At 34.3% G+C, this 61,800-nt stretch overlaps 7 protein-coding genes and 1 pseudogene across 11 annotated transcripts; 3 read left to right on the forward strand and 5 right to left on the reverse strand.

The window, feature by feature from the left end:
• Positions 1-2,351: 2,351 nt before the first annotated feature.
• Positions 2,352-8,891, reverse strand: LOC128182570 (uncharacterized). 2 transcript variants are annotated; one of them, XM_052851286.1, is made up of 5 exons: positions 8,188-8,885; positions 7,873-8,045; positions 7,673-7,768; positions 3,918-4,488; positions 2,352-3,141 (listed from the first exon to the last, which is right to left on the reverse strand). In XM_052851286.1, the coding sequence occupies exons 1-5, from the start codon at positions 8,402-8,404 to the stop codon at positions 2,498-2,500; spliced, it is 1,701 nt and encodes a 566-aa protein (XP_052707246.1). In that variant the 5' UTR covers positions 8,405-8,885; the 3' UTR covers positions 2,352-2,497. The 2 variants fall into 2 exon arrangements, with proteins under 2 accessions (XP_052707246.1, XP_052707244.1); XM_052851284.1 differs by lacking the exons at positions 2,352-3,141; positions 3,918-4,488 and having other exon boundaries at positions 6,889-7,768; positions 8,188-8,404; positions 8,808-8,891.
• Positions 4,488-6,797, reverse strand: LOC128182569 (uncharacterized; annotated as a pseudogene).
• A 3,600-nt stretch (positions 8,892-12,491) lies between the features above and the next one.
• Positions 12,492-13,817, forward strand: LOC128181080 (uncharacterized). The gene is made up of 3 exons (XM_052849336.1): positions 12,492-12,820; positions 12,929-13,186; positions 13,392-13,817. The coding sequence occupies exons 1-3, from the start codon at positions 12,617-12,619 to the stop codon at positions 13,665-13,667; spliced, it is 738 nt and encodes a 245-aa protein (XP_052705296.1). The 5' UTR covers positions 12,492-12,616; the 3' UTR covers positions 13,668-13,817.
• On the reverse strand, positions 13,790-18,506 carry LOC128181079 (uncharacterized). The gene is made up of 14 exons (XM_052849335.1): positions 18,130-18,506; positions 17,778-17,975; positions 17,587-17,673; positions 16,963-17,022; positions 16,717-16,806; positions 16,199-16,502; positions 15,780-16,062; positions 15,453-15,689; positions 15,277-15,353; positions 15,078-15,185; positions 14,764-14,960; positions 14,589-14,657; positions 14,206-14,301; positions 13,790-14,060 (listed from the first exon to the last, which is right to left on the reverse strand). Exons 1-14 carry the CDS (start codon positions 18,297-18,299, stop codon positions 13,790-13,792), a joined length of 2,247 nt encoding a protein of 748 aa, XP_052705295.1. The 5' UTR covers positions 18,300-18,506.
• Positions 18,507-19,554: 1,048 nt separating this feature from the next.
• Positions 19,555-26,936, forward strand: LOC128181733 (ornithine aminotransferase, mitochondrial-like). Of its 2 annotated transcripts, none has more exons than XM_052850244.1 (9): positions 19,555-19,704; positions 21,479-21,654; positions 21,921-22,145; positions 22,643-22,866; positions 23,096-23,268; positions 23,583-23,661; positions 24,588-24,701; positions 25,673-25,811; positions 26,230-26,936. In XM_052850244.1, the coding sequence occupies exons 2-9, from the start codon at positions 21,486-21,488 to the stop codon at positions 26,388-26,390; spliced, it is 1,284 nt and encodes a 427-aa protein (XP_052706204.1). In that variant the 5' UTR covers positions 19,555-19,704; positions 21,479-21,485; the 3' UTR covers positions 26,391-26,936. The 2 variants fall into 2 exon arrangements, with proteins under 2 accessions (XP_052706204.1, XP_052706205.1); XM_052850245.1 differs by lacking the exon at positions 19,555-19,704 and adding an exon at positions 20,000-20,155.
• A 6,585-nt stretch (positions 26,937-33,521) lies between these two features.
• Positions 33,522-37,971, forward strand: LOC128180921 (protein glass-like). The gene is made up of 3 exons (XM_052849125.1): positions 33,522-33,542; positions 34,850-35,046; positions 36,774-37,971. The coding sequence occupies exons 2-3, from the start codon at positions 34,853-34,855 to the stop codon at positions 37,846-37,848; spliced, it is 1,269 nt and encodes a 422-aa protein (XP_052705085.1). The 5' UTR covers positions 33,522-33,542; positions 34,850-34,852; the 3' UTR covers positions 37,849-37,971.
• On the reverse strand, positions 37,951-51,747 carry LOC128180920 (monocarboxylate transporter 5-like). 3 transcript variants are annotated; one of them, XM_052849123.1, is made up of 5 exons: positions 51,380-51,747; positions 47,860-48,003; positions 47,403-47,549; positions 38,272-39,380; positions 37,951-38,134 (listed from the first exon to the last, which is right to left on the reverse strand). In XM_052849123.1, exons 1-5 carry the CDS (start codon positions 51,435-51,437, stop codon positions 38,126-38,128), a joined length of 1,467 nt encoding a protein of 488 aa, XP_052705083.1. In that variant the 5' UTR covers positions 51,438-51,747; the 3' UTR covers positions 37,951-38,125. The 3 variants fall into 3 exon arrangements, with proteins under 3 accessions (XP_052705083.1, XP_052705081.1, XP_052705084.1); XM_052849121.1 differs by having other exon boundaries at positions 38,268-39,380; positions 51,380-51,740; XM_052849124.1 differs by lacking the exon at positions 51,380-51,747 and having other exon boundaries at positions 38,268-39,380; positions 47,848-47,983.
• Positions 51,748-52,581: 834 nt separating this feature from the next.
• LOC128180922 (cyclin-C-like) lies at positions 52,582-59,565 on the reverse strand. The gene is made up of 11 exons (XM_052849126.1): positions 59,408-59,565; positions 59,076-59,185; positions 58,699-58,783; positions 58,397-58,466; positions 57,838-57,889; positions 57,543-57,634; positions 56,969-57,060; positions 56,337-56,404; positions 53,787-53,866; positions 53,186-53,295; positions 52,582-52,922 (listed from the first exon to the last, which is right to left on the reverse strand). The coding sequence occupies exons 1-11, from the start codon at positions 59,437-59,439 to the stop codon at positions 52,862-52,864; spliced, it is 852 nt and encodes a 283-aa protein (XP_052705086.1). The 5' UTR covers positions 59,440-59,565; the 3' UTR covers positions 52,582-52,861.
• Positions 59,566-61,800: the final 2,235 nt, after the last annotated feature.

Here is a 61,800-nt window from a genome sequence, read left to right on the forward strand (position 1 = left end):
GCTGTCTTTAAATCTCGACTACCGGGGGTTGAAATTTTTTATCTTTTCAATAAGAGTCTCTGATCATACTAAAATATAAAACAAAACATATATTTGTGCTATAAATAATGATTGGACTAGATTTTCCAAAGCCGGAAAATCACAACTGTCCGTAACCCTTGAGTGAAATATTTCCAAGTTATTATTAGTTTTTAAATTTCTACTTTTTGAACTCTGAACTCATATATGGATGGTTATTATTCTCAGACTCCAAGGTGATTAGTACTGATGGACATTTTAGTAGCATGCTACAATTAGAGCATTAGTAATGTAACCGAAAAAACCCTTATTTTGATGTTTTTAATAGACAAAGAGCGGGCAACCCCTCTGATAAATAAAAATGTTTTCGGAATCTTGTCCAAAAAAATGCTTTTTGCCATAGCATAGATATATGTAAGACATCGGGAAAAAAAATGGCTGTCTCACTAAAATTTAATAATATTTTTACAATGTAAGTATAGTGATCGAATAAATACCAAGAGAACAAACACGTCAAAGTTTAGGGTAAAGCATTTTATATTCATATTTTTTCTTAGATTTAAATGTTGCACAATTTTAGACAATTGTTTTAGAATATAAACACCTCACTACATCCAAAGTACCCTTAAGCAAAAGATAAAAAAATTCACAAATACAATTTAATTAACTTTATATTTAGTATGACAGTCACTTGATTGACACTTTTTCTCCCTCCGATGTCTTATTTATGTTACGATCAAAAGTATGTTTAACAAGTATCCGAGATTTGATAATGTTTAATCCTTGATCTGAGGGATTGCTTGCAGAAAGTGAATATCTCCATGGATATTGGACAAACAATATTCTACCCTTCAAAACAGATTTAGATGCTATGCCACGTCTTGTTTAAAGTAAACTTACTTTTTGTAAAATTCAGGAGAAAAGCAAAATACCATTAGACTGGAAGCATAACAAAATCCTAACACAACATGTACCACAAAGGGAAATCTATGTATTAGTGACGAGTATAGAAAAATAATTCTCCAAGAATATGTCTTCATTAAACCCAGTTGTACAATGTTCCTGTTATGCATGGACAAAAATCATTTTAGCAGCGAAAGATGTCAAACTGATTGACATCAAAAGATGGGTGAAGACAAATTAGATCATGCAACAACGACACTATTAAATTCATAATAAAATAATCCAAAGAGCTTATTAGTCAGAAATATTTGTACAATTTGTTGATTTTAAAATACCATATAAAAATCTGAGAGAAAAAAATGGCATTATGAAATTTATGTTGATTCATACTACAAAAATACTTTTTGCAGATGAAAGACATCTTTTATCGTGGCGAGATCTTTTATTATATATGTAAATATACATTCATAATGATCCAAGACACTACGTATACATAAAAGCGTGAAGAAATCCATTTAACATGCCAGGGTTTCGTCAGACATCAAATTACTATCGCACAACATTAAAAAAGGCATCCAAGATTAGAAAACAGACTGAGAAAAGCAATGGTGCTTGTAATTAAAAGAATGCCGAGTCCTAGCCTAAAAACATGAAAAACATGCATTAGGTTCCACATTGCTGATAAATAAACTCAGAATATGAATAAATCCCCATCGAATTGCATTTACATAAAGTGGAGAAGAGTCAGTAGGTTCATAAAATAAGTCCCAGACCAGATGGTCAAGGCAATTTTCAGATCATATAAATCGCCTTTAGAAAAAGTGCTTTGTATATATATATATAAATTTAAAACTAAAATAATAAGAAATTTTCTTTACTAACTGATAGATTATGGCTACACAAATCAAATATTTAAAAAATCTGATGGATAATTTGCTGACCAGCTTCCTTTATAAACGGGAAGGAAGGAACCAATCCTCGATAGAGGGGCAAATACAGGAAGAAATTGCAGTCTGGTTAAAACCCTATTTCTCCTTGTATGCGTCCTGGTGATTTTCCCATATCACATGTGGAATCGCATTTCAACCTCAGTTCCTTTATAAAGTATTGGGTGTAAAAGTCTCGTATCTAGGAACCAAAGTTGAGAATGTAACCCCAACGGTGGGTGGGTGGGAAATCTCACAACCCAACCCTGTCGCATTGTTCTTCCATCTCCTACTGTATACACATCCACCCATCAAACAGCGAAAAGGAATGACGTCACTTCGGTAGCACGTGATTTCACTTGTGATATTCCCATATCACATGTGGAATCACATTTCAACCTCAGTTCCTTTATAAAGTATTGGGTGTAAAAGTCTCTATCTAGGTATCCAAATCTGAATTCTTATCTCAATATCTAGTGCCTCTTCCCAACACTCACTATCAAATATATAAAGTTAACATTTTAAAACACATTAAATTATCATATAAAACACATCAGACCCTTATATGTTATCAAAACTTTAATCATGAAAATCATAAATCATATTCAGACATGTAAATGTACATAATGTACACTTAGCTCTCTATCTCATCACTCACTCTCTACAAAAGCCGAATCAAGACTATCATACTGCATGCACTCTCGATACTTCTCTTCCATCATTCCCGCATCTTTTACACTTGTTGCCAATCTTCCAGCTACAAAATCTGATTCTACCAAGGCTGGAAGTCTACTATAATACTCGGCACTCCCTTCCCCAAACCAACCAACATGTCTCATTATCTGACCCACCTCACTCACTGAGCCTGACATAGCCAACGCAACAGCACAACCTGCCCGGAAACTGTGTGGAGTCTCACCTTCATCAACACCAAGTTTCCGCAAATACACACGCAACCTATCATAAACAACTGAATAGGAAACAGGCTGATCTAAAACCCGTGCATCCTCTGTAACAACTCGAAAGAGATAGCCACAAGACAGATCAACTCCCAAGTCTTTACATCCTGAAACAAAATCTTGTATTCCTACTACAGGACAAATAACCTTATCATCACACCTCTTTACAACAAACATATTACTCCTCCTTTTACCTCCTCGAAGAGTCTTTCCAAAAGTGTGATTAAACACAAAACCTGAATAATCTCTAAGCCACTTAACTTCTTGAGCCACCAAATTTGCAAGATCTCCTGCCCTATCTCCAGCAAAAAACTGCAATTTGAACCAAGCCTGGTCTCTCAATAGTGTTGAATAATCGGAAAAATTTTAAAATCGATAATCGGTTAAAATCGGAGAAGCATAATCGATCAATGATCGAAATAATCAGTAAATAAATTATTTACAAAATTCAATTTCTGTTTAGCATTTTTTATGCATAGAACAAACTAAGGACAACACATATTAAGTAATTTGAGTTTAATCTCAACATTTCAAGACAACTGTCTGTTGCATTAATAACAAAAAATAACAATAAAGGACTTGGAAAAGAGAAACATTTTTTTCCATAAGAAATAAACTGTCTAAAATGTTTGACTAGATCTGATCTGTTCAAGAATTCATAATGGCATCACACATCTACCAGACTACCAGTACTTCATGTTTTTGTTTAAAAAAATGAATAAGTCCACATTGCTGTGGCTGTTTGCATACTTTTTCTTGCATACTCGGCAAATCACCGTAGTCATGTCCAAATTAGCTTTTATCGGTGGACTATCCGTCTTTTTGAGAAAGCCAAAGAACTTCCACACATCAGATTTTGCCTTCCCCGGGTAGGGAAATATTTCCATCTCGTTGTTATTTATCTCGTCGTCTACCTCGGACGCCATTTTCTCTTGTTTCGTTTTCAATTGTATCATGACTACCATCGTATTATTAATGCGTACGTGTTTGTTTCGTTTTACTCTTACACATGTTTATTGTAGCGACAATCGATCATAAAATTCGTAATCGATAATCGGAATCGGCAGCCCATAAACGATCGACAATCGATCGTCGGCGACAATCGTTTCACCATTATCTCTCAATAAGATATACCTCTCCCTAACTGACACAGAACTCATGCTTAATCGACCCCCTATATAGCCAACAATAGCCTTAACCTTGGTCAAAAAGATGGGTTTAGCCTGTTTTGGTACCAAATGGGCTCTAGCTTGCTCCTCTTGTATAATTTTCAAATAATCTTTCACTTGACTTGATGCAGCCGGATTCCCTAATCCAAGAGCCATGTTCCACGATCTTTCACATCCCATCTCATGAAAAATGTTCACTAATCTATTTATCATTAATGAGACAGTACCAGAAGCCAGACGTACTGGACAATTACAGTCAAATAATCCCTTGTTTCCTAAAAAACGACAGTCTATCTTATGAACTTGACTTTTACCGCACTGATCCTTCCATACCAAAAATCGCCTAATGTCATCAGGTGTACAACTTGTCAATTCTCGACCAGACATCCTCACAAGAAATTCGGTAATTTCCCTTTTTAAACAATCCTGCCTCTTTGAATCCAGTGAAGAAGACCTCCTTGCATCTAACTCCTTTAACCTCTCATCCAAGACTTGAACATCGACACTCTCTACCTGAAAAAGATTAATCAGGTTTATTCTCTGAAAATGTCAACCTGTAAGCAATCAATGCCCATTTCAGCCCCTTATTATCAAGAACATATCCTTTCTTTGTAGGGACCCGAATAACCCCCTTTTCCCCCTGCCAGCCTAACACCATACTAGATATCTTACACTCCTCAACGAGAGGCTGCCATACAGGCACTGGTTGTCTATATGGAAGAATGCATGTACATACTGGAATTTCTTGTTCCTTCAAAAATGATAAAACTGGAAAAACCATACCAAATGGAGGAAATACATAGGGGTTCAACTCCTTTCGAATATTTTGTGCGAACACATCAACCCCTGCAGTGAATGGCATTGGACATGGTGTAAAATGACGCAATACCCCACCCCCCTTGGCCTTCATTGAATTAGAATCACTTGCCATTAAATCAACAGTGTGGGGACCAAATACTTTTTCCACTATACCCCAAGTCTTCCCATCCAACATTGAGTCAGCATAACTAATCCGTCTCGAAGGGGCATCAGCCTCATTTAACTTCGAAGGAACAAACTGTAAATTTAACTCAAAATTCAACTTCAAAGTCAAAGAAAAAATACATTTTGTAATACAGTTCAACGCCCTGTCCTTTCCCCCCTGGTTCTGCCAGACACTAAGTACAGCCATGTTATCTGTGAGTACATGTACTCTAGAATTAGCTAAGTTCTCTCCAAGAGCCAATAACACCTTATAAACAGCATCTGCCTCCTTTAAATGAATAGGTCTTTGATCATTCTTTTCCCAAAAATCACTAATCTCATACCTATTCCTACCCTGCTCTACCACTGCCCCGTACTTATACAAGGATGCATCTGAAGACAACATAACCTGGTGATGACACTCACTTCTCCACTGACAACAACCTTCCCAAGAATCTAGAAAACGCCAATGTTCTAATTCCTCCCTCAGCTCATCAGTCAAACACACATGCTTACTACTTTTTACAGCTCTAGAAATTGCCAAGTTAACCTCCCTACAAAACAGCCTACAACCAGGAACTGCAAGGCCCATTGATATACATTTACCAGCAAATCGCTGAAGAGTTTTCACAGTAAGTTCGTTTGAACCAAGAATACTTTCTCTCAAATCAGCAAATTTCAACTTCTTGCACTCTGGCAAAATATAAGCTTGTTTTTTGGAATCAACCAAAAAACCCAGAAACTTGACACATGTCAATGGAACAAACGAGCATTTCCCCAAGGCCAAAGTGTAACCCAACCTTGTCAACACTTCTACTAATATGTATGCGACCTTACAACCTTCTACATATGGGTCCACAGCACCAGAGACATTCGCGATAGCCAACCTATCATCAATATATTGTACAGTACTTATAGACCGACTCCGAAGGTATGACGTAACAACCATCCCAATGGTCTGGTATATAAAAGGCGATGCCTTGAACCCAAAAGGAATTACCGTATACACCATAACATAACCACCAAAAATAAGCCCAAAGTATCCCTGAGAATCATTGGACAACCTAACATGATCATATCCAGATTTTTCATCTGTCTTTATCAGAAATGCATTACACCCTACAAGCCTATGAACATCTCTCAAAGTCTCCAGCTGAAAGGGAAGATCCTTCACCCAGAGGTTCAAAAATCTGTCATCATGACATAGTCTTGGTTTACTTGGTTCAATTGTCAACGGCATCACAATATGGGGCATCTCACACTCACCAACTTTACCGAGCACTCTTATAGCACCTGACCTTATCTTTTCATACAAAACATCACAAATAAAAGCATGATACTTTTTACATAAAGCAGAGTTAGGGAATACAGCACTTGGGGGCAACTCAGAATCTCAAGACTTTCCACGAAAATTCCCTTTAAAACGAGTAAAAAATTCTGTCACATCCACTCCCTCTGTAAGCCACTTTCTCACCCTCAATATCGTATCTTCATTCACTCCACTCCTCTCCAACACATATTCCCAGGCCGAAACATTTCTACCCAACTGTCCTGCAATAAATGAATCTGGACTATATACCAGCAATTGGTTCATATCAAAATCAGAACCTTCAATTACAGATTCTGCACTAACTCGGTGGGTTGCAAGTGAAGGAGTCCCACCACTGATTGTCACCAATTCTCCCTTCTGACGAGGAACTATTCTCATGGGATTAAATTCTACCATCTTGTCAAACTCAGCAGTAACCTGATTATCATTAATCAACACTGATGCTCCATTATCCTCCTACAAATTAAAATCATAATCCATTTAAAGGTCATATGGTGACAATCATAGTGGAACTCCTTCACTTAACAACCCACGTGGACTTGGTCCACTAAGGCATCAGGGTCCTCGGGTTGCAAGATCAGGAATTCTTATGCATGTATAATATATAACAAACAATCCAGTTCCATCAAAACATTTAATGTGTTACTATAACTCTATTAACCATCTTCATCAAAAATATGTGTATTTTTTACTACAGCCATTTACAATTCTACCAGCTGCATAAATCAATCAAAGCAAAATTAAGTTCATAAATGAACCTTGAATGAACAAAATCCTGTTACAAAATTGTATCCTTACAATTAAATGCACAAATTTCCATACATATGTATTCTCAATTCACTTTCTCCTAGCAGCCTTCATCAACTCACAATCTTTAACTAGATGTTGTGTCGAATCACAAAAATGACAAGCTAACCTACTAGCATTCCTTCTTCCCATACCTCCCATTGGTCTGTAACCCCGCGGCCTTGAATAATTACCAAAGTTTGAAAATGGATGAAATGGATAAGGCTGAAAACCAGGGGCACCAAGAAGAGGCGTTGAATACATAGGGTACAGTCCAGCTAATGGAGAGTTTGAACCTTTAGAACCTTGATCTTGTTCCATCTCACCCCTCATCTTCACACCCTCACATTTAGACCCCAAGTTTTGTCCTTCTTTAATACATTTATTAACTGCTTTTGACACCAGATCAGCTCCCTGCCCCCCTAGAACTGTAAGACATAAATTCGCGATATTCACTTTCCCCTGCAGACGACCACACTGCCTATACAATTCTTCATATACTTCCATATCTTTATCCCCCAACTTTCTACTTAAGCGAGCTAATTCATCAAGAGTTATTAATATCAGAGGTTCACTAGGGTCCTGCTGAGCAGCTAAAGCTTTAACCCTCTCCTTCACCTTCGAAACATCCTCCTTCTCCAACTTCTCAAGCATCAGCAGTCTCCTTTCCATGTCATCAATCGTCTTTCTCCTTTTCACTGGGGTGGCCTCATTCTAAAATAAACAGGATTTGCTCAATTATTATATTATTATTATTTTTTTTTTTTTTTTTTTTTTTTTTCCCCACACACACTCATACAATATATTAGACACAGTACCTCCACAGTATTGTCTTCAGTCTGATTCTGCCTCTCTGCAGGTGCACCAGACGTACTCGGACCCGCTTCATCATCTTGCAACACCTGCCCTTTGGGCTGTCCCCTTTCATTCGCTGCTAGTACACAATAGTGCAACAGTAACTTTGCTGCATCATAATCTCGAATATCTTTCCCTACAAGACAGACTTTGCACGTAACAATATCAACTAGACACATAATAGTGATAATACCACTATTACATCAATATAGCTAAACCAGATTAAGTGCTCAAGACTAAATATCGCCCATGCTAATCTATTCAAGTACACAGTTTACCTGCGAACTCCAACAACTCGTCCATGGGTTCCCCCGTCATCTCCATCACCGCTTTGGCGATATCCTTCAACTGCAGCGCCTCCGTGCGCTTCCCGACGCTTATCCGCGCCAGCTCCTTAACATTTTCTAACCGCCCATCCTTTACTTTCCTGATTACAGGTAACAGAGTCAGCCCCTTCAGACTATGTCTCTTCTTTAAAACTACCGGCTGAACCATCTAAAATATAAACAATCATGACGTAAGCATTCATGCTCGACCCGAACTTTTCCGTCCGGATAAATACGGATAAACGAAGTAGATAATATACAGGCATAAAATAAAATTTCACGCTTCCGACATTGTAGTCAATATCCACATTCTTCTCTAATCATATATAAAATGCATTTGAATGAAAACCCAGCTTAGATATTCCAATTTCACACAAAACACCGCTCCACGGCATGTCTCATATATCATTTAATGGCCCCTGGCCCTGCCATATTCCAAATACAATCCAGTTCAAATCTGCGACATCCAACAGTCACATTCACTCAAATATTCTCTAAAGATATCCAACAATCTTTAGACCATAAATTTCACTCAAGCCTCCAACGGCATATAATGTAAAATATAATATTACCTTCCTCTCGATCTGCTGTCTGCTATCACCATCAAACAGCGAAAAGGAATGACGTCACTTCGGTAGCACGTGATTTCACTTGTGATAGTAAAGAAACCTGGATTGTAACCTTACTGACTAAAGAATGCTAGTAGAAGAGATGGTTATGAAAAGGCAACACAAAAAGGTGTCAGTAAAGGATCCCCGTCCTCCCGTCCTCCCGTCCTCGTAAAGGACCTGAAATATTGAAGCAATCTTTAAAGTCCCTCTTCTTTCATTACTAAAAGGCATCTCACAGTCAAAAAATTCATGGTTATAATAAAGAATATCACCTCTGAATTTTGTTTACCCTTGTATGTGGGGGCTTTGATACCTGCCGTGTTGGGGGCTCTTAGTCATTTTAATAAATCATTTACATTTCTAAAATGTTTTCATTTATTGAGTTTTGATTTCAGTACGACGTTATACAAGAAGGGCTTGGCATAAACACTACTCAAATACCCCTAATGGCTTACTTACTATCTCCCTTCCACTTCCTTTTTTAAAAATTACATATCAAACATCTTAAACTATTCTTCCCACCTCCCACATTAACCAATATTGACCAGACTGCTGACAGTGCGACCGGAGAGGTAGGGGGCACTATTATATCACCCTTTTCCCAAAATTACCAAAATACAAAGTTTTCACATCTGCCAAATTAATCCAACTTATTCACTACTTTTTATCTATGCATCATATTAAATAATGCATAGGACAATGTTCTTATTATCAAATTCCATTCTTGTCAATCCTTAGTAAGACTTCATTATACTCGGATGACCTTTAAAGACTCATCACGTGCATGTGCCTCTTCCACATAGATTCAATTTTTACCAAAATAAAAATTATTTATTGACTTGCCTCTAAAATAGTTTCACAAATTATAGCTCAATTACAAGCTCTATTCTCAATTACAAGCAAATTGTTTCCCCCATCTTTTCATCAAGTCCGATTACGAGTCATCCTTCTATCATAAGAATTCCATACATTGGCTTGCTTCCATGAAATGTTCATTGGTACAAGAACAAATGTGATTTTAAAAGATGAATTGCTGCCAACTTTTTTCTATCAATGACTCTGGTAGTTCTATCCTTTTTACTGGTCAAGTCTTGATGCCTTGTTCATCTTGTTTGGTCTGAAGGTTCACACAGTTCATCTCTTCGTCTGTTCGTTCCTCCTGTTGTTTTCTTCGTGTGCTGGTTCGACTTGATTTTTTCCCCGTCTGTTTGTTCGCCGTTTTTTAATATCTAACTATTATGGTCAATATGGTTGTTTCTAGTCTGTTGATGGTTTTTTTTCTCTGGCTAAAGAGGCATCTATTTTTTTCTTTCCGTCATTTGGTTCATCCGATTGTTCTCGATGTCTACTAGTTGTTTTCTTGATCTAACAAGCAATCCGCGTGTTCTTTCAATATCTGCAGGCTATATGTTCTCATCATGTGCTGGGTCATTTTCTTTTTTTTTTTTCTTTGTCCATTGCTTTTATCTGTTGTTACCTCTATCGGCTGCGGTAACTGGTTCTTCTCTTCATTTGTTTCAGTGTTTGGTCTTGTTTGATTTTTCACTTCCTCTGTTTGCTCTCTCTGTATGTAGTGGCGTTACTTTGTTTTCATTTTCAAATACTTGGTTTTTGTTTGTTTGTTTCGTAAGCTAAATAGTCGATACAACGACTTTGTCAGCATATACAATATTCCACTGGGTCACATGCTGACCGACGTTTTTTATACTTATTGTGAGGTCATGATTAATCACATAATTGTCTACGGATTTTTCCGGTTTTCCCGATTACGACAAAGAGCACCTGCGGGTGTGACCAGTCACCAGAGAATGCCCACTTCTTCATGGTTCTAATCTATATTTGCTCTGCTCCTGTTTTGTATTTTTCCTTTGGATTTGATTTTGAACATTGTTTAATTTGTTATCACCATGTCATGTTTTCCTGTTTGTTGGTTGACTTGGTTGCTTGCTATTTCTGCTGCGTAACTTTGTTCTCCTCTTAATTTGCCTGGTCCTCTTGGTTGACATTCTCTCTGTCATTGAGGTCATCTGGTTGATTACAAAGTGTCCCCTGGTTGGCTTCTCAATTGATATGCAATCCACTATCGGCTGTGTTTTCTGATTTTCCTTTTCATACGCATTTTAATTTATTGATTTTTTTGTTAGGTAGTTTTCTTCTTCTTGTTCCCTCTGTATGCAGTGTTACCTTGTTTTTATTGTCATAATTATACTAGTACTTGGTTGTAATACTTTGATTGTTCCTTCTGTTGGTTCACCTGGCTGTTCTTTTTATCTGCTGCTGTATAGTTTTGTTCTTTACTTTATTTCTTCATTTGCTCCGTCTTTTTGGTTAACGTTCTTTTTGAATTTGAGGTCATCCGGTTCTTTCCAATGTCTGTTGGTTCCGTTTTCGATCTGGTATGCAATTTGTGTGTTCTCTCAATGTACGGAGGTTGTTCTCATCGTGTGCTCGACAACTTTCTTTTTCTCTTCGTTTACTAATTTATCTGCCTGTTGTTTCTGTTGACTGCGTTATTTTGTTCCTCAATTGCGTGGTTCTTATGGTTGACGATCTTTCTGTCTTGTGCATGGTTCATCTAGTTGTTCTCTATTCTGAGGCTGTCATCTGCTCTTGCAAGGTCGTCTTGTTCATTTGTTGGCCTTGATGATTTCATCTTTCTGGTCATATCGTCACTGTTTACTCCAACTAGAATACCTTGCTGCTCAATGTATAAACATTTTTACTCAGATGAGAATAGACTGATTTACGAATTGACGATTTTGATCTCTCAATACATATATGTGTATTTTGGCACAAAGCATCCTTCAGTGTAAGCTTTTTATTAAGTTTGCAGATTTGCAGAACTCGGTTTCCACGGTGATAATTGTTAAAGTTAAAGGGACTTGGACACTATTTTTGCAAATTTTGAAAAATAGAAATTACGCTCAAAATATATAGATTATATCGAATAATCAACATTGTGTTCTGTTTTTAAATCGATAATCCCCTCTAAATCAATAAAATCTTAGCTTTTATACGGCGATTGTAAACAAACTTTGTTTTCGTCGTGACGTCTCCGTATGCTGCGCGCGCATCCATTTTGGCGCTAAGTGTCAACATATGCAACATGTGGACGAGAAGGAAAGAGGTAAGATTCGATAAATGTTTAGTTTACGCGGTAGAAACATGTACACTTTCAGCTCTTATGTATTATTATCAGTTTTCAAATATTCAGCTTGGTACTTAACTCAAATTATACCAAATATATCGCCACAAACGACGTATTCAGTCAATGTTTACTTCTGTAAGGGGTCATATCAAAATTCAAAAAATATCGCATTTTCACAATTATGAAAGTAAGATAGGCTAAGTAATGAGTTTAACGTGTAAATTGAAAGAATTTTGACATTTTCATTTAATACAAATGTTCAGACGCAGCAGAAAAGACAAAGAACGCTAGTTGAGAAATCGAGCAGCTCGGAATCGGAGGACGAGAGCCATGCAGGAACAGGCAAGGTTTTTTTTTTTCATTACATTAAAACCAATGTGTTCTCTTTTTTGCCTTAAAAATAAAATTATATTCTAAAAATGGTTTATTTTTATTTCTCTCTAGTCTGTTAAACTAGAATGAAACATACATAAGTGCAGAAAAAGAATGCAATAGGCCTAATTTAGCACTTTGAGTCTCCATTGATCTGCCAATATTTTTATTTTTTTAACACCATAGGAGTTTATTGCCATTAAAATAGAGTATATGTAAGACTTATTTCCATGAATTAACCAAATTATACATGTTTATACTTCAGGTGACAACAGAATCAGATTCGCCCCCCTCAACATCAGTAGGAAGAGGAAGGGGAAGAGGAAGAGGTCGAGGTCAAGGAAGAGGTCGAGGCACCAGAAGAGGCAGGCGTGTGTTCCATGCAAGGCAACTGGAGGAAAGAGAAGAGGAAAATCTCCAACAGCTTCACTTGGAGTGTAGCCAAAAGGCCACTGTAAGTAAATTTACATGAAACAAAATATGTTTTTCTCTGTTGTCATTTTTAAACTCTTCTATATTTGTTCTAATTTTAAATTTATCTGTTATTATTTCTCTCTGGTAGGAACTTATTGATCAACTTTCTGCGGAGGAAGCAAAAGAACTGTTGAATGAAATGAGTTCCATCACCCCATCAGTTGTCCTTGAGGTCAGTGATATACTGACAAGGAGGAGAAATCAAGAAATGGGTCCACCACCACAACCTTCACCTGACAGAGAAGTCCCAGGCTGGTGTGTTTGCAACAACTGCATGCAGATGAATACAGCAATAGAAAGGGTGTGCTGCGAAATGAGACCAGAGCTGTGCATCAGCCTGAGGCCTGTAAGAACTATACATGATAAATTTTGATTTAGTATTTGGACAGGCTCAAGTGATTTGTTTAAGATGTTGGTGTAAACATTAGCCCTGAATATACAATTGAATGATACAATTAATTTTGATGCATAAAAACACCAACTCAAAAGAGAAAGTTAAGTATTACATTTATTTTTTGAGAATTTATATAAACATTTTTTTTCTCCTTCAGGAAATGAATCTGTTGATACTTGATCCGTTCACGCTTCATCTTCAACAAAGATTTAGAAATGACATTTTTGCTCGAGAGGCTCACACCCCCCAAGATATCAACAAATCATTGAGACACAGTGCATATAGGCAGTACATTCTGTGGGTTCATGGACGTCTCCATCGAGAGGACAGGAGAGTTGTACCTTCCTGTTGTGTGAAGGCCATACGAAGGCGGTTCCCTGATCCCAATGGCCAGTACAAGGGATTTGTGCCTGCTTTTGGTGTAGGATGGTGAACCATGTCCAAGTGGAAAAAACTACTGTTACATTTTTCTTTCACATGTACATTTTACGAAATGTTACTGTTCACTTCGTTGTTTATTTATGATGTATGTCTATGCATAAAAGGCCTCTCAACTTAATTTGTGTCTTTCTTCTTTATCCGATGTTTCAAACTTTGCACAAGCACTGAAGTTGGTGGTGGCTCTTTGGGAGCAATAGTTGACGCAATATTTCTAGGGTCTTTTTCTGACAATACTGTTGGTGCCCTTAGAGGGTTAAGTTGGTATCCACCACAATATTCATTCACTATGGCCATCATCAACTTTGGTATGTAAGAGTATGTCTTTGGTACCTTGACTTCAGCTGATGTCCAGTTGTTGGAACCTTTGGAAAATTTTCTCTTGTGTCTAAACATAAAACGGAAGTTTTAATCATCTTGGAACCTATCACTTTCATAGTTAAATTAGTAGATAACAAATGCATTGTGATGCGTATCCATGAATTAAAATAACTGTATAACCGTTTATCTATGATCTCATTTACATAACATACACTTTGTTTCCATTTTTGTCCCTGACAGGATCTCGTTCCAAATGCATGGTGTAGTCAATTGCTGCCAAATAGCATCTACATTTGTAAGATTCATAACTGAAACAAAAGTATCACATGTAAATGAATTTTGTTATACAGAGAAGATGTCTGTGAGCTGTGAGCTGTGAGCCAATGCTCGCTAGTGATACCCCGCTCTGCTGTGAATATTATATGGTGCAGACACACAAGGGTAAAACACCCCCCCCCCCCCCCTTTTTTTAGAGTGGGGGTTAAATTCCTTATTAACTTGATTCAATTCGTAAAATGTCTTCAATATACACCCCTTAAATTGTTTTAAAGGAAAACAGTACCTGTCTTTTGAGTAATACCGTACATGTACTTACCTAAATGCTGACCTCTTTGGCGCATACATCAGTATGTGATTATTGAAAGATTCAAGCTCTGAAGTTGTTCTGCAAAAGTGAAATGTCCTATTTTATCAAAATGTACAGTACAATTACTATGGGCATGTATAAATTTTGGTATTAGTCAGACATGGATTTGTTTTTAAATACATACTGGCAGGTAGTGTAGTAATGAAAGGATTTCAACAATCTTGGTTCCAATACTGATCTCTGAAGATCGTCATAGGTACGACTTTTTGGAGAAAGCCAGTCTTTGTCTCTCTCCTCCTCTTGGATCGGGTCATGGTCACATTGCCCCAAAGCCCAAGAATGTTTGTTGACAATGTGATTCAACACAGACACCCATTTAGCCTACAGAGATAAAACATAACTTTATCTTCTTCACATACCCAATTTCTTTTTACATATTACATGTCAGAAGATCATTCTTATAAGCTTCATTAAATATACATGTATAATAATGGTTACCTGCATAATTTCAACATTTCCATCACAAGTGTCTGCACAGTAGAAGAAGTGATTTGTTATATCACTCAACCATGGCTTCAGAATTTCATTTCCTTTACTGCAAGCTACCTATAAAAGAAATTCAAGATATGTCATCACTTATTCGACAATATATTATAAAAATTTCATGTAAATTACACAATTTTTAAGAATTACTTACAGCAGCCAGTTTCTTTCCAAGGTTTTTTGCACCATGCCACATATCATAACTATGCCGGATGTTAGGAAAATTCTTCTCTGAAACAGATAAATATTGATAAGCCTTTAAATACACTTTTGTCTTATATTATATTTTATTTATAAATATATGTATAGTAAAATCAAATTATGTCTTACTCATGATGGATGATATTTGTGGGTGTGCATCTGTAACAATTTCTTGTACATCAACACCATGAGCTTGAAGAGATGCAATTGATCTTTTGAATCCTTCGGCTTCCATGATACCCGACTTCAACTGGCACTCTCTTTTGTCAATTATCTCCATGGCAAGTATTTTCTTGTCTGCCTGGTTCATAACTGTGTATGTGCAGTATTTCGCTGAATGGCCTGGAGAGTCCATGCGACCATCTCCTGTGAAATTCACAAAGGATTTTAACAAATGTAAATTATGATCATTAAAATTATTTCATTAATTTATTTAATGACTAACATTTAACTCACCTGACACTACCACCTTTGCTGACCTGTGCTCCTCCACAACAGAAGATTTGAGATTATCCCAATACTTCTCAACAACAGGTGCCACATATTTGGTCTGTATTCGAGAGTGAGTTCTTGTTGTTGGGAAACCTAACGACAGGAACTTTGCAAATAGAGCAATCTTTGTGAAATTATTTCCTGACACTGTTACTGCTGACAATGCTTGGAAGTTTCCCAGGAATATTCCATTGGGTAGTTGGGGCTGAGAGGTCCAATAGTATACATTGTGACCTGCAGCACATCTCTGAAAAAAATAGGAGAGAATATAATTTATCAGGAATAGTCCTCTATAACAACAAAAAATTGCATGACATATTTACATTCATTTCATGATATAAAAAATCATTTGCAATACAGTATATCCTAGTTAACATATTTACCCAAGTAACAGCTACTGCAGAGCCATTTTCAGTCATACTGTAGGTGACATCTTCCTTGCAGCTCTTGACATGGCATTTGAAATGTAATTTTTGAAGGAGTAACGCCAAACAAGATTGAAATATCAGGTACTTTATCTCGTTAACATCTTCCAATGTGACCTCTTCTTTCTGGGGAATGGCTCTTCCTCCCTTTGAATCTGAGGGTAAACATTCCTCGAAGTCGTTCCCACTGTCCTCCAGGTCATGCACTTCCTCAGCCAAGTCTATAATCTCTTCTTCAGCGGCTATTGTTCCTTCATCGTCTCTGAATAGGGGTATATGTGAAAATATGATAATACATGTACTAAACTGGTGGGGGTCAATTTCATTTCATCACCAGTTTTATGCAGATGGATGCAAAATCAATTACTCTATTAATAATCTAAAAAATCAAGTTTCATTAAACTTTACAATAAAATGTTTTCTTTGGTCATCATGTAGAATAGGAAAGTAACAAAATTTGCAGAAAAAATACTTACACAAATGAAAACTCCAATTGGGATGGCTCAAAGGTGGGATCATCCTCATCTCGTACACCCAGCTCTGATAAATCATAGGCAATTTGTATGCTAAAAACGAATTATAACTGGTAATTAGAATCCATTGATAACACTCTATATTTAGTGTGTTTTACTGTTCAGTATTAGGAACACAGAAAGTAGAAACAAATGCATATTTAATTGATAGAACTACATTGAGCCATTATTTGCACTATTGAAACTCACAAGGGTAGACTGCGTCTTGGACGTTCATGTTTCTCTGACAAGCCCTCATTTAGGAGTTTTCTAAAAATAATAAATATACAAACAGTTCGTTATCATGAATCAATATTTACATGTTCCAGTGTCTTTGCCTGTGATAACACTACGTATCGATTTTGTACTATATAACCCATAACTTCAAATGACGCCAAAATGAGGCTTCAGCAGGGTTTGCACATTTATATCTAAAAATGTAATTGTACGATGGCTTAAAATTATATAATAAGGAATCATTCTTTGAATATTATGAAGTGATAATTTCAGTCGGGGGGTGATCAAATCTATCATAAAGCCCTTTGGGCTTTATTGGATTTGATCACGTCCCGATCAAAATTATCATCCCATAATACTCAAAGAATAATTCCTTATTCCTAAATATATATATATATATATATCGTGATACATACATGTATTATGTATCATATGAACTAAAATTTTTAAGAAAATATAATTATGAGAAATATTTATTAAGAAAATATAAGATTTGAAATATTATATTTATTATTAAAAACATGTCCATGCATGCATGGTTACCAAAAAAATGAAGGCTTTATCAAAGCCAGTAATTGGGATTTTTTGTAATCCTACCTTTTCTTTGGACTTGGGCTCTCTCTGTCAACCTCACTTGATGATACATGACTTGTTCCTCCCCTGAGCACGGAAACGCCCATCAGCCTACGTAATTAGATTTTTGTACATTATAAATTCTGAAAGTTTGAGATTATGTGCATTTATCTTGAACATTTGGAACATAACTGTAAGAAATATAATTAGCATACTCTTCTCTCTCTCCCTCCGTGGCAGTCTCCGTGCTTTCCTCTGTGGCCGTACTTGTTGTAACCGTGGAAAGAGAAATGTTCAAGGCTGATCGACCCTTTGAAGTAAGGCGTATGGGGGTCGATGTGCTTGGGCCAGTATGAGTAGGGGATGCAAACACAACTTCTCCAGAGGTTGTGGGTGGAATGGTTCGTTTGTATCTAATTAAACACATATGACATAATGAACATATCATATCTTTGCGTAAACCTGAATAAAAATAAGGCTGCATGGATTTATGACGGTACGACTAAAAACGTGTAACAATTAATAACGTTTTGAGACGATCCCTGATACAGCGCATGCGATACTTACGCTTGTATAAGGAAATCTGCAAAAGTCCTATCGCTGACGATCTTCAATTCCCTCTTAATATCATTCCACTGTTGAACTACATCTCCGATGTTAACATTTTGGCTATGATACCGTCGCATTCTTTCGAGTTTTCTTTTTTTCTTCGTCGAAGGTGTTAGCTTCGGCGCCATGATTGTTTAGTCACGTGATGTATTCGTCATCGAAATGTAAACAAGCTATAAGACTCGAGTCTTATTTACATTACGAACTTTTCAGGCACGGTGTACATCCTTACGGCATTGAATTTGACTTAAATTTTTTGTTTTACTATTTCATTTAGATTAGTTTAAACTATTTTAGGCATCAGAAAGAAAACTTGAAAATTTGCAAAAATCGTGTCCAAGTCCCTTTAAATGAGAGTGCAACTCTTTTATAGAAGATAATAGATAAATGAGGGAAAATAGATCGAGTCGGGAGTTGTCAGTTGTTTGTTTCTTTGTTTCATGGGTTTTTTCTTTAAAATTTACGAATCAAAGGACCGTCGGTCAAAAAGGGGGAGAGTGTGCTTTTTACAATTACAAACCGGGATGTTTCATATTCATATTTCCGAACTAATTTATATTCCAAGTGTGGCTCCTGGGAGGAGGAGATAAGAAAGCTAACAAATACTTGAAGGCACCACACACACAGAAAGAGAGAGAGAGAGAGAGAGAGAGAGAGAGAGAGAGAGAGAGAGAGAGATTACTTTATTTTAATGATTCGTGAGCGATTAAGTTTTTATGGTTTGTTAAGTACATGTATGTGTTGTAATAAAAGAATTACAGTAACTGCCATCTCTCATACAGTGTCTAACATTGTCTAAGGACACAACTCACAACATCTATTAACCACGTGGGGTTCGAACCAGCAACCTACAAGCTACATGTTTATATATATATATATATATATATATATATATATATATATATATATATATATATATATATATATATATATATATATATATATATATAGTTAAATCCAAAAAATATCGCAGTGTCCGGTTTTATATATAGAAAATTTGAAAAATGAAAGACAACACAGAGTAAAACGTTTTACTCTGTGTTGTCTTTCTTTTTTTAAATTTTCTATATATATATATATATATATATATATATATATATATATATATATATATATATATATATATATATACATGTATATATATATATATATATATATATATATATATATATATATATATATATATATATATATATATATATATATATATATATATATATATATACACACACACTAGCTGGCCTAACACCTACGGAATGAGCTCTACCCATATGTGTGATGATTTAATTATAATATATAAGCTACCCTCGATATTAGTTTAATGATAAATAATTCCTTTTTAACGCAGAGGCATATTCTACAATTGCAGCGCAATTTCTGCTCGGCAATGTGCCATACAACCGTAAATGCGACGGCGCACTCTTTAATCGTGTAACGTGTTCTGCTGTCACACCAGGTTTCGGCGATTGATCTGTTCGGTTGTTGACCCCACGTTGTTTATTTTATTCTTTGTTACAGTGCTGCAAAAACGAGGTAAGAGGACTTTATTTATTAAATCTGAGATTTAAATTTTTTCTGCTAAATTGTAGCATTAGGCCTAGAGGTTTCTCATGATTTTCTTTTCGTGTCATTGTCCAGAATCTGTGTTGATGTTGATCTACTTGGTCGGCTATATTATTTTCTAAATTAAACGAAAGACTGGTGCAGTTAACCAAATATACATGTTATAGAACATTTTCTCTTCTTTTTCTTGTTTGTTTGTGTATGCTTAAGCCTTTGTTTATAATGTTCAGTGTTTTCGATCGGTTCTGCACGGCTTCGATCCAGCCAGATCGAGTTTAGTGTGGATGATTTCCCCTCGCCGGTATAAATTATAAAAGTGCCTTGTAGTGCAACATAGATTCACTCGGCGTGTAACTTTTAAAACGGATAGAAATTTAACCTTAATTCTTTTCGTCAACAGCGAGAGAAAAACTTGAGCGAGGTAAGAACCAAGATCTGGAATACAACCGGGATGACAAAGTACTGTTATTTAGGGTCAAGGCGAAATCGTGGAAATTTTTTGATGTTGGAATTTTTTCATGTTAATTTTACTACAGGTCTTTGTATGATTTTGCATTAGTACAGTAGACATGTGACTCAAAAATGAATTTGAGTGTTGTGATGCATTAACTCCTTGTAATGTCATAAGTTTTAAAGGAACAAATATAAGAATTTAAATGTCTTAAGATCTTATCACACCTCCATGTGCCCTTCTTACAACAGCTTTATGGTTCTATTGATCTTTTTTTGAACCACCTTACTGAAGTAATGTTTAGCATCTATATTCTACTTTGATAAGTGAGAATGCTCTTTCAGGTATTACATATTCCTTTGTGTCTCAGATCAATTTACATTTGTACAGTAATGATGAATGTACATGTACAAATCTTCAGGGATTCGAACCTAGGCCCCCGGTCACTAGTGGGGGGGGGGGGGCTCTGCCTGAGTCTGCTGAATGAGCAGTAACTTGGCGTCTGTGATTGAACCAGTCTAATCATCACATTCTCCCCCATTAAAGATCTTCTCAGGTTCTTTCCCTTTGCTGGACGGGAGTTAACCGTTAGTTCCAGGAGTTGGTCATAGCACTAAATGTACAGTTGTTGGAAAAAAGGAATGAGGAAATATTCTCTCTGGATTTCTAGTTATAATTAGGAGCTCCATCACTGATTTGAGTAATGAAAAAACCTGCTATTATTCTGGCATGGAACCTACAAGTATAATTCCAACTGTACAAAACTTTTTCTGAGACAGTACTGAAATGAACTATTAAGTTACTTGTACACTATATTTGAGATTTTGCCCATAGCCAGTTTGTAGTTACATGTATTTGTATTTGGTATTTGATAAGAAAACATCCAAGCATAGGAATGTTAAATAACACATGCATGGGTAGATTCATTTACCTTATATATTCTGTTGTTGGAAACAGTTTTTCTTGCTCAGATTTATGTGCAAAATATGAACTGGTAATCAAAAGAAAAATATAGATGCTAGGGGATGATCTTTATAGACTAAAGTCATAGATTTAGATGATTATCATTTTTATCAAGGTAAATCACAATGGAGTCTTCACAAAATTGTATAATGTACTGAAATGTCTGGCCAGTCTGGTAGTGTTAATAGACAAGTTAACTACAGGATGATGGAACATCTACTGAAGGATCATGGAGCTTCACTTTTTAAAGAGAGGACATCTTTCCATCAAGGTTCTTGAACTGATTACTTGAACATTTTAATACTGATACGTATATTTTGCACATTTCAGATCCAAGATGTTCAGTAAAGTCCAGAGACAGGTGTGTCAGAAGCTGACCGGTCTACAGCAGCATGCCAGGAGTGTGGCCAACATCACCGCCAAGTCCCAGGCCGTGTTTGATAGGGAGTCCAAGTACGGCGCCCACAACTACCACCCTCTACCTGTGGCTATCTGCAAGGGAGAAGGTAGCATATTCCCCCCTTGAGTCCCCCCTCCCAACACACACATATTGACAAATCTATGCCATATTTAAAACACTTAAAAAAAGTGTTAAAGCTGCTCACGCAGATCATCACAATCTGTTTGTTGAAGTGAAGTCTTCTGCAGTATTTTGCATTATTGATATGATTACTTTAGTTAAAGTGTTACATTTTGATGTATCAGCAATTTTCTCTTTTTAAACTTTCCAACAGCCTTCAGTTTTCAATGAAATTTTTCTGTGACATTGCAGGCGTGTTTATGTGGGATGTGGATGGCAACCGCTACTACGATTTCCTCAGTGCTTACAGTGCAGTGAACCAGGGTCATTCCCACCCCAAGATCATCAAAGCCCTGACTGATCAGGCCTCTACGCTGGCCTTGACCTCCAGAGCCTTCTACAACAATGTTCTGGGAGAGTACGAGGAATATGTCACTAAACTTTTTGGATTTGATAAGGTCCTCCCCATGAACACAGGTAAACTTCCAGCATGTAATGATTGAGGGTCACATTTCAAAGATAAAGAGATTCACTTCAAAAATATTTCCCAGTTCAGTGGGGTAGTAGCTCAATAGGTTATAAAAATGAAAAATAAAAATTTGAAGACAAAATTGCAAAAAGTGAGACATGTACATATACCTGGTACCTGTAAAATATGTAGAACTTTACCTCTTTATACATTTACAGTTCTGTGTGCCAAATATTTGATAAGCACAAATGTGTGTTCTTTGTACCACAATAAATACTGCTGAAGTCAGCAGAAAATGACTTACAACCTAAGATCTATATTCATGTTAATTATATGATTTGATTAACTAATATATTACAGTCTTTATTTGTCCCTCTGTAAACATGCATGCACCAGGTATTTAAGGTGGGCTTGTTTTGAGTTTGATGATGTTTGTTGTCAAACATATATAATATCATTATACATGTAATAAGAGCTCAATAATCACAGTGTATTTGGTTTTCAGGTGTGGAGGGTGGAGAAACTGCCAACAAACTTGCCAGAAAATGGGCTTACAATGTCAAAAAAATCCCAAAGAACAAAGCTAAGATTGTGTTCGCAGAGGGAAACTTCTGGGGTAGAACCCTAGCTGCAATCTCTAGCTCCACCGATCCTTCCAGCTACGAAGGCTTTGGCCCTTACATGCCTGGCTACTCTCTTGTTCCATACAATGATCTAGCAGCTTTGGAGGTGAGTGATTTTGAGGTCAATTATACTAAGAAGAAAACTGTGTCAGAAAAAATCTGATTGTGAAAAAAGGAAGTACTCAAAAACTATTATTGACAAGAAAAATCAGGTATTAACATAAACAACTGTATATGGAAAAAAATTGTTATGGTGCAGGACTAAAATAAACAGTAATTCAGCAGTGATCATTTTACTATGTATTAACTGGAGTTCTCTTTCTTTGTGCCTGTAGAAAGAGTTGCAGGACCCTAACTGCGCCGCATTCATGGTTGAGCCTATTCAGGGAGAGGCAGGTGTTGTGGTCCCCCAGGACGGTTACCTACGCAAAGTACGGGAACTGTGTACCAAGTACAATGTACTGTGGATAGCTGATGAGGTCCAGACTGGACTGTGTAGAACTGGAAGGCAAGTCCTAGCCTTGTTTTGAGGACAAATGCAGAATTTGTTCATGCAAACTAAAATATTTTACCAGTAAAAAATCAAGAGGGCTAGTAATTTTTTTTTTCTGATAATGAATCATAATCTCTCTCAATTATTATAGTCCAACATCATTTAAGATACAGAAAAAGACAGTTTTATTGTTTTTAACATTGTCTGACTTGAAAACCTCAAAGAAATGCCATTGTCCAATAACTAACAAACCAACTGGTACTGAGTAAAGATTTATTCATGCCTACTAGTTGTTATCAATAATTCATGTATTAATCTTTCTTTGGTAGAATGTTGGCTGTAGACCACGAGGATGTGAAACCAGACATCCTTATTCTGGGGAAAGCCCTGTCAGGAGGTATCTACCCTGTGAGTATTTAAAAAAAACTTTGTTATAATTATAAATACTGTAAATTCCTAATTAAACGCAAAGAATTAATATCCGCGTAAAATCTCACTGATTTTAAAATCTCGCTTTGGTTTTTCGGACAGATGTAAACTGTTAGGAAACACAATGAGAAATAGGTGTTTGAGATTTTATATTCTCACGAATTGATGCAAAACAATAGACTAGCGAAATTAAGTACTCGTAAAATAAGGAATTTACAGTAACTATAATTGTTGATTAACCATTTTAGTTTGACGCAAAGCAATGACTGATTGGCAGACAATAGAATTGACATATTTATAACTACACATCAAATTCTTTTGTGACATCAACTACTCAAAGACCATTGTTTTGTTCAAATAGAACATTTTAACAAGACCTTAGACTTTCGAAAGGATGTAACTATCTTTTTCTTGTGTCAAAACAAGTAAAAAATGACGCTGGTTTCAAGTGAAATATACACAGATTGTGTGGTCTTAGCTCTAAAGCCAGCCAAATCTTGTTGATTTCGAAGATCCATGGCCGAGTGGCCAGCAATGAAATAGACAGGCCTACATTTCATTGCTGTTGGACATGACTACTGTAGATTCCTAATTAAACATGAGGAATTAATTTCCACGTAAAATCGCAATAACCAACACTTGCTGATTTTAAAGTCTCGCTGTTATTTTTCAGACAGCTTTGATCTATAGGAAATTATTACAAAAAATTGTTGATTGCGATATTATATTCTCATGATTTGATACAAAACAGCAGAATCGCAGAATTAAGTACATGCGTAAATTAAGGAATTTACTATACCAAAAGTCCAAGCTCCTGTTAAAATGGTTCTAATCCTATGATGCACATATATGTACTTCAAACATATATAAGGCATTGTTTTGATAAATTTAAAACTTGTGTTCAGGTGTCTGCAATCCTGGCCAATGACGAGGTAATGCTGACCATTAAACCAGGTGAGCACGGATCTACTTATGGAGGTAACCCCTTGGGATGCAAGGTGGCCATTGCAGCACTGGAGGTATTCACTTCAAACACTTCTAGATTTTCATTTTTAGTCCTCTTCTGATAAAACCTGAGAGTGCTACAGGGTTGTCTCCTGCTGATTCTATCAGTCTGTCTTATTTGTATACCATACTTGTTCCCATGCTTTTTAGTCGGGCTCTGCTGAAAGCAGAGTCCTGGCTGTAGGTAGGCAAATCGCTTATGTTATTATAAATAGCACAACTTCAAAAGTAAACAAAAAACCAAACAGCGTCAAATTAAAAGCTTCCGCTATACTAAATAGTTACACAAAGAGCCACGTTTTGTAAAAAGTTTTGGCATTTTGTTTCTTTTTTTTTTATTTCGAGAGAATTGTCTATCTTTTTTAGTTTTCTTATCAAAAATGTGTTTTAAAAACAAGACTGCATTTTGGACACATACAATGCGCATGAATTTACATGAACTACTTTGCTGCGCGTTGAAGAAATGGGGGTTGAATATATAACACTTGTTGTTAAATTCAAGGCAGTAACTGTTGAATTTTTTTCTACTAGACAGACATATTTTTGTTTGTAGCTGCTTACAAAATTTGGTCGCTCTCTGACATTTTGCCGACATTTAAAGCATGAGAGAAAGAGAGAGAGAGATTTTCAGTCTTTACTACACAATATGCATAAAGACACACCAAAAAAGCCCGGCTTTTAGTACTTCAGTACTTCGATTATTCTTAGTAATTGATTGAAAATTTGTTAGGTATTTTATTGTAACTATGCAGCTGTAGACATTTGTCGAGTTTTACCAAGATATTAAAATAGATAATGTTAAATGTTATTACACGTGTGTCTTTTTTTCCTGTGCTCAAACTAAATCTACATGTATATGTATAAAAGAGTTCCATGCTGATATATTTACTGGACATCTCATAGAATATTTGTTGTTACAAATAGAAAAATGAATGTTAAAACCAAGCTTAATTACTGGTTTCTTTTTCTTCTGTGTAACCGGTAGGTGCTTTTGGAGGAGAAATTGGCAGACAATGCTGAAAGGTTAGGGCAGGTTCTGAGGAGCGAGTTATCAAAACTTCCAAAAGATAAAGTCAAACTTGTCAGAGGAAAAGGATTATTGAACGCCATCGTCATCAATGATAGTAAGTACTCCTATATATCTGTGGATTAATTTAAGATACAATGTAATGATTTTAAAGTGGAAATGCATACATGTATATATCATATTGATCAGCATACATCCATTAAATATAAGTGTATTAGAGCTATCGAGGTAATCAATATGTGAAAATCAAGAACATTTTTAATTGCAGAATGGATTTTGTAACAATTTGAGATTTTGATGACAGAATTTTGTTTTTCAATGATCCCTATCAAAAGATTGGAATTCTTGGAGTGTTTGCATAAAAGCAGTTCAAAATTGCTAAAGAATTAAAACTTCTTTTTCTTGATAAATGCTTCTTTGTATATGTGTTGCAGGATACATGTACAGTTGCTTGTATTGAAGTTGGATATCGGTACATGTATTTGTGAATTAAAGATGTCTGTCTTGATTTACAGAATATGATGCTTGGGAGGTGTGTCTGAAGCTGAGAGACAATGGGCTGCTGGCCAAGCCCACACATGGGGACATCATCAGATTTGCCCCGCCCCTCGTCATCTCAGAACCACAGTTAAATGAGTGCATCAGCATCATCAAGAACACAATAGAGAAGCTTTGAATAAAAAGACACTATAAGTGTGAATTTCATATTGTGCATAATTCAATTTATGTCAGTTAGAATAGGATGCATTGGATTATTGGTGCAACATAAGAGTAAAAAAAAATCCAATTTGCATTGGAAGCAATTTTTAATAATCCTTTCTAACTACGTATACATGCATCTTATTTTCAAAAAATTTTTGTTGTTGCACTTTCATTGCTTGATATTTTTTAAGAAATGTAACACGATTCTAATTGCTTTTGAATTCCATAATAGTATTTTTATTTTGATAAAATCTATTTGCTGTATTTTTTGTGATAGATTGTCTGCCTCTTTACATTGTTGTTACTTCTTTTTAGTGAAGTGACACTGTACATATTTGTACTTTAAAAAAAGAGGTATATAGCAGAAATCTCATTCTCTGAACTCAAGTTGTTTAATTATTTTAAGTGCTACACTGTTTTGATATAGATCTGAAGTTGTTGTCGGAGATTTATCAGCAAGATATACTTGCTTTTGATATTCATTGTGAAATCTCAAATAAATACCAATTTCACTTTTGAATTTTATCTTTTTTAATACAGAAGAATATATGTACCAGTGCATTTGAAAATTTATATTAGTCACAATGCTAATGAAGTTTTGATTTTCTTTATGTACTAAAATTGAAAATCATCCTACTCTGTTTTTTTGTTATGAACATGGGGAACCATCCACTTGACTGGCATTTGCTTTGAAGTGTAAACATGGGTTGTTTGCATTGATGTGTGATTTACACTCTGACAGTAGCTCAATGGTCAATTGTTGAGATGTGCTGTGACTAGTCACTACATGTATCAATTTTCTCCGCTGTAAACAATAATGTCCTGTGTTACCGTTTGCCTTGATGTACCAATACTTTAATATTTTTTTTAAACAGCCTTTTTCATTTGGTGTATGTAGTGTTACTTTAAAATGTAAAAACTGTTTTGCTCTACCCTACAATCAAAATTTACAAGCAAATGAATAGCAAGTTACAAAACAGTATATAGAAAAATTAGTTCAGGAGACTTGGTGGTAAACACATTGACCATAAGATCTTAAAATTTACATCTTTGATTTTTTTAGCTTCAAATGTATAAGCCATCAACTAAAATTATCAATAATTTTGAATAATCTGCTATATCGTTGTGCAGGGTTCCTCGTTAAAGAGATTATCAAAAGATTAAAAAATAATTTTGAAAAATGTCTCCGACCATCCAGCCTTAGTAAATATTTTCAAACTAATTGACGCAATGACGCAAAAACTTCCCACAAATGCGTCAATCTGAAGAGAAGGGAGTGGTATGTGGCAACGGCGACGCGTACACGTACGTGTAATGATGAAACGGTTAACGTGTAACAGTTTGTTACATGAAAACTCCGAGCACTTTGCACGATTAAAGATATCGAGAAAATCTTTGAACCCATCACAAGGTTCATCATCCACTTGTACCACATAGGCTATACTAGTACGTGTCGGGCGGGGCGGAGAGAGAGGGGCAGACAGTCTATAACTTGGATAAACACATTTCTCAAAAAGTCCTGGGAGCTGCAATTTGCATGTGGAACTGGACTATCCTCATGTTTGAGTAAAAAGTATTCCTTGTAGAGGCTTCCTATTGATAAGACATGCATTAATAATAGTTTAATATTAGTAAAGAAAACAATGTTCAATCCAGGATGTCTTCCTTAACTTTCAGTAAGCACTTTTCATCGGGATATCTCGAACCTAATACAATCACCATCTGGGGAAAACAAGCGTGACTCGTCTTAAAAGAGATTTAAAGGCCTCGGACCACCCTGGCAAACACAATCATCCCTTGCCCCCCCCCCCCCCCCCCTCGAAACAATTTCTAAATCCGCGCATGTACATTTACTGTGCATCCCATTTATATAAGCATTGATTCATTATATTTTGAAAGATATAGTCTCATAACTGCAGCGGTGTGTGCATACAAATTGCGCGTAAGAGAACCCTGTTTTTGTACTGTAGCTTTCCACACACTTCACATGCAAAAAATATTTGGAATGTAAATTTTAAGAATTTAAAAAAGTTTTGTCCTTTCCCATGTTTCAGCCTTTTATTTACTTTTTTTCATCAACCGCTTTTTTTTTTTTAACTACTGATATAATATAATTTAGTGTTCATTAAAAATGTCTTTGCTTCCTATTTTAATTCATAGAAATCAAAGGAATAATTTTTAACTGACAGCTTCCAGAGATAAACAATATTTATCACCTAAACTACTGGTCATTATAAAATATCAATGTTGATACAAAAAGATTTGAGTTTTAAAGAAAAGGGATGAAAAATAAAAATAAGATTTTCAGCCCAATAATCATTATCAAGGTTGTAATATTAACGAATCTTTCGATCACCACTCTTTACATGCTTCTTGCACTGCGCTCGACTTGTGTTTGGTTCCACTTCACCTTATAAGGACGCTACAGGAGGACGAGTATCAGAGAATGAAGTGTTTGATGGTGAAGCTGATGACGACATCAAAGGCCTGTCAGTACGGGAAAGTGGAGAGTACGCTCACGTCGATTTTGAATTGAGTAATCATAAATGGTATAATAGCCTACCTGCCCATACCCCGCTCCTCCGAAACTATTTCTTTTCTTTTTTTTTGGGGGGGGGGATTAAGATCGCACGTTAACGACGATTTTGAATGAAACAGTTCCCTCACCCAAGCATTTTTTTTTCAGAAATAAACAGATAAGACGTTATGCCACGTTGGTTCAATCTCCCACTCCAATTTTAACAGATTTATGTCCTTTATAAATTACATGGAAAGAATAAATAGGTACACTCCTTTCTAATAACCTATAGTATATTAAATAAAAGTTACAAAGTACTACAACAATACTGCACAGTCATGTACTGTGAAGTCTGGCGTGCACTCCGTGTTTTCATGTTCACGCATCATAGAGTTTTGATCACATTCACTGAAAATCTTTTACATCCAATCGAGGTGCAAAAGTAAACGCTGTCTCTAAATGTACTAAATATTTAGGTATTTAAGAAATGCGCACAAATTGTTGACGGATCTAGAGTAGGAAAAATATTAAAAAAATGAAATTAATTAATGAAAATATTAATAAAAATCTTTCAAAATCTGCGCACATAAATATACATATTTTAATCATTTCTTTTTTTTATTGGATCTAACATTGTCCATCATCCTTTAAAACAAAGTGAGACAAAACCATACAATAGACAAACAAATACATATAAAACCGATTGCTATCTGATGGCAGTGATGAAATCTTGCAACATCCCATTGAATCACGTGATCCGATGCTCGACATGTCACGAGAAGCCCGTGCAAGAAACTTTTGCTGTGATCCATTTGTAATTGGTCACAGACATGAAGTCTTAGAGTGCCATCTCATCATCTGAAACCCCTGAAAGTCTGCGAAAATCTCCGTGCCGCGACATCTAGGGAAGCCCTGTTAACCAAGAAATCTCCTCGTCCTCCAGATTTCCAAGGAGATATCAGTAAAATTGTTTGTAAGAAACGAGCTATATAGAAAAGTACAGCATTTTGTATCGTTACCGGTATATCATTCAATGGCAAGCGACTTTCGGTATTGTTTTGTCTGTCGTGAAGGCAATCTTCGAAGACGATTTTGTACGAAGTTCGACTAAAGGTGGGTCACGGGTTTACCACTTAAAAATCTCACGGAAAAACATACCCTGAAAAATTGTCAAATCGTTCTTTTGGATTTACAGTCTATTATATAAAACATTTTATCAAATTTGCCCTCGTTATTTTTATGGAATACCGCCTTGAATTTGGTACTGTTGACAGTGGTGTTTTGAGTGACAACTTTATAGAATTTTATTACAGCGAACTACAGATATCCGGTAGAGTTTTCGATAGCTCAATAGGGTATACAATTTTGATCAGCAAACGTCCTATTTCGTCTTATATTAAGATAAACTACAGTTTACAATCATGAATTCAGTGCAATATGCGTATTAAATATAGGCAACATTATATAAATAGTGCCTGTTTGGGAGGGTAACAGTTGAAATTGACACCCCTCGAAAACCATTGTCAACCGACGCGAAGCGGAGGTTGACAATGGTTTTCGAGGGGTGTCAATTTCAACTGTTATCCTCCCAAACAGGCACTATTTATTTTGTTATACTGAATGTCTTTTTTAAAATTTTTAAGAAAATTTTACTGCTTTTATATAGGAATAACGTGAATTCTACAGCGAACCGTACGCGCATAATTTTCGCGCATGTAACATTTTTTAATGTTACCCGTTGCCAAGTGCGTTGCTAACGCTGAGGGTAATAGTAAATATTATTAACTGCGTCTTAACCAATCAGATTTCGGTATTTAGCATGAAAGTATAACAATATATCCGATTTCCCACCATATTTCACCGACTTAACACTAATCAAGAAAAACAATTCGGGTTTTTTTTGACCGGATAATTGTATTTTTATAATTTTCTCTTTTTTTATATTGTTTCACTTAAATATTAAGGTAAAGTAAGTTTTAATTTATATAGAAATTCAATTTAATGATTTCTATTTTCTTACATACTATGAATAATTGTGTTGTAATTGTTTAGTTATATCACTGAGTGATTTACTTATATGACGTGGCAGTCATTTATTTTATGTGTGCTTGTGATCAATGTAAGATATTTTCTATCAAAAGTTAAACAATTATGTAAAAGAGAAGTTTGATTTCGTCTCAAAATAAAGTGTATAGCAATTGATGCGGCTTCTTCTGTTGCCTCCAACAGACTCCAAATTAAGTTAACAAAATGGGCGGTTACGGAGTATACATTTCATCTCTGCACGCTCCCCGCAACAAAAGCGAGGACTTTATTGAGAGTTTTGTATGACACCGCTCTCGGAATAATTATCTTCTCCATAAAACCTTTCTAACGACCGAATAAAATCGTATCGCGGAAGGTGTGCAATGTCTGGACGCGCTGTTATTCTGTGATTTTGACTGACCCAGGCACGCGCACTTTCCTGGTACGGGGCGGTACAAACATATCCTTAATGTTGTTCTTGTTTCTTCGACATTATTCTCCCTCTCCGTAGGTGTTCCATCAAATTTCGCCATTTTCAAAATTTTGATTAGCAGAGGTGAATGTTTCGAGTGCCAAATAATTACATCATTTGTTTAATTTGTCGAAGAAAAACAGTCAGATAATTTGACCTTCCGTCGGGTTTATTATCACGTGACGATAGCGGCGCATGTCAGCAAGGACGAGCAATTCTCAACAGTATCAAAATATCCGAAAACTTCCCTCTCCTTTAAGATGGGAGCAGACGACAACTGCATCAACTTCCGCTGGGAAACAAATTCGAAACTCTTCAAAACAAAACGAATACCCGCATTCATATTCGAGTACCTTATTGCATCTAAAAATAAAATGGTCGAACACTGGAGAACTCTTGGAAACTAGATTGAACAAAATAAGCGTTTGACCCTGATCCTTCACAACACTTCTAGCAATTTCTATGATCGTGGCACTACTGATAAGCTTCTTGAGCACAAAGCAGCAGAGAATCGCACAAAACATATCGTAAAACATACCTCTTTAGGTTCTTTATTTTTTCGGTTCAAAAACCGGAACGGACACCAGTAATCACACGCTTTGGGGCCAGTAATGACAGCCTGACACCCGTGTGCTCCCTCCCAGGGTCCAGTCTTCTCTGATTTTCCTCTGACCCCGGTTTCCGATGGTTTCCAGCGCACGAGGTGTCTCACCTTTCCTCCAGCCATGGTCACTGTGAGCAGACGACACATTACCCTGACAGATTCCCGGTAGCCGCGAGCGTGCGCGTGTCCCGGTGCTTTTTACGATTTGTAGATAACAAAAAAAAAACTTTTCCGTAATTACTGATATTTTCTTCATAATGGCTGCTTTGTTCTGTCGTTTTCCGTTTTGAAAAATCTGTTTGATCCTTTTTGTGCTGGACTATAAAAAAAAAATGTTTTGAATTTTATGAATTGATTCAAGCAATGTTTTTTATGTTCCCAAATGCATATATTAATTCGATATTCAAGTATTAAAATTTAACAAAATAAAATCAAGGGTAAAGATCAAGATGTACTTCTTGAGGTCTATTTCAAATTCTAAATGTGGTATATTCTCTTTTTCACAAAACATGTATCTGGTATCAAAAGCAGTTTAATTGTAAAATACAAACAATAATATTCAATGACAGATATAATAAATCAAGGAATGGAATCAGCCATATTAAGAACAAAATAACATGTTTTCAAAAACACATAAATCTTTGATAAATCGGATGATTATAAATTACTCTATACTTTCTTTTTACATCTTGAAATAGAATTTACTGAATGGAGTCGGTGAATGGCCAATTTCAAAGTTCCTCGATCTCTACCGGACGTCACGTGTGCTCATCATCTTAACTCCTATCTTAAGCAGGCGCACGTGCGTCCCGCCGCACTCTTAAACCCTTAATTGGTATCACTATCATATGATAACTAATTGTAAAATGTTCCACCGAGCCGAGACATATTGTTAGTAACTATTTCATATACAGTCACATGTACAAAGCATCAGTTGTATACAATTTGCGCAAAATTTATGAATTACGTATTTCTGCAAAATGACGCTATTTAAGTATTATATTGTTCATTGATATACATAATTTTAAAAAAAAAACGAAACATGTTTGTCTATAAATACCCAAACAAGCTCAACAAGGACGGCCTGAATTATCCAAAATACTTCGTTTCACAACACCGATTCTACATGTACAATATAAACTAGAATTTTCACAAATACAGTAAAAAATTAATTTTGTAGATTTTCCTAGCTCTCAATTACTTCACAGCTTCACCTTTGGTTTTAAAAAATTAAAAACTATCTTAAAATCTTCTTTTCATATCAATAAACCTTATTAAAAAGTTTGTGAAAAATATTCATAACAACTGAAAAAAAATGTTCATTTTTGTTGCGACTTCTCCTCCCTCGTATTTTCCGATCTTTTTTCATAGGACCAGGGAGTCTGTTATTGGTTGATAATAAATTAGCATAAAATAAAGGAAGTGTCAGTATTCCGGCTTATAAAAGCTACAGAGGAGGGAGCGGGTCGCTTCTTACAACGTTTAGGACTATTTTTTTTCTCAGAAGGTATGTTTTCATTTCATTTACACAAAATATACATAGTCTGATGTTTTTTTCTCGATTGTCAAATTTGCAGAACGTTTTCAAACAATGTAGAATGTTAGAATTAAAATTTCCTACAATTATTTTATAAAAATGAAAAACAAAAACTGGTGTAATTTGGTCAAGAAACTCGCAAAACCCATATAAATTCTGAAACGCTTTAAAAACAAACAATAAATGTTAAAAGGAACATTTTTAAAATATATCTAAAAAATATAACTTAGTAATTTAACCTTTAGTCCAGTGATTCATACCAATATACTATTATATATATCGTATAATTGCTTAAATGTTTCGTTAGATATTTCATAATTTTTTCGTATGAAAATCAGTATTGACCATTCCTTATGATTATATAATTCAACCGATTTCCAAAATAACAAAGCGTTAAATACATGTAATTTTGTCAAATTTCCTGAATATCTGTTTTTCGTCCAATTTTTTAAGTTGTTATTTATTAATTTTATTTTTATATTAATTTACTTGCATTGAATGCGAGGATTGACCGAGTACCAATTGCAAACTGAAACAACAATGTATTTTTCTAAAAAAAAATCCTTTAGAATTTATATTTTTCCTGACCCTTTGTTGAATAAAACAAAACATGCAGTGCGCATCAATGCAATTCACCTTATTTTATTTTGAGAAAAGACCATTTTTAGAACTATACGCGTAAGTGTTATGTCAAGTGGCGGGAATGCAATGTATATGTAAACAAGTTACATGTACGTCGTTGTCAATTGCAATCAATTAACCTATTATGGCATACAATTTATAAGTATTAGCATCATGCGTATACACTGTATATCCGTATTTTAGTTTTATAACTTTACAAATTTAAAAATACAAACATATTAGTCGGCATATTTTTCAAACGCATAAAATTCACAATGCAATAGAACAGTTCTCTCTTACTCTTTACCTGGAAGTTGTACCACGCAGAGCAATCGTACTGTTCTATTTCAACATTAATATTTTTACAGATCTTTTGATTACAGATTACTGACTTTTGAAATACGTCATATTTGGGTCAAGAGACAATAAAGTATTCATATTTATGAATTTGACAATTGATTGTTTCAAATTATCATTGGAAATAATTGTCATCCGTTATCATTTTTAAAAAAAAATTAATTTGATTGGGTTTTTTTTTTACTCTATGCAAGAATTTATCTTTACATGTATATCTTATCTTTTTATTTATTTTTTGTGAACGTGAAAAATAAAGAATCGTTTATTTTTTCACACTTTTGAACAAAAATTTACTCCAGATCATGTACACAGAACTGGACAGTTACGCCCCTTCTGGATCCACGTACGATGATTTCTACTGCGGGTCAGAGGACAGACGGTCTGACCTCTCAAGGTCACCGCTTGGCGTCAATATCAACGCCTATCCTATGACCACCATAGAATTTGAACCGATTCCAAATGTCTTCTCGTTTCCGCCTTGTACACCTACAATCAAGTGAGTACATTATTTCACTCAAATTTCTTAAGTCAAATTGAATTCTCGTCGTGTTAATGGAATGCCATATTTTCCCCGAGTGCCTTTGGTTACATAATGTACTTTCTTCTGAATAAATAACCCTTTTTTTTCTTTCTTCATTAAAGGGTTTTATTCTTAAATTGAAACATAATTTGTAGATATAATTTCTTTTATAATTTTCTTTTTTAAAGTGAATCTTTACCAACTAATGACGGATTCCCAATTTTTTTCCATTTAAAAAAAAAAGAATCATTCATAAAAGAATCTTGTAATTGGGTATATGTACTTTTGTATGCTTATACTTTTAACCGTTGTACTACTTCATTTTCACTGTTGATATATACAAATATGCAGACCTCTCTCGTAAACTCTATAGTCTAGTCAATGTTTATACAATAGGGTATAGTCGGTGTCTAGGAAATCTCGCGAGAGTTCACTCAATTCTCATTAGTATCCTACCAGTAAATTACGAATATTGTTTGTTTTTCCAAAAGTTGTCATGTAATCCGAAATTCTAACGATCAGGGGGAGAATAAATATTGAAGACTGGGCAATATTGGATTAGATTTCGCCCCTGATCATACATAACCCTGCCCCTTAGAAAAACGGCAAACACTAAAGTGTCATTAATAACAAAAAGAAATAGACACTTGTGCGTCCGGTATACCCACAAGATGGACAGTCTGAAGTTTTGCAGGTGCTTGATTTGGGAGTTTAAAGGTTAATACATATTTCATTACCTTCTCACCTAAACATTGTAAAATCATTTCCAACGAAATCTTTTCAAAGTGAAAGTGGATTTTTCGTTGCACGATTTCAAGGGTATGTATCTATAAAATTGTCAGAACAGTGATATTTTACTAAATCCAGACAAACGTATAAATTATTCAATAAAATATGGAGGAAAGAATTCGACAGAAACGAATCTTAAATATAAAAATATAGTAAGTCAACAAAATGATACAGGCGTAAATACGCATTTTAAATGTTTTCTTAACCGTATACGGTGTACAATTTATTAATTTCGGGTTGTTTTAGCAAGCTTAAAATTTTGAATTGTAACAAAATTTTGATCGGAAACGCTAAACATTACACGTAGTAAAATAACGAAAGTACGTTTTTTGCTTCCATCCTTGTAATATTTGTTTGTTATTAAACCATATCTTATACGTCCAATTTTTTAAACGAAACTGGTTCAATTTTCTATCAATTTCTAATTAATTACAGAATTCTGACTACCAGTTAAAATTCTTTAATTTTAGATGCATGGTTGACTTTTTGCATTTCCTACTCTTAGTGAAAATTCGCTGAAAAAAAATGCTTTTTAATAACAGAAAAAATTAATATGGGAAAGTGTGTACATGACTATATATTGATTATCGACATTTCAAAAATATACGTTGAAAGGAAATATGCATATGCATTGGTGAATTTAAGATAGGTAAAAAAATTGCTTGAAATACCCTTTGATTTCAAATTAATATTCAAAATGTATTGTTACATGTATCATATTTGTTTCAGACAAACGAAAAAAATCTTAATTACTTTGTAAAAGCGTTTATATGGATATCAATGTGAATAAACTTTTAATTTTCTGTACATGATAATATTTGACAAAAACTGGTGTAAGGCTACTTTCAAATTTATGTTCAATATGGGTTATCTTTTTGAAGAAAAAAAATGATTCCATTTGTTATCACTTTCAGGGAATTTTCTGTTTTCAAAGACAAGTCCCAAGATATCGCAGATGCTCTCTTGTCCCTAAAAAATGCGGTGGTCCGGCCAGGCTACAGTGGTCAGTTATCACCGATATCCTCTACAATGCACCTCGGACACGGGGGTGGGGCCACTCCAAGCCAGCCCACAGTGACCTATCACAACAGCTCCTTTCATCCGGGGACCTACCCTCAACAAAACCCAAACCAGTTCACGGTACAACAGTACCCAGGAAACGACCCCCAGCAGAATAACGTGTTTCCATCTATGAGTGTTAATGTCAGTATGAGTATGAATGTCGGGGTCCCCCACAACATGGGCGGTAACCAGTATTCTGTTCAGCAATGGTCGAGTAACCCTCAACCTAGATCCGCCACCCCACCGCCTTCCTATCAGTACAACCAGTACAGTTTCCCGCCAGTTTCGCCACAATACAACACTTCGTCTGTTCCGCAGTATCCAGCGTCCTACTCCATCACGCACGAAATGAGACCATTTTCGACTGCGGACAGCCGGAATTTTATCTACCGACCTACAGAAAACTACAAGGAGGCAGCTCGCCTCTGTGCCGTTTCACAGTGGAAACGAAGTAAATTTCTTGGGAACCGTCATAGCACCAGCATACAATGTGAATCCAATAAGGTTAATCTTTGCCGAATTTGTGGCAAGACATATGCTCGACCAAGTACTTTGAAAACCCATCTAAGAACACATTCCGGGGAGAAACCGTATAAATGTTCTACTTGTAGTAAATCATTCTCACAAGCGGCAAATCTCACGGCGCATACTCGGACACATAGTGGGGAAAAGCCCTTTCACTGTCCAATGTGTGACAGGAGATTCTCGCAAAGTTCTTCCGTGACAACGCACATGCGCACTCACAGCGGAGAACGTCCTTACAGATGCAGGCTTTGCAAAAAGGCTTTTTCCGACAGTTCCACTTTAACAAAGCATCTGAGAATCCATTCTGGAGAGAAACCTTATCAGTGTAAATTGTGTCTGCTTAGATTTTCACAGTCCGGAAACTTAAACCGGCACATGCGCGTTCACACAACAAGCGTGTGAAAATGGTAAACTTTTACCTGTATTTGAGTTCAATAAAGTATTTAAAATGTTGTAGTTTATCATAACTAAATCAAAAATTAAAACACAAGAAGAAGACACCCATTCGTTATTATCGTTTTTATTTTAAATACATGTACTATAGTATCTCATTCTATAACAGTTTCTGTTGTTGGTACCTGCTTTCGCAGGCATGGAACAAAAAAGAACAGAGTTGCACCTAGTAATGTCACCGATGCCATCAATTGGTATGCCTGTACGTAAGAACCATACAAATCTCTTAATGCGCCTACAAAAAGACATTACATGTATATGAAAATGAGCAGACACAATCAGTCATGTATATGATGCGATTCATTGATGCATTATGCAAAGTAAACCCATATTGTAAAGTAAACCCATATTGTAAAGTAAACCCATACCTACAGCTGGTCCAATGGCACCCAGTAGAATTCCTTGGAATGAAATTAAAATACCCATGACACGATGAAATCGCTCTATCCCTACAAAATCTATACAGACAGGGGAATACATAGAAATCAGTGGTCCGCTGAATAAACCGTACAAAACGCTGAAGATAGTAAAATGCCAAAAGGACTCCAGAAGAGGAATCAAAAATAGCATAGCACCGGTTCCGAAAAGGGAAACTTGCACAATGCGGTACCTCTCAACAATATTCATGTCAGCAACAAATCCCAAAACAATTCGAAAAATAAACTCCGACCCACTGACTAACGCGGTTGTTATTGCTATTTCATCTTTGGTGAGATTCTTGTCACGCGCTAATGGCGCCACAAATATTATTCCAAGACAGGTCCCAACCGAACCAAAGCAGAAAATGAAGGTGAAAAGGAGCACAAGCTTGTTCTTCAACATCCTGATATCCATTATTTTGAAAAACGTACTTGTGCACGATTTTTTACTGGATTCTTTCTCGTCGTCTGCCTGCTCCACTTTGGATGCAAAATGAATGTCAGCTATGGATGGCGACATCAAACTGTGGACACTACTAAACTGAGACGCAGTGGACGCACTGTCGTCGTGCTCTTTCGCTGCAGTTTTCCTGAGGTGAGACAAACGTGGTGTTGAGATTTCTTTTATGCATATCCTTTCAATTGAATTCAAAGAATTAGAAACAAACCCATTCCCTTCTTGGTTTAGTTCTACGCCATTAGGAGTCTCTCCCAACAACAAAGATCCGTTTGAGAATTCTTCGTCGATTATTTCTGGTTTAACGTTTCCATTTAATTTTTTTCTATTGTTTTTCATTTTGTCGTAATTTGCAAACTTTGCAGTGAGTTCTGTTGGACGAAAAAAGGAAGCAGCAAGCACTATGTTGAGTAAGATGGCCGACTGCAGAAGGAGAGCACCTCGGATGGAATATTCTTCCATTAACTTGGTAAAGATTATAGGAGTGGCAAACCCGCCCAAGCTGCCGGCAGCTATCGCTATTCCATTCGCAAACCCTCTCCTCTTATCGAAATATCTTCCTAGAATTATGATACTTGGTGAATGAATGGCGGCAGAACCCATGGCTAAAAGATGAAATCAAGAACAATGACAAAATGCAACGTTAACAACCCCTAACGCGGGGGAGTCGACAAAATGTAGGGGGAGTCGATTTCAACGCATGAGGGAGTCGATTTTCTTCGCTTCGGAGACGGAAGAAATTTAGGTCACGCATTTTGTAGGCATTTATAAGAAGTATTTCCAAAAAATATATACCGCATGGAAGACAGCGATAGTCAAACTTTGTATCGGTCATTGGTCCGAGTTCTCTATGCGTCTAGTAGTCTCAAACACTTCGAAACTATTTGACAGATTTCAAATTCACGGTAATCGGGTGGTCAAAATATGCATTATTTGTAAAATATACGACTTGCTTTGGGTTACAGACAGTTGAAACAGTCGAACAAATGATCAACCTTTTAAGTGCAATTATCAAATCTTAACAAGTCGTAGGAAAAAATGAATAATCAAGACATTTATTGTTCAGATGTAACGGTAACGTAGGGGGAGTCGATTTTTGGAAAACAGAACGCACGGGGAAGTAGAAAAATAAAATTTATTACACTCTATAAGGAATGTTCAGCTTAAGTTTTCATAACGAATAGCATTCAAACGATGTCTATAAAAGTCGACTTAATCTTATAAATAGAATGGTTTGACTTATTCACAGATATTAAAGCAATAAAGACAAGTACATGTACTAATCATGTTTTCCATTTAATTTCGTGTTTTGTTTTTTTTTTTATTTTTTTTTTTTGGAAAAAAATTGAATTACAAGAAAATACATTTATTAAAAGGCATTTTCTTCCTATTTCTGAGTCTAACATCATCATGATCATTTCGTGCAGTCTGTGATTTTTCCTAGCTTGATAAAGATTTCGACCTGTTGATAAACGAGGCATATAGACTTCAGTCTGAGCTATGAATTATACAATCAATTTCCGTAAGAAATAGAAGAAAGTATACTTGGTGGATGTAAATTTATAAGCGATAGAAAAAGAGGAATGACCAGATCTAGGCTCGAACCTGCAACCATTCATTTTATTAACCAACGCTCCAACTAGCTAGTGCTAGTAGGAGCATGGCTGAACTGAGCCTTTTATATATACACTATTACAAAATACACAGTAAAAATGCTTTCTTCAGTGATTCATAGGGCTATGATAGTAGCAAGCATATCAGGATATATACATACGTAAACTGATAACTCGGGTTATGTACTTTTTTTGAATGTTAGCTACCATCATATACCTGTATGCATAACCAAAGAAAGCATTTTATTGTTTAAATAAACACAGTTGATAACTATATTATTTTGCATACAATAGGAGTACAGATATGGATAATTATATAATTCAACAGTCAAATAAAAAATTTATGATTTAACTACAGATGCTTCTATCAGCCCAAAAAGAAAAGCAGGCATTCTGTTCACATACAGTCCACAGGAATACAACTATTTTGCTGACACCAGCCGCCCCCCCCCCCCCCACCACCACCATCAATTTAACAAGTCAACGACGCCGCGGCCTTACTAGATAATCATATTGACAAGAGCACCCACCAACCACCCTTCGATAGCAAATACATACATGATATACAGATGACAAAAACAAATACAGCATATTAAATAATATCCTCTGTATTACTAGTGTGATTATATAAATGAAAACAACGAATTAAAACACACACACACAAACAAAAAAAGCAACAACAAACAAACGGCACACACACAGGATAATAACAAAACACAACAGATAAATGGAGTTTTGTGAATGTTGTTGTGAACCCCAATAAACCTTGATATGGTTTGAGATACACAAATCATAAGAAAAGAGAAAAAGTCAAGTTATGAAAATATATTCCTATTTAAACACATATTTTGCATTTTTATAGCTACTGGTTATAAAACCATTTATAAACAATGTTTAATATACTTTATATATTGACAACTGATATCAAATGATAAAGATGATAAATTAATGTTCAATGTAAAATTAAACATACAATATTTTCTACTCCCCCGTGCTTTTTGTTTTCCAAATATCTACTCCCCCCTACGTTACCGTTACATCTGAACAGAACGCTTGATTATTCATTTTTCCTTAAAGGGGCATGATCACGATTTTGTTAAAATTCTATTTTTATGTTTTTATTATTTACAATGCTTCAGAAATGCATTTCTAACGATCAAATAAAATTTGAGAGTCATTCGCTGAGATATAAGCAGGATACAGGGCTCACAATTCTTTGTCATGTAAACAAGGTTCGTGCCCTGTTTTTGTTTACATAGGTTTAATATACCAGTGAAATTCTTTTTCCAGCTTATTTGTCTATCTTTTTATTTATTTTAAGCATAGATAAACAGTTCCTAACGTTTAAAACATTCGATTAAGATTTGAAACTGAAATTATTACTTCAACGTTCAAAATGTAAACAAACGCTTTGTTTACATAGCGAAGAATTTCAAGCTCTGTAACTCGCTTAAAACTCAACAAATGACAATCAAATTTCGGCTGTCTATTAAGAATGCCTTTCTGAAGCATTGTAAATATTAAAATTGGAAAAATGATTTTTGACCGAAATCGTGACCATGCCCCTTTAAGAATTGCTAAGATTTGATTATTGCACTTACGTTCGACTGTTTCAACTGTCTATAACCCAAAGCAAGTCGTATATATGGAACGCCATAGCTGCCTTAAGGTCAAATTCATATTATATGAATTGGTTTTTCATTTACATACAATAGTAATATCATTATGTGCAGTGGTAACATCATTATATGCAATGCTAACATTATTATATACATTGCTAACATCATCATATACTGATATACATATTACATCATTATAAAAATCTTTATATGAAATGGCATTATCATTTCATTATGTCGTCAAATCATTATGTGCTGTAGTTTATTCATTACATGCTATGAATAAATCTTTATATGATATGATAAACTTATTTCATACAGAGATGAACTCATAATGTATTGTTGTTCAATCGTTATGTTTTGTGGCACTCTCTTCATGTGCAGTTGCAACATCCTTTTATGCAGTGCAACTTCTTGACATTAGGTGATAAGTTCATTATATGTAGTACTAACATCATGTTATGGTGTATTAAAACCATTGTGTACGGTGGTAAAACCTTTATGTATTGTGGTGAAAGTTTTACATGCAATTGTAAATCCTTTATATGATGTAACAATTTTATTATATGCCGTTGTCAGGCACGTAGCATCGTTTCTGAAAGTGGGGGGGGGGTATCTGTCCTTTGAACATTGATATCTTAATATCAATCATTGAACCCGTTTTGTGTGAAAAATCGAATGTATTATTTGTAGAGTATAATTTTAATTTAAGAGTAAAAGAAATTACACAAAAATAAAATCAAAGTGGAAAGACCTTTGTTTCAATGTACCAGGTAGGTGCTACTCCTCGCTGATCAATGCCTCCAACACAAAAGGAATAGACAGATTTTCATTCTTAGACATAAATAAAAATTCGTTTTCATCTTTTTAAAATTAATTTGATTTTTTAGAAATAATCAGAAATTGGTTGGTCTTAACCTCTTTTTATGGTTGTTTCATTCACTGTATAGAATTTAAGTTCACCGGGCATGTGTTTTTGTATTTTAAATCCTACAAAGAAGGTGTTGCAGTTCCTGTGCTATTTTCCATAAAGCTGTTGCAGATATCTTCATATCATTTTTATAAGACCATCTTATACGCGGATCCAGAAAATTTTTGCGGGGGAGGGGGGTCCGATGAATACTGAGTTTGCCGAAGGGGTGGGGGGAGGTGGGTCCGAGGAAATTTTTGGTAAATTTATGGAAATTTAAGAAATTTGAATTTTCCTGGGGTGGGGTCCTCCCCACGACCCCCCATCACCCCCACCCCTGTTCTAGACCCCCACATTAAAGAAATTGTAAAATGGTTACTCTAAAAAATGTGACTGGTTCATGGCATATCCGAGTTTTGTTTCAAAGAGGCATATTTTTAAAAATTAAACTTAGAAAAAAAAAAACCTTCGAAGTTAAAGTACCTCACTACACCTAGACATGTACTTTTTAAGACACTACGTCACAAGATGGCGATTTAAATGTTTTGTTAAATTGTTTATATCGTTCGATTGGGTTGTATATCGTCGTTGCTCAGTGGTTAATGTAGTGGGCTTCTTAACCGCATTTCATGAGTTCGAATCCGCCTAGAGTTTTTGTTCATGTTTACTGAATTAAATTTTTTGAAATGTAATTTTTTATCCAAAATTGCACATTTTCTTCCTATATGACTTAGATACTTCTTATCCATTATGATATCTATCATATTCAAGTAATTTTCTGCTGATTTGAGAAAATATTTCAAGGTGTAGTGAGCCACCTTAAAAAACAGTGTTTTAAATCTTCGAAAACTTCATCGTGTCTAGTATAGCCGAGTGGTTACGCAGGATGGCCGAATAATCACCGAAACTAACTGCTGGTATTTTATTACATTAATTTTTAATCGCATGAAAAGGTAATACAAAGTTTTCCGATGGTTTTGAAAATAATTAATGTCGGGATAAATAAGTTTCAAAACGCATGTCATTGTAATATTTTACATGTGTGCTGATTTTTTTCAACGTTACCGACTTTGCTCAATTTATAAACATGAATTGTAAACATCTGCTGCTAAACGAGGGATTTTTAAACAAAGTAACGCATCAATCGAAAAAGTTAATGTATTTTTTTTGTAAAATATGTCGTTTTCAAAAATATATGTACATATTGTTAGACATCGTTATAAGCAAGCCGTGCAATAATGTATGAACCAGCGATGTACGGACAAGTTTGTTCCAAGCGCCACGGTTTTTGGGAGTTGATTTTAATCAGACAAACCGAAAGTGAAACAGTATTTGGACCTCAGCACAAACCATCGCTGCTGACAAGACTTAGTTCTTGAAAATAATTGATAGATTCGATGTAATGTATGCTAAAGCATTCATTTTCAAGGAAACTTATTTATAAATACCTTGAAAATAGATAGGTTTTAAATGGTACGAACAATTTAGATATTTTTGTAGTCGTATGTATTCCTACGCCAGAGTTCAATATAGTCTAACTCGACGCTCGGCTGACTCCGTAAATCTCCGACAAGCAGAGAGTCTCTCTTGCTTGTCGGAGATTTACGGTGTCAGCCGAGCTTTTGGATGAACGAGACTAGAGTTCAATATTGCTTGGATCCATACAATTTTCGAGAAATATTTATTACTGATACATAGTTTGATTGAATTAATTTTATCTTTAAATATTATTTAACATGATTCATATGGGGGTTTCTCGACATTCTTGTCGAAAAAGTCCAAAAATTCATATCATAAAAATGTGCGTAATTCAAATACAAATTAGAAACTACATGTACTTGTCATGCAAAATAACATATCATTGATTTTAAAATAAATAAACATCAACAAAATCAACTCCCGTCAGTTCTTCAGAACTTTGATTATAGATGCTATTAAATGATTTTAAAGAGCAAAGTAACTCAATTTAAACGTTTTTGAAGAGACAGAATTAGATTTATTAATTAAGCTCCGAAGAATTACATGTATATTTAAAACACGCTAGCAAGTAGAAATTAAATTGTTCTATGTTAACATCAAGATACATAAAGTGATCAAACCTAAATGTATGCGCGGGTCTAGAAGCAGAGGGGGTATTAAATTTCTACAAAGTACAATCATTTTTTGAAATTCATTTTAATTTAAAAATTAAACGCGCACTCTACTAAAAATTATTCGATTTATCACACATCGATGTATCAAGAACAGAGAAACTCAAACTCTCTCCCTCTCGTGAATTCAAAACATACGACATACATGTACACTGTCACAATGAACGCGGCATCTTTTTCAAAATAAAAAATTGGACCTCTTCCCCATTAAAACTTTTCAGCGAGAACAAGTTTACAACCTCGTCATAAAGAGTTACGACTGCATATAAAGAAGTAACCACTCATTATAATGAAATGATCACATGATGTAAAGAACTGACCACATCATATAATGACTCAACAACGGCATATAATAAAATTGTCAAATCATATAAAGGATTTACAATTGCATGTAAAGCTTTCACCGCAATACATAAGGGTTTTACCAACATACATAAAGGTTTTAATACACCATAACATGATGTTAGTACTGCATATCACGAAGTCAAGAAGTTGCACTACATAAAAGGATGTTGCAACTGCACATGAAGAGAGTACCACATAACATAACGATTGAACAATAGTTCATTAGGAGTTCATACCTGTATGAAATGAGTTTATCATATCATGTAAAGATTTATTCATAGCATATAATGAATGAACCACTGTACACAATGATATTACGACATAACGTAATGATGTTACCACTTCATATAAAGACTTTACCCCTGAATATAATTGTGAAATTACAGTATATAATGATGTTAGCATTGCATATAATGATGTTACCACTGCATATAATGATATTACTATTGCATATAAATGAAACACCAATTCATATAATATGAAATTGACCTTAAGGCAGCTATGGCGTTCCATACGTATATTTATAAATTTGACAAAATTGTCCAACCTATACTGTTATATGGATGTGAAGTCTGGGGCTTTTAAAATATTGCAATTATAGAAAGAATTCATCTCAAATTTTGTAAACTTCTACTCCATTTAAAACAATTCCAGATTTCATGATATATGGTGAACTGGTCGATACCCACTTGAAATTCAAATTAAAACACGCATTATTTCTTATTGGTCAAGAATACTTACCGGAAAAGATACAAAAATTGCAAAGTTAATATATGATCTAGGAATTTGTATGAATCACGAAATTGGGGGGAAAATCCCTTGGTATGAAAATATCAAACATATTCTAAATAATTGCGGTTTATCTAATATATGGATTAATCAAACTATACATAACTCACAATGGCTAAAGGCAAAAATAAAACTCATGTTGGTAGACCAATTCAAACAAAATTGGCAATCTATTCTACAATCATCCCCAAAAGCTCTAAATTATAGAATTTATAAGGAAGAGTTGAAATTTGAACATTATTTTGATACATTATCAAAAAAAGCTGCAATTACTTTTTGTAGATTTCGAACATGTAATCGCCATCTACCCATTGAAAGTGGACGTTGGGCAAATATTCCCAGACATGAAAGATTCTGTGCTCATTGTAATAAGTGCGAAATAGGAGATGAATTTCACTACATACTTAGCTGTAACTCGTTGCAGCAAGAACGCAAGCAATGCTTATCAAATATAAATATAAAAATAAAAAAATGCTATTAGTTTTAAATTTATAATGGCAAGTACAAAACACTGTTCTTTAAGGAAATTATGTGCCTTTATTAGAAAAATAAATAAAAAATGCTCCCCAGGTTAGAACCCCCATACTTCACATTTGTATTAACGAGTCAGAGTTGTATATGGGTTTTTTTTTCTCTCTCTCTCTCTCGCTTACGCATGCATTGTTAATTATTAAGAAATACCACATATTGTATTATTATAATCTCTGTGTACCATTGTGCAATGGTGTTGAGATTGAAATAAATGAATGAATGTATATCTTACAAATAATGCATATTTTGACCACCCGATTACCGTGAATTTGAAATCTGTCAAATAGTTTCGAAGTGTTTGAGACTATTAGACGCATAGAGAACTCAGACCAATGACCGATACAAAGTTTGACTATCGCTGTCTTCCATGCAGTATATATTTTTGGGAAATACGTCTTATAAATACCTACAAAATGCGTGACCTAAATTCCTTCCGTCTCCGAAGCGAAGAAAATCGACTCCCCCATGCGTTGAAATCGACTCCCCCCTACTTTTTGTCGACTCCCCCGCGTTAGGGGTTGTTTACGGTGAAATGACTTAGAGATATTATAATCAGCATGCATGTATTACCGTTAATGAACGTTTGATCTTTTAAAATAATATTATCAAATGGTCTCACTTCAACCTCTCTCATGAAAAGAAATCATTTTCAAGTAAATGTTTGCGTTACCTCCTATCACTCCTTGAGCCAGCATCACAACTCCAATACCAGTGGCGAGGCTGCTCAAAAGATAGCCCAGAAACAGGGCAAACCCTCCAAACATTACAAGGGGGCGGCATCCAAACTTGTCCGTACCAAAGGCAGTCAAAGGCAAAGCTGGAAAATGTAACTAGTATGCCGAAATAACACGTAAAAGACAAAAGGCATTTATCGCTCTACCGTTTTGAACTTTGAACTACCGTTTAGTCATTGGAGAATTTCGTAGATATTGTACCCAAGTTCTTTATATGTTCATTAGAATAACAAAGGAATCAGTGAAACATAATTAAGAGTTGTTAGGCCTATACTAGCATACTTTGACATATGTAATTTCGCAGTATTCATTTGTATTTTATGAAGTAAAGAGGTGTTCGAAGTGGCTCTGATTTTTTATGGGCGTTTTACTCATTGTTACCTAGTTCCTAACCTGTGAAGCAAAAAGTGACGGAAAAAATTCCGGAAATGAGGGAAGCCACCGTCACCGAGGTGTTGAATTCCTCTAAGTAAGCGTTGATGTAGATTCCGAAGGATTTGTACACCCCCATCTCCAAGAAACACGTGGCCATTGTTGCTATAAATAGACAAAAACACAAACAAAGCTTATGAAAATAAAATAATAAAATCGTAGTAGTAATAATGATAATAGACACGTAAATACAAAAAAAAACGGGGTATCGAGTACAAGTATCACAAGTTTTAAACAGGTCCAGAAGAAAATAGCAAAATGTGCGTTATTAGCGATAGCCTTGGGAAATCAACCGAGCACAATTACAATAAGACATATATCTAATAAATGTCATGTGCATCCGATTATTAAGCGATATGAGCTGTATTTTTTAGAATTTTATTTTGCTGCAAAAACCTGCTAGTATCATAAGGCTGCATGTAACTTAAACTTTTATTATAATAAGATTTGGAAAAATCATTAATTTTTGTCAGAAGAAAGATTTTTCTCTAATTCTAAGGAATATAAATAGATCAATTTTTGTACTGGACGACCATAATTCAATTTTACTTCAATCTAGGCTTCTAAACGGCTTTTTCCACAAAAATATGGCTAGCAGAAATTTAAGAACCATGGTACTTTTGTCATTTTAGAAGAAAATAACATTTTCGTAACAAAAAATTTCAGCATGAAAATTGTAGCTCATATTGCTTTAAGTAGATGTTTCTTGAACTTTATCTTAGTAATTTTAATCACTAAGCTAAGTAATCAATAGGACTATTAGTAAAAGCTGCTTCCCCAGCTGTTGACTAGTTATAATAAATCTTTCAGATGTATTGTCTTTACTCATATTGACTTTATGATTCTGCTCCCTGTGGATACATAAAGGAGATAAATTCAGTATTGATAGTTTATTTTCACATAGAGAACATTTAGTTTACATTTCCATTATATTTGAGCTCGTCTTAAAGCTGCTCCTGTAGCATGTTTACTGCGTGTACCCTGTTAAACTGAAGATTGAGGTCGTGGGTTAGGTAAATGATGAAAAAAAATGATTTGACAGTGACCCGTTTTTAATACATTCATATTGTGCCAACCGATTGCAGCAAACTGGTATTAAATACTACATGGTACCGTCTAGAAAACCACCAATCTTCTCTAATTCTGTGAAATGTTTTCAAAAACTATATCCTTCGTTTCAGCCTTTTCAAAATGGTTTAACAAATAACTAACGTCTTCATGACATGCGCAGATATGCAGATATGAGAGAGAATGGAGTCGAGAAGTTCGCCTCTCCCCTTTTAATAGAGGCTTTGGAGTTGGAGCCCCCCCCCCCCCCTCCTCAGACAACACCTCCCTCGGACCACCACCCCCTCCCCCCAGGAAAATATCCGAGTCCAAGCCTCTTTGCCAGTTTTATGAACCATTTTGTTCTATATTCGCTTTGTGTGTGTGTGGGGGGGGGGCTGTGTGTGTGTGTGTGTCACAATTTGATTCTGGATAAGCTAGGAACTCAAAATGAGTAGTTTATGAATCATATGAATTTTGAACCGTTTGTATATATCAATTAACACATTGGACTTTGGACTCTCTATCTAAGTGAACAACATAAATATACTGAAAAGTAGCTACGCAGCAATCTCATATTTATTCATTTATTTATATTTTTTTTTTGCTTCATCCGCAGACTTTGATTTTGTCTTTATTTATTCTTTCATTTATTTATTCATTTATTTATTTGTTTATCTATTTATTTGACACGTCATATAGTCCTGGTTTGAACAAACGTACTCATTCCCCTTCCCTGTTAATTACATAAATTGAAACTCTAGCTTTGATCTACATTAGAAGAATTGGGACAGATTGTCCCCGTTAGATTTCCATGTACCTCTTCTCTGTCCCCTTGATTGTGACTACCATCAGAAACCCGGAGTCATGACTCTACATAATCAGAATTTAATCAAAGCTTGTTTCTATGTAAACTGCCCCCTTTGTTCCTTATTGATCTAAGGAGCCATATGTGGTTCATATATGTATGTACACAGTACGTACGTATAGGTTAAGGGCGGAGGATTCTTCAATTTTACAATCATAAACTTTTGGACATATCAAATGATCAAACTATATACAGAGGGAAACAATATCGAAATAAGCTAGAACTGATTACATGTACACATTTGACTTTATTAATTCAATTGTGGCACTTTTCTAGCCCTTAGGGTAAATAGGGTTTTTTTAAACCATTAAATTTCTCTAAAATAAAATGCTTTCTTTATACCTCAATTTTCTTGTAACCCGAGTGTTTATTATAGATGACATTTTCCCATTTATTTTTAGCGTTACATATTTCTAAATGAGTTACTTGAAACTTTATGTTCGGTATGTTATTCTATCATGTGAAAAAAAATTCCTTATCAACTTTCTTTATCAATAGGGCAGTCTAGATCTGCTGTAATTGGTTCATATATGATGTAAGTTTAGGTCAGGACAGGTAATGTCTTATTTAACGGTACAAATCATCAAAATTTGACATTGTTTTTCAAGATTCAGCCAAATTAACCCAGTAACGTCCTTTGTACTTTGCACAAATCCAGGCCACTCTCACGACCATGCAGTCAAGTCGCATGTATGATATCACCGAAATATGTCATCGAACGGCATAATTTTGGATATAACCATGATCGTTATCAAATATAATAGTGCACAAGATTCAACAATGCACACTGTTTACACTCCAATACCACATAATGTTTGGTAGTTACAGAGAACAGTTTCAAATAGTGTGGTTTTCATTAGCCACGCACGTCAAATCTCAAATACATTTTTTTTATATTATCAGATTTTTAAAGTTTCGCTATTCTACTACCAAAACTCGTTATTTTAAAACGTTTTAAACGTGATTGATTGACTTAATCAATTACCTAATAGAGAATGTCCCTGATTATTGACCATATTTTTAAATCTCCGGTTGTTAATTATCCATACGGTAGTAAAGTAGTTTAATCATTTGAGCTTCATGTAAACAATTGAAACACCCCCCCCCCCCCCCAAAAAAAAAAAAAAAAAAAAAAAAAAAAATTGTATATAATTATAAGTAATATGGTTAAAAATTACAGTAAACATTGATCATGTGTACATTTCGTGTTTATGATAATGAGTCCAAACATTTTAGTTATGCACGTTGCATTTGTACTGCTGTACAAGCTAAATAAAGGTTTTTGTCTCGACGCAAGATAGAGGTCGTTAAAAATAGGCCTCGATGTATACAAACATTCAACGAAAATAAAGAACTTGTGGTATTTCTACCACAACGAAACGACCATTAATTCATCTCTACCGTTACACATTCATGATGCAATCACCACATGTACAAGTATGATCGTTTTATCATATCTTCTGCTTTCTTTCGATTTGGAGAGCGGGGTGGGGGGTCAAACGGGAATCAAATTTCAAAAAATATATAAACGATTTGCATACTAGTTGCTTTTTTTTTTTTACTTACCCACTAGTACGACCCAAGACCACCCCCTGTCTCTCGGCCAGTCCACCTCTGTCCCCATTCTCCTCGTCTTACCTACTAACTACTGAGATTGTACTATGTCATGGTTGGCTTATTATAGTATTCGTCAAGTTCACGTGTACAAAGTCTTGATTGTCAATATTCTGCTCCTTGAACCTCATCTAAAAATCTGGTCACTATTCAACATCCGCTTCTTGTACTTTTCTGTATTCCAATGTTCATTTCTCGCTCCTAGCTGATGAGTGTTTTCATTTTCTTGCTATTAATAGGCTGCTTTGTATACACGATAAGGGTTTCGCGTTTCCTATCGATTTAGCTAGAATATCCATAAACAGAACGTAACTTTCTTGCTCCACACGTGTTTAATGCGCGTAATTTGTTTGTTAATTTTTATACTTGTTAATTTATTATATAACGGATGGTTCTCGATGAGAAATAAATTAAAAATAAATGAAGAACTCCACATGCGTTCAGAAATTAGCATGCAAATTGTTTAAGGCAGTCAGTTGTTATTAAAAGATGCATGTTGAGTTCTTTATTTACTTACATGTGTAAGTCGTTTCTTCTTAACATTGTTATGTAACCTGCTTTCCCCAATTTCTAAAGATTATTAGAAATCGATGCATTGCATTCGCAGATACAATCTAACATTACACTGTCTGAATTTCCATGTGCTAAATTTGAATTTTCCAGTTGGATCCGGACCCCCTGACGATGGAAGTGGTCCGTTGGGTTTTTTCCTTGCCGTTGATATCCACCAACATTGAGGTATAACTGACTTTTGCAAGTAAATCATTCTATATCAGTACTTGTTTTGTTGCGACTTTTAAGTTTCTACACCCATTTCTAGATTAAAAGGTTCTTATCAATTGAAGCCTGTGTTATTCAAAGCTATGGAAAGTTAATCTCTAACTCACAATTTGTGTCATCGTTGATACTGACGGACACAAGGTTAGGTTGGGAGTATGCAGTAAAGCTTAAAATAATTCAAGACAAAAACACAGACTGGACATGAGCTGACGTTCGATCAACTGTCTGTCATTTGTATATATTTAGCTTGTTATGAGAAGACATTCAAATACGCTGTTGTATATGTACATTCTTAATCACATTTGATATAATTTTCTATGAATTCTTGCAAAAATAAAATAGACAACTTTTTAGCGCTTAAATAAAAATTAACGACATATTACATTCGGCTTTATTATTACATGAAAATGTGTACATAATTTAAACACACGTCAAGTTTGAAACTCTACTTTAATGAAATGTATTAGTCCTTTGACTTTTGTTTACTTCATTTTGAATTCATTAATTTCCAATTACTTAAAATAAAGTAAATCAATTAAAAAATAAAAATTTGGATGGTGTTGCTTGGCAACAGTTTAAATTCTTTTTAATTCTGCTCCGTCTTCTGAAAACTTGAGCAGAAATCTGTGAACTTCCCCATTATGTGTTTCCTCATTATACAACATTTGGCTGATTGCCCTGTTGCTGAGCAGCGACATCTGGTGGCGATGACGGACTTAATGAAGTAAAAAAAAAACAAGAGAAGATAACTTCAATCCAATAACCCAGAGGTAATTGATGAAAAGATAAAATATTGTAAATAAAGAATGAATTAGAACAAGATATTGTACCATGTATTTTAAAGTGAAACTACAGTGGCTGATACTTAGACTTACAATGTATGTGCTCTGAGTTTTCTGGGTTTCATTTATAATTCAAAAAATAAAATTTTATCAATAAGGTTTCATATGCTAAATAAAGTTTCATACATGTACTTACGTTGTTTTGGGTTTAGGCATTTTCTCTAGAATCCCTGATATTTCTTTCTTTTCATCATAATTTTTCCACAATTCATACAATGCTAAAATCTGTCTGGATATTTCCAAGATCTGCAATCATATTTTTCAAGATAAAGACAGTTCATATCAATTAGTACATGTTTGACTTTCATAAAATAAAAAATTTCTTATTTGAATATGATAAAAATATAAATTTCTGTTTAAAAAAATTCTTTTAAACAAGAAGCATAAATTTTTTCCTTAACAAGAATTTCCATGTAGCAATGAAGTTCTATCAAATGAGTATTGTTTAATAAAGGGATAGAGGATGTCATGGGTGTCAAGAAATCCACGCCCTCCTTCTTTTTTTGACCTAAGCTAGCTAAGGGTTTGTGAGGAGCAAGCAGATCAGAAACCCTTGACTTGTGAAGATGCCTGTTTCTGAAAATTCTGACTTGCATCAAATTAACTCTGAAATGTTACCAAAAATAAGCCTTGGAACCAACAAATAAAATCCTCCTAATGGTAGTAATGGACCAGCCCCCCCGGGGAAATTTTCTGGATCAACACCTCCCCCAGTAATACCTGTATATACATTTTACCTTGTCCATATCTACACTGCACTCGGCCAGCCATTGTTTCAGATCCTTCTGCTGTATTACACTGGCAATATGGAGACAGGCTAGAGAAGAGATAATAATTTGTTCATTTTAATTCATTTCATGATCGAGGCTGAAATCAAAAAATCATTATTCTATCATTTGGATAATTAATTTTATAAACAAATTATGACTTTGTAATGAACAATACTGAAATTTTCATTTACATTTTACGGAAGCCCGTAAGTGCCACATGATATATATAAAAAAAACTACATATATATATAAAGAAAATCGTATATTTATATATATAAAGAAAATGATATATATATATAATGAATACGATATATATATAAAGAAAACTGAATATATATAAAGAAAATCGTGTGTGTATATATATATATATATATATATATATATATATATATATATATATATATATATATATATATATATATATATATATATATATATATATATATATATATATATATATATATATATATATATATATATATATAACCACTGATGTATATATAGAGAAAATCGCGATATATAAGCAAGAGTGATATTTATATAAAGCCAAAAAATTCCACTACGTGACCTTCACCGATTGCAGCCTAATGCTGCATATAATTAACAAACTCCGCCTACAGAGGAGAGAGGCCACAAATGCAATTATCGCTCCATGGTCAGCCGATCAAAAGAGAGGTAAAGAATTTATTTGTACTATAGACAATGTGTTAAAAGAAATTGCATGTAACTCTATTGTAACGAAAATATGTTTTACTGTTTAATATTTATATCCTTATAACCATCGCCTTAAAATTGTTTATAAACTGTTTAAATTTCTAATAGATTGATAGGAGTGTCTGGCTAACCAAAGCACAAAAGTTTATTCCAACAAAAATTGTGCATGCCTGCGTGGAATAAGTGGAGGGGTCATAAGGTTACGGGTATTTTGGAAAATTCAAAATGATTTGAAGAATCTTAAACATCTTGCAGAATAACATCAAAAACATAACCGATTACACATCCTTTTTTCAAATAATTTGGTTTTAAACTCAAAAACCTCCTTTAATTATATAAGTTCATCGAATACTAGTATGTCAGCTAGAGGTGTCACTTTAATTTCGTTTTACAGTTTTCCACATTTTGTAAAATGTCCTCTAACTTATAAATCTATATAAATTTTTGCATGTATAATATCTATGCACTGATAAGAGAGCAAAACGTATATCCATAATTCGGCTGTCATCTGTAAAAAAGATAATACTGTGATTAATAAAATCACGTTTACTTTAAAAAACAATTATTCAATACCAGGTATTGTTTTACAAACTGGGCGGGACTGGTGCAAAGCATGAAAGGCATTCAATATTTCACTCGATCAGAATTAATTAATCATCTGTTAATGTGAATAAATCCCTTCAGATTTATTTCGCTCAAAATATTTAGACCCATCTTAACCAAGAACTTCCAAAGAGGGAGGCGGTAGAGAAAATTATGGGGGGGGGGGCTGGGTGTGTCCATAACCTATATTTCTGTAGCAAATTTTTAAAATAGGTTGAATTTTCCAAAATACCCGTAACCTTATGACCCCTCCACTTATTCCACGCAGGCATGTACAATTTTTGTTGGAATAAACTTTTGTGCTTTGGGTAGCCAGACACTCCTATCAATCTATTAGAAATTTAAACAGTTTATAAACAATTTTAAGGCGATGGTTATAAGGATATAAATATTAAACAGTAAAACATATTTTCGTTACAATAGAGTTACATGCAATTTCTTTTAACACATTGTCTATAGTACAAATAAATTCTTTACCTCTCTTTTGATCGGCTGACCATGGAGCGATAATTGCATTTGTGGCCTCTCTCCTCTGTAGGCAGAGTTTGTTAATTATATGCAGCATTAGGCTGCAATCGGTGAAGGTCACGTAGTGGAATTTTTGGGCTTTATATAGATATCACTCTTGCTTATATATCGCGATTTTCTTTATATATATATCAGTGGTTATATATATATATATATATATATATATATATATATATATATATATATATATATATATATATATATATATATATATATATATATATATATATATATATATATATATATATATATATACACACGATTTTCTTTATATATATTCAGTTTTCTTTATATATATATATCGTATTCATTAAATATATCATTTTCTTTATATATATAAATATACGATTTTCTTTATTTATATATATATGTAGTTTTCTTTATATATATCATGTGGCACTTACGGGCTTCCGTAACATTTTGGTAAATATAGAAAAGTAAAGGAATCAGAATATCCTGTTAATATGCATATCTACACTTTGTGTCCTAAATACCTATAAAGTTTCACAAAATTCTTTTCAGCCGTTTAAGAGGAGTTATGCTTAAAAAAAAAACAAGACTGATGGATTACGGACCAGTCAAAAACATGATACTCCTCGCAACTTTGTTGTGTTGGGAGTTGCCTGTGGTATAATACTATAAGATGGTTAGAAAATGGTTGTAATGAATTACCTAAAGCGATGAGATAGGGTGGATACAGGAGACAAACATCTGTTCTCAAGCTGTCGTTTATTATCCTCCTAGGAATAAATCAACACATACAGAATGATCACAGTGAAAAAATGAAAGCAAAATTTCACCTTCTAGCTGATTTCATTGCTAAAGTAAACAATAACATGAACTATAAACATAGGTATACATGCGTTTCTCAGATAATCTTGGGAAATTTTAACCTCACATCAAAAATAAGATACGTCTGAAATATAATTTTGGATAATTATTTTTTATTTGCCACATGGTGAATATACAGTAAAGCATGCTTTATAACAAAATGCCAGGGACGGACAATTTTTCTTCGTTTTAAGTATAATTCTTAACATTCATCAAGTTTACAACATGTAACAAAGTTACGGAGAATCATTTCGCTGTAAGTTTCAATTCATTATAAGGGTGTTCGCAATAACCATGTTTTACTGTACTGGTTTTCATGAGGCTTGCAAAGCAAATATAAACATCATTTCAACTCGTTAGATGAAGCAAATATAAAATCACACAATTTTGATATCCTCTATATCTATACCTGGTACATATACCTACGCTATAAATACACTATTATCTACTTTGGCCTGAGTGAATAAGCTTACCAAGCAAGAGGATACAGTGAGTCCTCATGAGCCAGCTCTTTGAAGTATTCTGTCAGAGGCCTGTATGGATGATAGAGAACAAGGCAGCAGTCCTGAAAATGCATTCAATTTTTATGTATAAATCGTAAAATATTCCTTGTAAAACTAGAGATGAAATAGAGGACGGCAATTAAAGTTTCAGAAATTCATTCATATTCTTCAATTCAAGATTCTTATCATGAATGTGATGAATTATAGAAATCAAAAAATTTCTACCATATTTCGTGATTGCGATTTGTTTTCCATTTTTCTTAAAAGAAATTATAGACCTCCCAATCTACCGTATGCTTTATAAAAAAAAAATCACAAAGAGCAATGATGAGCAGATTAGTAATTTGATAATAAAGTCTACTAGAAACTTTTATTAACCACAAAAATACATGACATGTGTCATAGAAATATATACTTCATGTAAAATTAAAATTTGAAATTCTTTCCAAAAACCAATGAGCTGTTGTTATGCAAGTGAGGGTTTTCTAAATTTAGAGACAATTAAAAAAAACAACAGAAAACATAAAACTACATGTATCTTTACCATCATTTCCAGTAAAAAGAATTCACACTCCAAAACACTATTGATTCTGTAAGGGTATTCCTGAGGATATGCATGAGAAAACTTGTTCTTCACTGAAAAATATACAACAAATTTTCTTCAAACAAGCTAACAGAAAATTCTGAGAAATCTTCAAATAGATCACCCATCTTCAAATTAGCCTGCATGAGTTTGCATTTACAATAAATGAACGTTTTAAACGCTATACTCCTTGATACACAAATTGCATAATAATATTTTTGTTGTGACATGTATGTCAGAATTTCTGAATATTTACCAACTGTTTGGCAAGTTGTCATTAATCGACTGTTTGAAATGACTCCAAATTCCTAAAATATAAAATAAGATCAAATTGAACAGATTAAATGTTGAATTAATCTATCAATTACAGATACACTTACTTTGAAATCATAAAATGTAACATAAAAATCCATTAAAACCTCATGTGGTGAAAAATATGGAGATTTGATAGACCTTAAAGGAGGTATATTTTTGCATGAAGCATATTGTTCACTACTGTTGCAAACCTGACCATTGTTGCATGAGACAAGGATATCTCATCATACATTTAAAGTATTGACCAATGAAAGTAAAGCATAGTCGAAGATTGATCTTTAATGCAACCTATTATCATCCAATCGCAGTTTACATAAAACATGTTGTTTACTGCTGAGCAGACTGTGTCTTGAGACAACAGTTCTTCACCAAAAAATATTATTTACCATATGCCCAAGATTTGCACAGAACATAAAATTTTCCAGTGATATAGCAATTGCAAAATATCAGATTTAACAGGTCAAGATAAAAATGTTATCTTTTTTTTAATCTTTAATTACCTCTACTTTTGAAGCGAGGAAGACGCAAGTGGGTGCCATTAACCATGGATCTATGCATTTCAGAGAATTCCTAAAAAAACAGAAATAAATTCTATACTAATATATCATTTTCGACAAAATAAGCAAGATTGAAACTAAATTGTATATGAATACTAGATCGTCAACTGTGAGAAATCAGCTAGCCTAGTTATCCATCTTTTTATTTTTTTTTGTACTACCAAACAAAGCTTTAAAAAACTTCATTTTAAGGACTTTGATGAATGCAAATTTCTTGCCAAAACAGCATCAACAGTAATTCCTACCTTGCATAGAATCTCTTGAAGTAAACTGTGGCAGTGGCTATGACTTGTTGTCGTAGTTTTAATTGTTCCCCTAGGGACTGTATAACTGTAATATCATGAATGCAATATTCAATATATGATAAAAGATAATAAATAATTATCATTCATTCATTAACGACTGATAACTAAATAATTCAGAGATTATTTCTTATGTAAATTATCATGAAATCCAGTTTTTTCTACATTATTGGGTTTTTTTTCACTTTTATAAAACAACAATTTTCAGTGTATCTATAATATAATGACAGTGAATTTTTTTAAACTTTGATAATTATTGTTCATTTATTCTGTAATAAATTGAATAATTTTCAGAGTTACAGCAAAACTTAATGACATACAGTTTGCAAAAAATATTAGAATTTTGTGGTAATCCTCTTCAGAGTTTAGAATTTTTAAATCTGGCTGTCTTTCTCTCATCAAATCCTGTTTATCAAATAACCACTGCTGACTGTGGAAAAAAAATATACAAGGCGTCTATTTCATATATAATACAATATGGTAATTTTTTCAAGATTATCAAAAGTTCAAAATAAACTTTTAAAAAACACCAAAGGGAATAAGACTTCTACTCAATACCAGATACATAAATAACGTTATTTATGTCTATGTCAGTACTAGCCAATGCAATATTCAAATCAAATAATTTACTGCTTAAAATCGTACTACTTACTACTGAGAGCTTTGCCAGAAATTCCCTGCCATATTTGTATTACTTCATAAACCTATGTCAGCAAAAATTTCCATTCCTATCAGTGTATTTTAGAAAAATAAAGCTAAACACCATCGGTAATTTTTTGTTCATTCATTGAAAATCCAAATTTCAACACCGGAAATACTTGCAGAAATGGAAAACGTAAATATATTAACGGATAGTATAAATCCGGAATTTATTTTTCTCGATTGTTGTCAAAACGGCAAATTTTCGAGGGGGAAGGGGAGGGGTCCGAGGGACAAGTCTGTTTGCAAAGGAAGGGGGGGTCTTAGGTGTATTTATGATAATTTTACCATGTGAATTTAATATTCTGGGAGGGGGTCCGGACCCTCCGCGCATAGCTGTACAAAGGACTATGTACAATCATGTTGGAAAAATAAAAATATTGAAATTATGACAAATAAAATGTTATGTTTTCAAGTAGCAATGATTGGTTACATATTTGATTGCCAACGGAAGCACAGTTCAGGGAGGTAACCAGGGATTACGAAGGAAATCCCACATTCTAATCTAAAACAATGTCATCTTTTATATAAAGAAAATATTTTAGTCGTAAACTTCGTAATGTATAAAACTAATAATGTTAAACTTATTGATTCATGAATTGTGTGAGTCGGCTTTTAGCATGCGTGCTAGTATTGAAATTCGCGTAGCTCCAGGTTTTGTCAGCGTGCACAAAAAGTAGGATCGATGAACTACTGGAAATTTGAAAAATTATTATGGAAAATTTATATTCATGTTCATGACCGTACAAGTCCATTCATATAGAAAACAATGTCGAATGTTGTGAATTGTTAAAAACGCCGCGTCGAGACCAGAAAATTTGATTAAAAGAAACGGGGGACCGGGGGAGGGGGTCCTACATGTATGTTTAATAATACCTTAACTAAAGAAAGAAATATGGATAGATAACAGAAGACCAACATATATATATATATATATATATATATATATATATATATATATATATATATATATATATATATATATATATATATATATATATATATATATATATATATATATATATATATAAATATATATATGCCAGTGTATGAGAAAAGGGAGTCTTATGACATAACGTCATAATGCAGAGAAAACGTCATACACGTCGGCGACATTTCGCGACGTCGTTTATAAATTGTAACGCTTTATTTCTTTTTGTAACATAGGAAATTAAGGATAGCGAAGGGTTTTTTTTACCGCAATATGTATTCTATTCTTTGCTGGATTATATATGTATATATAAACAATGTATAGATCTTAAGTTTAACGCAGTTTGAATTGATTTAAATTTCAATAGAACTACCAACCTGTAGGTGAAGGTGCAATTCATAAACGTGTAAAGAAAAACCATGTGCTAAATCGTGTTGTGTTCATATATACTGCAAAATGGTTTCTAGGCATAATTTATGAATAAGAAATTTGAAAAGTAAACAAAAATGTGAAAGAGTTTATAGGCATGGCAAGTGTATTATAAACAGTGACATATAATATTTATAGTATAAAATCGGACATAATTATATAGCATGCAGTCAAATACTTGATTATGGAAAATAAGATATGCAATTCATATTTAGGTATTCGATTGACAATTAATCAAATTGCTCCTTCTTCAAAATTTTAGATTGTTTCTTAAATGCAAAAGTTGACCCCCCCCCCACCCCCCCCCCCCTTTAAAAACAGTGTAAATTTGGACTTACTTGGCGTGATGGTCAATGTGTCGGCGCATTACCCGAACGAAAGAATATGAAATTAGGATTGATAAGTTATAGGTAAAATGTTGGCCTGTTTACATGCAATTAAATTATGAATAAAAGATATGTGTTTCCGTATACATGTGTTATCATTATAAACTTCTGCTAAGCGAAAACACATGAAAAATAAAATTGATAAATATTAAAAAAAAAATAACCAAGAATCAGAAACCAAAAGTATCTGATATTTTTTTATCACGTAATTTTTTTTTTATTTACGTAATTATGGTATATCACAATTCTTATGATTTTCAAAATTTTTATTTAATTTATTTGAATTTTTGTTTGTGAAATAACGAACACAGTTTGTTTTAGAGATTGATTAATACATACACTGTGTCACTGCATGCTTGAAAGCCTCTTTAATGTTTGCTATTAAATTTAGGTATTCAGTTTTTGAACGAACATCATATACGCTTTCAGTTAACGGTAACCCCATGTACATGTTTGATAATATTTCTACCGGTATTGTAATTATTAGATTTTAAAAAAAAATACAAATATATTCATGTTATAAAAGAAATAAAACACTATTTTAAAAAAACCACGATGCTCAAAATGTGTTTGATGTCAACTTAGTGTAAAAAGGGTAAA

This window comes from Crassostrea angulata, chromosome 4 (genome assembly GCF_025612915.1).
Source record: "Crassostrea angulata isolate pt1a10 chromosome 4, ASM2561291v2, whole genome shotgun sequence".
Taxonomy (NCBI): domain Eukaryota; kingdom Metazoa; phylum Mollusca; class Bivalvia; order Ostreida; family Ostreidae; genus Magallana; species Magallana angulata.

What these genes read in the sequence shown, in the direction of transcription:
- LOC128182570 (XM_052851286.1), bottom strand. Translation starts at nt 8,404, where the DNA reads ATGGTTCAGCCGGTAGTTTTAAAGAAGAGACATAGTCTGAAGGGGCTG. An exon ending in CTGAAGACAATACTGTGGAG is followed by an intron (nt 7,769 to 7,872) that starts GTACTGTGTCTA and finishes TGTTTATTTTAG; the next exon opens with AATGAGGCCACCCCAGTGAA. An exon ending in TATCTTATTGAGAGATAATG is followed by an intron (nt 3,142 to 3,917) that starts GTGAAACGATTG and finishes CACTATTGAGAG; the next exon opens with ACCAGGCTTGGTTCAAATTG.
- LOC128181080 (XM_052849336.1), top strand. Translation starts at nt 12,617, where the DNA reads ATGTTTATACTTCAGGTGACAACAGAATCAGATTCGCCCCCCTCAACA. An exon ending in AGTGTAGCCAAAAGGCCACT is followed by an intron (nt 12,821 to 12,928) that starts GTAAGTAAATTT and finishes TCTCTCTGGTAG; the next exon opens with GAACTTATTGATCAACTTTC. An exon ending in TGTGCATCAGCCTGAGGCCT is followed by an intron (nt 13,187 to 13,391) that starts GTAAGAACTATA and finishes TTTCTCCTTCAG; the next exon opens with GAAATGAATCTGTTGATACT.
- LOC128181079 (XM_052849335.1), bottom strand. Translation starts at nt 18,299, where the DNA reads ATGGCGCCGAAGCTAACACCTTCGACGAAGAAAAAAAGAAAACTCGAA. An exon ending in CAATTGGAGTTTTCATTTGT is followed by an intron (nt 16,503 to 16,716) that starts GTAAGTATTTTT and finishes ACCCCTATTCAG; the next exon opens with AGACGATGAAGGAACAATAG. An exon ending in CTGCAGTAGCTGTTACTTGG is followed by an intron (nt 16,063 to 16,198) that starts GTAAATATGTTA and finishes TATTTTTTTCAG; the next exon opens with AGATGTGCTGCAGGTCACAA.
- LOC128181733 (XM_052850244.1), top strand. Translation starts at nt 21,486, where the DNA reads ATGTTCAGTAAAGTCCAGAGACAGGTGTGTCAGAAGCTGACCGGTCTA. An exon ending in GGACTGTGTAGAACTGGAAG is followed by an intron (nt 23,269 to 23,582) that starts GCAAGTCCTAGC and finishes TTTCTTTGGTAG; the next exon opens with AATGTTGGCTGTAGACCACG. An exon ending in CGCCATCGTCATCAATGATA is followed by an intron (nt 25,812 to 26,229) that starts GTAAGTACTCCT and finishes CTTGATTTACAG; the next exon opens with AATATGATGCTTGGGAGGTG.
- LOC128180921 (XM_052849125.1), top strand. Translation starts at nt 34,853, where the DNA reads ATGTACACAGAACTGGACAGTTACGCCCCTTCTGGATCCACGTACGAT. An exon ending in CCTTGTACACCTACAATCAA is followed by an intron (nt 35,047 to 36,773) that starts GTGAGTACATTA and finishes TATCACTTTCAG; the next exon opens with GGAATTTTCTGTTTTCAAAG.
- LOC128180920 (XM_052849121.1), bottom strand. Translation starts at nt 51,437, where the DNA reads ATGGGGACAGAGGTGGACTGGCCGAGAGACAGGGGGTGGTCTTGGGTC. An exon ending in GTCTTGGGTCGTACTAGTGG is followed by an intron (nt 48,004 to 51,379) that starts GTAAGTAAAAAA and finishes GTCTATTTATAG; the next exon opens with CAACAATGGCCACGTGTTTC. An exon ending in CGTCACTTTTTGCTTCACAG is followed by an intron (nt 47,550 to 47,859) that starts GTTAGGAACTAG and finishes TACATTTTCCAG; the next exon opens with CTTTGCCTTTGACTGCCTTT.
- LOC128180922 (XM_052849126.1), bottom strand. Translation starts at nt 59,439, where the DNA reads ATGGCAGGGAATTTCTGGCAAAGCTCTCAGTA. An exon ending in TCTTTTTACTGGAAATGATG is followed by an intron (nt 57,061 to 57,542) that starts GTAAAGATACAT and finishes ATGCATTTTCAG; the next exon opens with GACTGCTGCCTTGTTCTCTA. An exon ending in ATGCCTAAACCCAAAACAAC is followed by an intron (nt 52,923 to 53,185) that starts GTAAGTACATGT and finishes TACTTCATTAAG; the next exon opens with TCCGTCATCGCCACCAGATG.